Below are 72,089 nucleotides of genomic sequence, written 5' to 3'. Positions count from 1 at the left end.
TGGCCGGTATGGCCGCCAGTATGCCGGTGCAAGCCTTTTGAATGACCTCAACGTCTGCATAACGCTTTCCTTTCATGGGCAAATGCATTTTTCCGAAAGCGAAGAAGTTGCACGGTGTCATATCAGGTGAATACGAGGAGTGGTTCATGGTTAACAGGTGATTTTTTTTTTTTTTAAATAATCGTTCTTCGAATATTGGTTTTTGAGCAATTTTTGGTCGTCAGTCAATTTGTGCGGAACAAATCGTGCACACACCTTTCGTAAGCCCAAATTTTCGGTCACATTGCGGTAAATCGATGTTTTGGAGATGTTGAATTCCATTTCCATGAATTTCAATGATGATTTCGGCTGATTTTTGATGAATTCACGCACGGTTTCGATGGAATTTCTGCTGATCACTAATTTTGATTGGCCCACATGTTGATCGTCATCGATAAAGACAGTAGATTCTATCGCACCAGTATAGGGGGCGCTAGATTCAAAAAGTCCTGTTTACTTTGGAAATCACCTTGTATACATAGCTGGCATACAGCTTGAACGATCAAAATCAAGTTCTTTTATAGAAAGTTTCTTATTTACGCCAAACTTAGCATGAATTATTTCCTTAGGCAATTTTAAAGAGCTGAACAAATTTTCTAGATGGGACTACTACAGAATACAGCTGTCAATCAAAATCAAACTGAACAGTATTCATGCTCCGATACTACCGAAGTTAACGTTTTTGCTTGTTTCTCTATTCCATTACAAGAGCCTTTTGATTTATGCCAATTTATCTGAGTTATGCCAGTTATTCGTTCGAGTGACATTATACATATGTATATCTCATTACAGCTAACTAAGCTTGCGTTATGCTTCTCTCAAAGCAATTTTCTTTTAATCACTCATTTCGTTGTGCATGCCTGTGCGAATATATGGCATAGTCATATTTTCATAATTTCTTTAAGTTATTTACGCTCTTTATGCTTTTCTCCGTTGCAATTTATTCGCATTAACTCGCGTATAAAATGCGGCTTAACTCTCAACGGACTGCGGACCATAAAAACCGAGGCTAATATAACAATTATGAATATGAGCCTAGCGGTAAATAACAACGCGAGCTTTATATACTTGCTTGTGCAAATGTATGGAAAACTTGTATGAAATAAGATAATAAATTGTTAGATGTAATATACTTTATGTATATAGTAGCACTCGTACAGTTGTATTATCTGGGGTAGTTAGCATTGATTTTTAATGATTCAATTACATTTAGTTTCTTCCTATTTACTCTTAATTTTGTTATGTAAGTTCTTAAGAAGCTCAAAAGCATATATTTTTATAAAGAGTACTAAGTCGGCCAAATTCTTTCATAACTGGGTAATCCACCATAATTATTTTATTTACTCGCTTGGAGGCTCGAATTTAAAAGTGACCAATAGTCCAGGTCTAAATTCATTTTCAAAATTGTTTGTTTTAGCAAATGTGATCCTTTTAATACATACTTTAAATTGTCAGAGCTTTACGAACTTGCTTGACTTACTTTTCGAAGTACAGTAGACAGAAAGCATGTAGGTTTTTAAGATCTGAGTACATGTTTTGGGCCCATAAAGTAAATGTCTATACATTTTAAGAATAGTGAAAAAAGAATGTTTAAGTTCCTCTCTAATTCGAGGGTCATTGAAAAATTCTCATTACCAAAAATTATATTTTTATATTAACACCTCTCTACCTTAAAATAATAACAACCCCCTACTAAGGTGTGCAAAATTATGCAGAAGTAAAGTAGCACACTTTTAGTACAAGAGTTCCGCATTCCTCTTCGACACCTTGGAAATTTCACCAAACAACAAAATATAGTTGTAAAAAACAACACGATGGGCTCAAGAAATTAAAAAGCACAACACCATAAAAGTAGAAACATATGCACACCGTCTTCCTGTGTCAAAAGCAGTCAAAATGCATGTCAGTCAATGAGCTGCAGCCAAAACAACAAATGAGTAAAGGCGAAAAAACAATAATTGAGAATCATGTTAATAATGAATGCATACAGCGGTGCTGGGAAATGATTTGAAATTAACCTGCACCAAAAAACGAACAAAATTGCTACTCACGCAATGCAAAATAAAATAAAATGTATGCGAATTTACATTTAGAGTGGTGGCCATAATTAAAATAACGGACTAATAATAACATGTTACATACACTTGGTCGGGAAATAAAATAACGTCTTCATTTCTCTGCTTGCTATATTCAAATGTTCTATGGTCAAAAACTTTGGGGAACTACATTCAAGTTATTCTGTTAAATTCTGTAAAACAGTGTATTTCATCTCAAATTGATTTATCTATGCAACACATTTATATCAGTTTTTTACTCTTTTGGCAGCCCTCACAGATCTGGCAAATCGGAGGACACTATTATTTACTAGTTCACTACTCTCAATCAAACATGTACTCAGCACTACTGGTGAACCATGGCTCCTTTAAGTAATCAAAAGTTAAATATTTTCTAAATTATACAAAACATCATAACCTGCAAGGAGTTTTTAATAATAGTAACTAACCCTTTTCTGTTACATATTTATTATTATTCTTCAAAATCAATTTTATTCCCTTCAAAGTAATCCCTTCCGATGCAATGCACTTCAACGGATTTTCCAATCTTCGAAACACTGGTTGTAGTCACTTTCCGGGATGGCCTTCAGTTCCGTCTTCGCTGCGGCTTTAATCTCCTCTATCGTATAAAAACGGTGTCCCCGGAGCGGTCTTTTGAGCTTGGTGAACATCCAGAAGTCGCACGGCGCCATATCAGGTGAATACGGTGGTTTCGGAACGATATGGGTTGAGTTTTTGACGAAATGATCACGAACTTTTTCCAAAAAATTCAATGTTTTCGGTCGAGAAAACAAAACATCCTTCAAAATGGTATTGGCTGAGCCTTTCGATATGCCAACTTCATCAGCAAGGTCTCTAATTGTTAATCGACGGTTTTTCAACACCAAATCTTTGATTTGTTGAATGTGAGCTTCGTCGGTTGAGGTTGATGGTCGCCCTGGACGCTTTTCGTCTTCGACACGTCCACGGCCGGCTTGGAACTCACTATACCACTTGTAAACATTTTTTTAGACATAGACTCACCACCAAAGGCTTTTTGCACCATCCTCAACGTATCCGCAGAGAAAAATTGATAAGCCCGTAAACAAAATTTAATACAAATTCTTTGCTCAACAAATTTCGACATCGCAAAAAACAAAAAACTCACTTTTAGCAGCTCACAAAACGACACGTATCTCAAACACTAATGAATATTTTGACATGAAATTTGACATAAATGTGACTGACAGTACTACCAACCTAAACAAAAAATAATTCTCTAAATTATTCGACGCGCGCAGTTTAAATTCAAATGTCACCTTATTTTATAGTCACAGTTATAGTACATTAAGCGGTTATTTACAGAAAAGCAAATTTCGGCAATTTTTCCTGACAAAACTTTTAAATTTATTGATTCAAAAATGTTTACTAATATTAAAGTATGGTATCTTTTAACTATATTTTAAGACTTAATGTAAGTAAAAATATTTATTTCGAAAGGAACTAGAAGGGAGCTCCCTTCAAAAAAGACGTTTTGCGGTGATCACTATATCTCTGCAATGCATTCTCTAGTATTAAAAAAACATACAGATCTCGTTAAAGTAATGTTAAATCTTTTAAAGAAAATCGAAAAATAAGCAAAATAAATTTTTTTGACAAAATGGCAGTTTCTCAAAAAGAAAAAAATCGGTTTTGGATCAAAATTTCGGCTTTAAATTGTTTATGAAAAAAAAACAAATTTATTGGTGAAATGAAATCTTCTATTAATCACTAAAAAGCTTTTCAAGTAATGCTTTAAGTAAGGCTTTGAAAATTCTATTTTGAGAAAGACGTGTTTAAAGTTTGGCCTGGTACTTCCAAGGACTCTGAAACGCCTTTATGAATTTGTGTGTAATTTCAAAAATAATCACCGGAATGATATGAAATTTTCTGTCTGTGTTCTTATATGTACAGCAATAAAAAAATTTATGTTTTTTTTTGATTGATTCCAACTGTATATAACCCCTTAAGTTAAAATTTTTAATGTCCAACTTTTTTCCATTTTTTTTCAAAATCAAAAAATCAATGAAATTTTTTAATTAAATTTTTTGGTTTTGAAGAGTCCAATTGTCACAAATTTTTCAGCTGTATGCATTATTTACTTTCTCTGTGGCAAGGTAGATGTGTTTTTAAGATATTCGATTTTCATTAAAAAAAAAAGAACAATGAGTTTCTTTATGAATACTTGGCCAAAAACAATACTTTAACTATACTCCAGCCTCCAAATTCGCCAGACAGGCTCCGCGTGATTTTTTCCTATCTCCAAAAATAAAGATAATTTTAAAAGATAGTCATTACAAACATAAGTATAAGGGCAGTCGTACAAACATGGATATGCGATTTAGTTCGAAAAATATTGCGACGATTAGAAGAAGTCGGGGTCAAATGGGTACTATTTGAGGACTACAACGTTAAAATTACTAATTAATAAGTATTTTTATTTTTAAACAAAATCATCGTAATTTTCAGTTGTATTAATTGTGAAACCACCACTGTATAGACAATTATAGCTTTGAAAACAAACATTTTAACTTAGCCATATTGGGTTAATGGTAATCAACAGTTCGAGTCAGTATACAAGCAAGGTTTGAAAGGGAAGAGCGCGAGTTTACTGCATATAAATCTCCATTTGATGGCGGCACGCAAGTGTACATATAAATATGTTTATGAATGTGGATGTGTACTCGCTGGAATGTAGCGCAGTAAGGTAGTGTGGCAATTGAGGCACGCAATTGCTAATCGATGTGAGTACATACTTACCATGCATACAAGTATGAATGTATGTATAATAGAAGCGAATATGTATTTAAGTATATACGTCAGCAAACGTTAAACTCACAACAAATAATAAACTAGAAATGTTATCAATAAAAAGATTAACATATACATTAGTGGATAAATTAATTTATAAATAAAGCTTATAAAACTCACTTAAAACGATTATAAAATTTATGTGTATGAACAAAATATATTATAAAATGTAATATTAAGCAATTTTAATCCAAAGCGCAATGCTATCATACTTTTTAAAAAGGGCCTTCTTCTGTTTTAGATTTAAAAGTTCTGGTTCTACAAAAATAGCAGGAAATTAGTTGTGAAGAAAAAAAGAGGAAATGTATGTAATCAAATTAGCAATAATTTTATTTTATTTTTTTTTTTCACAGCTCTCACTATAATTTGGCTGAGTTCACATTGTTAGTCTTATTTAAGAAAAATTCGTGGTTAAACATTAGCAGTAGAAGGTGGAAAAGTTCTGAATGGCAAGAAGAAAATTGGGTTAAAAGAAAAGAAAAAAACATTACGATAATATTTAATACGACGCTAAGTCATTCAAAAAAACTTCACCAAAAGCGAAATGAATGTTAGAATTTTAAGTGAATGTCATTAAAATTCCATTACTTTAAGTAAAAATAAATAATGTACTGTGAAGGAAGGAAATTCATAATAAAACTAAGAAATAAATGTGCAAGGTAATTATCTGAGCGAAAAGGGCAATTTACAACTTCTTCTATATCTTTTTAGATGAACTTTAAAATAATATGAATATGGAAGATCTATTATATAGTAAGTTTACCAGCCGACTTCTTTAAGAACAAGTTGTGGTACTGAACGAAGCAATTAGATGTATTTCATATAATATCAGGTCTAGTAAGCAGACATCTAACCATGGCTTTAATAATCTGTAACTCGCGCTGTATAAGTGCTATCGTGTTTGGAATAAAAGTTTACTTACTCACAAAATATTATTACTGCTTGACATAGTATTATTTGAACAGGCGCCAAATATGGAACAAGCAGTGACCACATGTTAAAGTTTTTCTTTGGTATGTTTATATTGTTTATGGTCCAGATACTTCAGAAGTCAATCATGCGCATGCTTTCGGTGATACCTTTCCGAAAATTTTGATGTCAAAGATACAGCACGCTCTGAAAAGTAATTTTTCGTAAATATCCATAAAACAATGAAATTCGCCTAGTCCGACCGTCTTGTAAACATTGTTTCGATTGCCCACAAAATAATAGAATTTTAATAAGACTGAATATAAAAAACACCAAAAACTTTATGGACGATTTTTCTTCTTCGAATCACTACTGAATCGCAATAAAATCACTCCATTTCTGAAGCTCTAAAGCGGGTAGTTTCTGGTGGTGAAAAGTGGGTCACTAACGACAAGTGAAAACAGCTGTCCAAATGGTGTCATCGGAGTCGTCTTTTGAGTTTGCTGAACAGCCAGAAGTCACACCGGGACAAAATCACCAATGCAGTATGAGATGGTGCATTATCGTGATGCAAAAACCACGGCCTACAATTCTAGACTCTTGAGGCGAATAGCTTCGCTTTAACGGCGCATAACGCCCAAATAATATTCCTTCTTGACAATTGGCCCAACGGAAGGAATTCACAACACACCACACCACGATAATTGAAGAAAACTGTCAACATGGCCTTGATTTTTGAGCGACTTTGGCGTGGTTTTTTTGGCTCGCTCTAAGCACGATACTTGCTCGATTGATCGGTTGTTTCGGGGTCGTAAGCGTATATGATGCATTTCATTACGTTTTGATAGTCAGAAAGCATTATTACATAGATTTTAACACGACGGTATTTTCCGAAAAAATTTAGTGTTTTTGGAACCATTCGAGGTTTGACTCTTCTCAAGCCCAACTCGTCTTTCAAAATCGCCTGCACCAATCCAAGTGATATGCCCATGGTATCAGCAATGCTTCTAACAGTTAATCGATGATTTTCAAGCACCATTTCTTTGACTTGCTTGACGTCATGTTCATCAGTCGATGTTTTTGGCCGATTTGACACCACATTTTTCTCAACAGTCTCACGACCGGCTTTGAATTCGTTATACCACTTGTAAACACTTTTAGAAAACAGAGTTTGATCTCCAAAGGCTTTTTGCTACATCCTCAACGTTTCTGTAGGCCAAATTTCATTCAATTTCACAAACAAAATTTAATCGCACTGTTTTGTTCAATAAATTCAGACATAGTAAAAATCGAAGAATTCACTTTTAGAGCCCCACAAAACGACGCATACCTCAAATACCAATGATTATTTTGACGGGACATTTAGCATAGATGTCACTAAAACTACTACCAACCTACAGAAAAAAAATTTACCGATTTGAGTTTTAATTTCTTTCAATTTGATCACGGTGGTACTTTGACTAATAGGAAAAAAATTTTTTCCACGAATGCAAAGATTGTTTTACAAGACCTTATATACAAGTAATTTGATCTAATATCAAATATAATTAATGCATTCGATTCAAGTATGCTTGTTTTCATCTCATAAATTGCCCAAAAATGGTATTCAATGAATGTTATTGTTACTGATTCCAAAAGTATACAGAATGATCTAAATTCACACATATTGTCAAGTGTTCATGGAAAATATAAGTTTTCACAATGGACATGGTAACTTTACATATATTTAAAAGGCATCATCATTGGGAACGAAATTTTCAAACATGTTAGCTGGATCGCATAAACATATTCATATACTCTCTTTTATTGAGCTCGACCAGAGAACATAAAACATTTATTAACTCACATAGTATATTTACACATCTGGTACAAAGTCCATTTAAAATTATGCTCAGGAACTCAAATTATAACTATTTATATACATACATACTTATATTATATCATAAAGAAGAGGCATGTCAGCTAGCACGCCCTGCACACTAGGGTGGGTCGATTCCGGAATTTTTTCGATTCGGTATTTCTAATAGTGCGGAAAAGTTGCCTTAGTACTTCCTGATTCCAATGCAACTTTTTGTTTTGAGATCGGATTGCATCTTCAACCCGAACCTCGGCCTTGAAATTTCGGAAATTCGCCTAAAATCGTGAAATTGTCTACCTAGCACCTGAAATACGCATCTCATGGCAAAATGTATAAAACAAAAGTTATTTGTCACGTCATTTGCTACCGAAATGGTATATGTGATCATGGCCATAGAACGAACCGTTCCCGAGATACGAGCGAAAAGGCGGCGCGCCACAGCGCAAGGTGAAAATCGGCTTGCGGCCACACTTCTTGACGTTGATTTCGCCGAGTGCTATCACTCACATTCATTCACCTACGCCAAAGGACACGTTCGGACTGGTCTCCACATAAATATTTTTTCATCGAGTTCCTTCACTCTTGTCGTTGATTTCGCCAGGTGCTATCACTTATATTCTCTCAACAAAACACAGAACTCAAAATGTCTGTATCTAAATTTAAATTTAGACAGAAATGTCCTGTGTTTGACATATATCCGTACAATCTCTCTTAGTCCCAGTTTCCTACTTACCAGGATGTTCTTTTGTGTTATCAGTTTGAAAGATTTGGTATAGGGTGACTCCGAGGCGACAACTATGAACCTAGGAGTAAAGAGGTTACAGAAATAGTTGCAAAAAAGGTTGAAAATACTTTCAAAAAGTCATCTTTTCCGATAGTTTCACACACCAGAGTTGTACAAATGCTCACCACATACCATAAGAAATTTCTGACTCTTAAAAAAAATGTTTTTAAGGAACCCAATAGGTTTGAGCTCTAAAAGAGATGACTTTGTCTCTTCTGCCGGAAAATTATTTGACATCGCTGCTTGTAAATGCATTTATTTTTTTTCTTGCACTTGTCCAAAGGAAAGGAAAGTTCCTATCAATGAACAACCATTTCTCTTGGACCAGAGAACCACAAGAATTGGTCGCATTGGAAGTGTTGATCTACCTGAAACAAAAAAGATTACAAAGAAAAATGAACGTAAAGAAAAGCTTTCAAAACGTCATTCAACATCAACACTTACCAGAAAAGTATCAGCTAGAACACGTGACCATTCAGATCAGCCAGACTCTCATACAGACGACAACAATGTAGGCGCGTCGCACATTGATTCTTCGAAAAACGATGGTGATGATGAATTTTCTCTTCCATCCTCTAAAACCAAACAAAACACACTAGTATTACAACACACTGCTTTAGCTAAAGGGTGTAAGCATCACTACACAACCGGCAATTAAATACTTGGGTATTATTCTTGATGCAAGGATGTCCTTTAAGGAGCACTTAGCGTACACATGCGAAAAAGCCACAAAAGTGTGCAGAGCCCTAACCCGGTTAATGCTAAATACCCGCGGGCCAAAGCAAAATAGAAGGCGGCTATTAGCTGGTGTATTAAAGTCAGTCGCGCTGTACGGCGTCCAGATATGGGGAAAAGCTCTCGATATAAAATCTTATCTGCGTGGCCTCTTTTCAATATATGCCACCTGCGCGTTGAGAGTATGCTCTGCATTCCGCACAGTATCGGAAGATGCTGCACTCATAATTTCGGGCCTACACCCATTAGACCTCTTGGCCAAAGAAATCCAATGTCTTACAAATGACAGGTTATCGCATAACACACTAAAAGAAATTGCAAGGACAGAGACGGTGAATCACTGGCAAAAACGCTGGGAGGAAAGCGGAAACGGGCGGTGGACATTCCGACTGATCCCAAACGTCGAACCATGGCTAAACAGACCGCACGGCGAGGTAGATTTCCATCTAACCCAAATCCTCACAGGACATGGCTGCTTCAAAGCATACCTAAAACGATTCGGACATGAAGATAACGACACATGCGATCATTGCGGAGGCGATACCGTTGAAAATGTAGAACACACATTTTTCTATTGCCCGAAATATAGTGATGAGAGGCAGCACTTAAAAAATGCGTTCGGTGTAGAGCCAACTCCTGATAACTTGGTAAACCAAATGGTCGAATCAGCAGAGAAATGGAAAGCGGCTAGCGAAGTGGCAGCAAGGGTCATGAAATCCCAACGTGCTAGCGAACAGCGGCGGAGAAGAGAGGTGTTAAATATAACGAACAACCACGACCCAAACACACTAACATTGACGTGACGGGAATGGTGGGCGACGAACACTGTACAAGGGGGGGTATTAGACCAACAGAGGTGGGGCCAAGTAAATGCAACTTGTAACTGACTGCATTTTGACCATCACGTACGCTTGAGTGTCACTCAACCATCCTCCCGACGTAATACTTGACGGTGGTACCGGGGGGAACGGTACAGGACGGTAGGAGGTTTAGTTCGGATTAAAGTTCCACACTGACATGGGGTCCAGGCTTTCGATGCTTCCTCCTCGTAAAAAAAAAAAAAAAAAAAAAAAAAAAAAAACACTGCTTTAGCTGCCCAAAGATTTGGAGTAAATGATGGAGCAGCGGCCTTGATTGTTTCATCGGCTTTTCTGGATGCCAAAAAAGCAGGTTTGATAACAGAGGATCAGGCTAGCTTTGTCACTGACAAATTCAAGATTAGTCGGGCAAAAAAAAGTGTTGGTGTTAAGCTCCAGAACACCGAAAGTATTGACTCCGTATATGGGCTGTATTTTGACGGCCGCAAAGACAATACACTTACACAAGTCAGCGAAAGTGAAAAGTACTACCGCGACACTGTCAAAGAGGAACATATTTCTCTTATAGCGGAACCTGGTTGTCATTACTTTGGCCACGTCACCTCTCCTTCCGGGTCAGCTGAGGATGAGACGCAAGCTATATGGCAACATTTAGAAGACAATTCAGTTGATGTGGAACATCTAGAAGTTGTCGGTGCTGATGGCACCAACACGAACACAGGTTGGAAAGGTGGAATCATTCGGAAACTAGAAGAAAGAATAGGTAGGCCATTACAGTGGGTTGTTTGTCTTCTACATTTCAACGAACTTCCATTCCGTGCTCTTTTCGAACACATAGATGGTGTCTCAAAGAGTCCAAATACATTCTCTGGCGACATAGGTAAACTGCTCCCTTATTGTGAGAAGTTGCCTGTTGTCAAATTTGAAAGTTTTCCATCCTGCCAATTACCTTCTGAGGTTATTAATCCGACCCAACTTAGCACAGACCAAGCTTATCTCTATAAAATATCAGAAGCTGTTATTTCCGGTCAATGTTCCTCAGATTTAGCGTCGATGCATCCAGGTAACATGTGCAAATCTCGCTGGCTCACCTGTGCAAATAGAATTCTGAGATTATACATTTCTACTAACAAACCAACAAAGGAAATAAAGATTTTGGTCAAGTACATACTTACAGTTTACTCACCTTTGTGGTTCTCAATAAGATTCAACAGTTCAATCAAAGATGGCTCGTGCCATCTCTATGCTGCAATTCAAAGGTCGAGATACTTACCCGCTAAACTGCGCAAGGTTGTCGATTCATCCATTCAACAGAATGCTTTCTTTGCTCTTCCAGAAAACATTATCCTTAGTATGATGACTGACGAACGGATAGAAGTCAGAAAGTTGGCCCTTGACCGTCTTCTGGCAGCCAGAGAAGCAGAGTCTGACACCATAAATGGAAGAGTTAGATGTAATAAAGTGCCAAAGCTGAATTTCAAAGCTAATAATTATTACGATATGATTAAGTGGAAGACTATTACCTTGACTGTTCCACCAGTTCTTTGTTCAGTTTCTAACGAAGAACTCATAAAAGGGCTGTCGGGAGACACTGCAAAGGTATGGAAATTTAGTGAATTCCACTCTCACACCGTGGCAGTCGAGAGAATCGTCAAACTGGTGACAGAGGCATCTTCTAAAGTTATTGGCCCCCAATCTCGTGATCTTTTTATACGCTCTACGCTGAAATCTAGGCAACAAGTGCCAAAGTTTAGTACAAAATCTGATTTTATCAATAAATTTGACACAGATTCAGACTAAAACAAGCCTGACATATGGTTGGTTGGTTGGGTTGGGCTTGGGAGGAACCCGAAGAGCAGCTACCTCCACGCGGTGGGTTCTGGGTGACCAATACAGGTTAGCTGAGAGCTGCAACAATTTTGACCTTGCGCTGTGGCGCGCCGCCTTTTCGCTCGTATCTCGGAAACGGTTCGTCCTACGGCCATGATCACATATACCATTTCGGTAGCAAATGACGTGACAAATAACTTTTGTTTTATACATTTTGCCATGAGATGCGTATTTCAGGTGCTAGGTAGACAATTTCACGATTTTAGGCGAATTTCCGAAATTTCAAGGCCGAGGTTCGGGTTGAAGATGCAATCCGATCTCAAAACAAAAAGTTGCATTGGAATCAGGAAGTACTAAGGCAACTTTTCCGCACTATTAGAAATACCGAATCGAAAAAAGTCCGGAATCGACCCACCCTACTGCACACCAACTTTGATTCGTTAGAGATGAAGAACTAGTTCACTCATCTATTGAACCTCCTATTTTAACTACTGGGTATACTTTAAAACTGATTCATACATATGCAAATTTTTGAGCAACTGTTTGGTAACAAATTAGTGGAGAAAAGGTAACCAAAACAAAATATGCGCAACGTAATACAAATGGGTTTTCTAAAACAATGGAAACAAAAGAAAAAAACAGAGTAAAAAAGTTGGCAAAAAGCTGAAAAGCTAAATAAACAAAAAAACGTTATACCGACATATTTGTATATATATTGGAAGTAATCACATACAAATGGGTAAAGGCGTGAAGCAATAAGTGAAATGTAAATTTAAAAATCATAAGCGTTAAACCGAACAATAAGCGGAAATTAGCAAGCGATAATTGAATTGTTGCAATTTGTTTAAGAAAGTCGTAGAAGGGGCGCACAAAGTCATATGGAAAAGAAAGCAAAACAAAATAAAGCAAAAATTGAATATGGCAACAAGATAATGGGTTGATAAAATAGCAATTATTTAGTGAAATATTAATATTAGAGTAAGAGAGAGAATACATAATGATTATAATGATAATTATAATATGATACAATATAATATAATGACAAATATAACAATGATAATTATGATAATTGTAATAAAATATTAATAATAAATAATGAAAATAATAATTTCGACGTCAACAATTTGTAGTTTTGCGGTTTGCTAATTATATTATTCACTCATTTGCCCTGAAAATAATGCAAATAACTGCATATGAACAACAATAAAAACAATTTCACGAAATTAACCCTTGCTGTGCGCGTGCGGTTGCGGGTTACCGCAACATATTCCCATGGTCAATAATGGCTGGCACACGTTGTTTAATGTAATAAGCCTGTATATTTACATATAGATGTGCATTATATAGCTCTTGATTGTTTTTGCTGCAATTTTCGTTGCCGCTTCGCTGCGCGTCACTACATTTTGTAAGCTGTGATTAACCCAAATTGGGTGCAATTGTGCGCATTACTTGCTTTCTATAGTAAATTGATAAAGCATACATTTATTTATATATTTATATCTATACTAAAAGCATATATGATTAAAAATATTTTTGTGTCATTACTGTATTCAATGTATATTAATATTTTGCTTTCTTCAATTAATTTGATCACTCTATTTATTATTGGGTTTAACCTTTTTTAAGATTAAATCAAAAAAAAATATTTTTTTTTTTAATTTATAAAATTTTTTTATTGACACATTTACTAGTCTTTATTATAGCCTGAACAGTGGATATTAAGCTTGCCACGAAGTTTTTTACACCCATAAGGAAGCGTCGGAAACTCTATAAAATACATAAATGATTAGCATGACGAGCGGAGTCGATTTAGCCATCTCTCTGTATGTTATGCGATCTAGTCTCTACGATTTTGAAATATCAGTAATTTTATATCAGTTTTTTTCTCACCAAGAAGCTGCTCTTTTGTCAGAACCACCTATTTACTATATATCGGTTTACGGTTTTAAACGGCATTTTATCGAAACTGTGCTTTTCAAGACCGTTAGCAAGATTTCTCGAGAACTACTTAACCGATCTACATGAAATTTTACACTGATCTTTGAGATACTATTCTTAAAGACTTGGATCAAAGAATGATTTTTTTTGATTACAACCGTTTGAAAAAAAATGTCGCGAAATTTTTATATTTTTTGGTCAAAATGTCTGCCAAAAATCCAAATTTCAGTTTTTTCTTCTTCGTCCAAGTAATAAGTTAAGGTTTTAACTGAAACACGCATTTTTCACTTTAGATGATCTTGTAAGGAGTTATCGTGCCAACATGGGGCTCGTCTTTTTTTCGAGGGGTCACCGGAAATAGCGTCACAATGGTCGAGTTTAAAATATCATTTTCTAAAAATTTCAAAATTTTTTGTTAATACATAGTGTATGTTTGTAACAATAAAAAGTTCTAATCACATATTTCATTTCTTATGCGGGAAAAAAATGGTTGAAAAATGGCTGTTTTTTACCCAAAGAAACCCATGTAACCCCTTAAGTAACCTCACTTCAACTTAACGATTTTAACGTGAAATTTCACATTTTTGATGTTATACATACTCTGAACGTTTTAACATACGACCACTTCATTGCTAACAGTAACTTGAAATCCTCGGTAAAAACATAGAATTAAATCGCTTACAATTTGGAGCAATTATATCTGCATCGATGAACTTAATTGAGTTTTTGGCGTTGAAGCCCCATCAAGGGACAATGTTTATCAATGGAAAACATTTATTGGGTGAATTTATCGTGGTCGTAGATCACACCAAGACAGATTTCGTGACGGTCCTCTAAAATCTGTTTTTGTCCCGAACGAATGCTGATATCGTAAGATCGTCAACAGACCTATCGTAAGATAAAGAACTATAAAATACTGGCACCAGCATACATTCCATATTGTACAAACATTTGATGAAAAACTAATTTTTCACATTTTGTCGATCGGTCAAAAAAGGCTCATATCGATTGGTAGTGAGGATTATTAAAAAAAGAATGACAAAGCGAACCTTCAAAACACGTCTATGAAGTCGTGAGAGATGACGAAAGGTGGTCTTAAGCGTATGCGCCTAAAAGTAAAGATCAGTCGACTGCATATGTGTTTCAACATGAACACAATCCAACGAAATGGTTGCTTGTTGTTTGCTTTTTTTAACCACTGGATATATCGCAACCATACCACTAGAACAACGCAGAATAGTAAAGTGATTTTCGAGAATTAAAATTTATTTCTGTTTTCTAATCCTGAAATTCAAAAGGCAACCTACGTATGTAGATATAGTTACTAAAACATATACATTTGAGAGAAATAGTAAGAAAACGACAAAGATCGACAAGCTTAGTTAAAATCACTTTGAAAAGGAACTATGTCCCTCAGTTATTTACAATTTGGTTATCAAATTGATTAATAAAGTCAAACACTGCTAGTAATATTGGGTACTCGAAAAGGTCCTTTCATATTTTGTCAATAGAAGTTTACGATGCTGTATCAGTTCATGTAGCACAACAATGTTTCGCTCGCTTCCGTTCCGTAAATTTCGATGTAAAATATGCACCTCGCTTTGATCGACCTATGAAATTAAGGAAAAGATTGACCAGGACCGTCACATAAGCAGCCATGACATCGCTAAGGAACTCAGCATTCATCGTCAAACTGTTTGCTGCAAAAAGAAGCTCGAGGTTTGGATACCACATGAATTATCTGTGAAAAATTTACTGGATCGAATTAACATCTGATGAAAAGTGGATCAAATACGACAATATTGTGCGAAAAATAACATGGTCGACGCGCGGTGAAGCTCAGCAAAGAGTGTCAAAGCCAGGATTGACGCCTCGAAAGGTTATGATGAGTGTTTGGTGGTAGTGGAAAGGAATCATCCACTATGAGCTACTCCACTTTATTCGAACGATTTATTCTGCATTTTACTGTCAACAACTACTGAGAATGAAGCAAGAAATCGAAAAAATGGTCAGAGTTGGTCAACAGAAAGGGCTTCGTCTTCCATCAGGAGAAGGCTAGACCACAAACATCTTTGGTGACTCGGCAAAAACTGGGAGAGCTTGGCTGGGAAGCTTTGATGGCTCCACCATATAGCCTTGACTTTGCACCATCGGACTACTATTTTTTTGCTCGATGCAGAACTCCCTTCATGGAGTAAAGTTGGCTTCAGAATCTGTGAAATTAGTTGTCGCAGTTTTCGCCGAGAAACCAGAAAAGTCTTACACTGATTGGATAATGTCTCCAGCGGAAAAATGGCTAAAAGTGGTCGACCAAAACGTTAGATACTTGGTTCATTATGAATATAAAAAAAATAAGTTGAAGTTTGATTAGAAATACGAAAATACATAATATTTGACGTTTCATTCACTTCTCAATTTAAAATCAATTACTTTTGGGAACTTTCCGTAAATCTGCAACTTATAGAAAACTAACAAAGCCAGCAAAATTTTCCACTTGCAAAATTTGTTTATTTGTGTTTTCACTTGAAATTTATTACTCTTTTGTATGTAGCGTAATTTTATTTTTATTTGATTTCTTGAAGTTTTATTACCAGATTTAAAAAAAAAAAACTACAAGTAAGCATGAGAAGCAATTGTGGTAGACGAACAAGTATGACGATCACGTAACACACAAAGGCATAAAATTAAATAAAAATAAATTTTAATGATGGTAGTTAGCAGACATGCATCGAAATAAATATTTGTGGAAGATTTTTGATTTAAAATAAAATGCCCAAACACATGTACATGAGTGCTTAGAAAACTAGTTGCTGTACAAAATATTAAGATAAAACTTCGTTATTTACAACATGGCTTATAAATAATATAGTACACAAAAAATATAATTAGAGTTTCTTTGAAATACCCTGTAATGTAAAAATCAAAATGATGAATTAAAAATTAAAAAAATTAAAATAAAAAAAAAATTAAAGATTAGATTAATAATGAAAACTTTTATCCCAAAAATTTAAATTTTAATCTTTAAATAACTGAAGAATAAAAAAAAAATGTTTTTAAATTATTTCCCGCATGCATACCTCGTGTTATACCATTTTGGTTATTTTCATATTCGGAAGACTCATTTTCAATATAATTTTGACAAAATTTGTATTATTTATATTTATTTACTTTTAATTGTAGTTTTTCAGTTAGAAATACATAAATACATTTCTTTTTTATTACCTTTTATTCCATCTTCTGATTTAAAAAATATTTTATTATTTTTTTTTAATTCTTCGTTCTTATACTGTGGTTTTATATTTTATTTTAATCCCGAATTTTTAATTGAAAATTTAATTATTGTTTAAATAAAAAACACACAACCCTGAATCTTACACATAAATTTTATAGGAAACTCAAAATACTTCGTATAGTTTTAAAATCGTTTCTACTGAAATTCCCGAAAGTCAACTTTTTGGGGTCATTAAGGTTTTGTATGTTTTTGGTAGGATTACCAGAGAATTATATACTATCAACTGCTCTCCTGCGACCAAACTCTTAATTGCTGTTTTATCAACAATTAAACCGTCTGAGGGAAGCAATCGCTAGAGAGGTAGCCAACTTTGATCAATAGAAGAGGAATTGAGTTCCATCAGGTCAACGTCAGGTCAAACACATTGATAATAACTCACTAGAATCTCTTGTCAATCCTGGTAACTAGGTATACTACCTGTTCTTATCTATAGCGAATGATTTTGCGGGGGAAATTCAAAGCTTTTCAAAAACAACTTTCCAGTTTTTTACTAATAGAGGCAAAAGTTTTTATAAGAAAGATATTATAAAATCACCTTCAAAATAACAACTAGTAATCAAATAGGGTGGTGAATATTTGATCTACATCGAAACATACCAAAGATGCCAGACAAAACCTTCAATTTAATAGATCTTAGACTGGATCAGTAAGCTTTTACTTCTGAGCTAATCAATCACACCTTGATTACCGATTTAAATTCATTACTAAAGGCCATATTCTGTGTTAATGGGAAGTTTTGTGGATCTATTACTGGTTTGTGACTTAACCATAACAAAACTAATGGGTGCTGAATTCTGTAAAGACCATTCCAGATTTGAATTTGCACAACCCTAATAACAATCGATTCTCTATTTAAGTATGCAAATAATCATCCAGTCACACGAATTGCAGCCAGTTTGCTCAGTGCCAACACTAATTCGCTTAATCAAAGTCAACGAAAATCATACATAAATATTCCAGTCAACTGTCAGTTGAAACGCATAAAAATCACATGTCATCCCGATGACGTGCTTGACGAACTAATGATCAAAGCATTTGAGTGACTTCGCAGCCGATAAAAAAAATTCAACTTTAGCTACAAAAGCTTATTTGCAATAACTGATTGGCTAATATCGATATTATGAAATTTTATGATTTAACTTAACTTGAATTTATGAGAAAACATTTAAAATTACACATCTTTATAAATAAAATTATATATTTCAACATATTTCCGAGATTACACAAAATATTTTTTTGCTAGGCTTTGACAATCAATTCTTAACTTGTTAGTGGCACCTACTAATTCTCTATGCGTATGATATCGATAATTGTGCTGAAGCTTATGAACCAGTCGGTTATTAAAGTAATTTTTTTATTGTGGCATAAGTAACGCCGATATAATTGGTTACATTCGATAAAAAAAATAATAAAAAATATATAGTTTATCGAAATTAACTTTTCGATAAAGAAAATCGATAAATATAATCAATTAATTTTAACGTTTTGAAATTTCCATTCGATAAAAAATACCTTTTCTAACAAATAGCTTATCGAAGTAAAAGTCAGGCGGTTATTACATTAATTATTTTGTTATAGCAATAGATGCGATATGCATAAAAGGTACGATAAAAAAATTCGATTTAATTATATCGTTTATCGGAACTGAATTTTCGATTAATAAAAATCGATAAATATAACTGATTATTTTTAACGTCTTGAATTTTTAATTCGATAACAAAATCACCAATAAATAGGTTATCGAAGTAAAATAATCAACCATTATTAAGCGATTAATAATCAGTTATCTGTAAACTCTTTAAAATCTCCTTAAATTTAATCCCTCCAATCAATTATATATATTTATTAAAACAGCAATTTCAAGATACTCAAATTATATTTTATTCATTTATTAATTTTTTTGTCATTAATTTGTTGTTCATCTTGTGCCTCGAAATAATCGCATTATATACAATCGTAATTAATCGTATTTTAATAGGAAAAACAAATTAATTATATTATTAAATATCTTTAATGAAATTGTTAAATAATACAAAAATGCTTATAGTATTATAAAATTACTTAATTAAAAATGCAACTTTTAATTGACAAAAAGCACACAATTTTTTTTTTTACTTCAAGAGTTCGGATAAGCCGCTTACAAATCAAAATTTTTAACCTAAGTAAAAGTGAAAAATATTTACAAAAGTTAACTATTTTAAAACCTCAAATAAAACTAAAATTAATAGCTAATTTTTAGTGGTAAGCTGTTTGAAAATATTTAAGAAATAAATTTATATCAAAATTTAGAGAGTTTTGAATATTTTTTCAGAGCTTTTCGACCCTAAATTGGAAATTATGCATTTAAAATAGGAATTCTGGTAAAATTACATAGTAAGGCGTTTCTGAAAACAAGCGCTACCAAACATCTACTGATTAAGACTGTATACTATACATACAACATACTTACATACATACTCCTATAATCAAATACTACTTAGGAATATCGAAAACAAAGCCATAAAATAAACTAATATTACTCAGTTATTTAATCCGACTTTTCTTCTAAACTTATATGCAAATATAGTCTAAAATTATTCTCCCTCTTTAGCTCGCTCTTTTCATTTGACTTTAACACTCATTCATTATGTAAGTAAGCCTTTGGGAATTTTGATTTTCCCGTGTTCCCAGTGTTCATCGAATACTCAATTGTGTGTGGGTGGCTTAAATCTTATCTTACAGCTTCACCTTATGCGATAATTTCATTAACTTCTTTGAACTAATCGGACAATTAGGCCACAGATTTGCACATCCCATTGGACCGCTGTTATCATCGCCTGTATACCGAAGTAATTCGCCCATGTGAGCGGCGAAATGCCATTTACTCGGCGCTGCATTCATTGCCAGCGACATGGTTGAGGATCTGAAAGAGAAAAGAAGATGGAATATAGAAAACATTCTGTTCAAATACATACAACAATTATGAAAAGACTTCGTCATCTATAACCAGATCTCAAGCAATTTAATATTCAATCGGTACCAGAAGATTACTAGATCTTTAATGAAAGTATTTTCTTTACTTGTTACTGTAGAAGATACTTTACAAATTTAATGAATATAAAATATAAAACCAACAAAAAAAAACTCAGTTTGAAGATGCTAGAGACATTTTCCAGGTGTGGCTTAATAAATATCAAATCATAAGAACCCCATAAATAAATTATCCCAAAATATCATCGGACCAGCTGATGAATAAACTATCTGATATTCTAACGAACTGAGCTGGATTTACTGATATTCGAATCTCGGGCAGAATTTCGTTACATTTTCTATCATTATCTCGTCGGTAGGATGAAAGAACTACCTAACATTGTGAACATGCTAATAAGAACCAATCCTAATATTCGCAAGATTAAGCGGTCTTCAATCAAATTCCGATAATTCTGATAGCTTTTTCTTCCACTTCGCCCACTATCTCGCCTAGTATAATTATTCCATAAGTAGATCGATCAGCTGTTTCAAAGCGTAGATTCTTTTCAACATCGCGGAGAGCCCAGCAAAGCTGTGGCAGAGACTTTTCAAGCAGTTAATGAAACCATTTAAAAATATCTCTATTTCTCATTAGGTTAGATCGATCATCTGTTTCGAACATAGATTTATCCCAGATGCCCAAGCAAAGCTGTGTAATTCTTCAGAGGCTATTCAAGCAGTTAATGAAACCAAATATCTCTATTGCTCATAAGCTAACCTATTAATACCAGCAATCATAATGAAGGAACCATATGGAAATCGTTTAAACAGTTCAGCGCAGATTTTTACAATCATTAACTCAGCCCTTCTGTGGATGGGAATAATACTAAAACTCACACCTGTTCAGAAGTCAAATTCTTCGGGAGTATATCAAAAAAATGTTTAAATAAAAATATTAGTTATTGTAATGCGGCTTAAGATAGGGAGACGCTCTATTTATGGACTTATTTAATGTATTTTTTAATTTGTATAGAAGCAGCCTCACCCAAAAGGCTCATATTTAAATGTATACCTAAGTATCAAATGAAAAACAGTTTGGGCAAAAAATATAACTGATAAAATTAACCTTCCGTTATTGTAGTGAAGTCCAAAGTCTTCGAAACATTTAGTCTATTTGACTTAGATACTTTTAAGTTCGGTTCCAAATTCCCATATAGAAATATTTTTTATTATATCCGTCCACTTTTCTGTTCGTAAAAATTTTTTTTTTATATTTAATAAAAAAATGTCGGCCGTAAAATTGTTAACTTAACGCTTGGGTGAAAGCAAAGCAAGGCGCACGCTTTTGACGCTTAAACTTCACCTTTAACCCTTGGTGGAGACGTGACTTCCTATTTCAAGCACTTATGTATTTAAGTACAAAAGTAGTGCGACCAGACAGTCCACAAGCTGCGGTCGCAGGCAATTACGGTTACAATTACAAACAAACAACCAAAAGGCATGAAATGGCGCCAACACTTAGACTGGGGGCTGTCAGCAGGCCACTACTATATACATATATGTATGTACTACTACAAGCTATTATTTTTCCAGCTTTTGTTGGCTAATGCGGCGGCATTTGAAGGAGGTAGCCGGAGACTGTCTTTTAGTTTTAGTTCTTTTTATTTTTAATGCGCCACTTTAAGTTGCTACAATTTATGTCTATTTGTTGTACTTGTACATACAAATATGTATATAATCTGTTTGTATACATATAATTTTTTTCTGCTCCTGAGCTAATTGCGCACAAGTCAAGTGCGAGGTTACTGCTACCAGTCAGCCAACCGGTTAGTTGCTACGCTTTAAACGGTGTGCAAATAATAACATGGAACTACAATATTTTTTTACAACAACGTATATATGTAAGTATGTATGTATATATGTACGTCAATGGCACAGCTGTTTAGCGTTGTCACTGAGCTTTATAGGTGTATACAAATTTCCAGTGTAAACAGTTGTTTTACTTAAGTTAGAAATTTAAATACAATGCTGTTATTTGAATATTAGGGAGGTGCTTAAATTATGGAAAGGAATTTAACATTAGATTTACTAACTTTACCAATACTATTCTGTACTGTAATACATATGTATCACATGAAACTTTGAATCTGGCTGAAGTGTATTAAGAGGTTTGGCTAGTCTACAACTCTCAAAAAGGAGTAACTTTGAAAGTTTATATCCACATCCTTTTTGATTACATACATATATACATACATACACTTGAGAATTAATTCCGACATTTTTAAGTTGATCCGAGAAATAGTTTTGAGGTTATGGCCGTATTTGTAGGAATTTTTTACTTATTGTAATCGGTTTTCAAAACTTTGCACCCCTTTTTCTCGAAACGGTGTTGTTAGGTTGGTGACCAAAATTTCTTCAAAATTTCGATTTAAAAGCTACACGACTTTCTTGGATATATTTGTTAGGTATCTATGGAAGACTATAACCGCGTAAATGATGTCTACTCCAATAAAGAAGAATTATGGAAGAAATAAGATTTCGATAATAACTCCGACTTTTAAAGCCACTTTAAAGTATTTCAGAACACTCGCCATATTATCATAAAATAAGAAAATGATGCTAAACACATTTTTATACTGACATGTTGGCACAAAATAAAAGCTACTGGACTAAACTTCGTAATCACCTTATTCTGGAAAACATTTAAAGGCGGGACTGATTCTACGAACTCCAGCTATTTGAATCAAAATAAAATTTTTATGGAATCTTATCACACTTGCTAGTCAAGTTCTTGTTCGTTTTTTAGGGCTTAATAAATTTTTCAAAAAATTGTAAGAAGAAGCATGGTTCAGTCATCGGGTACCATTATTGCCCAACTGGGATATATACGACAGAAAAGTTGATAGAATCGTCTAAAAAAAAGCTGCTTAAAAAACAGAAGTAAAGGTATGGAATCTTCTCTATTGTCTTTGCGAAATATTTTGTTTAGTAAAGGTATGGATTATTCTCTATAGTCCTTAAAAAATATTTAATTCTTTCCATCATTGAAAATCTGTAATCGTAACTTTTATTACCAAAGGATTCATATATGAATTTAAGATCCGATTTAAAGCCCCTTTAAGGTGTTTGATTGAAGTAATTTTTTAAGTTAATGCAGCCTTTTTTTGTTGTGTTGATGAATCATGTGTATGATATATCTTCACATCCACATATCGAGTAAAAAATCAGCTTTGAAAGATATACGAAATTTAACAAATGTAGAAATTTTGTCCTTGGAAGATCAGCGACTGTCAAAAATACTTATCATATGATATGTTTTAGAACCACCCTAATGCATACACTACAAAATTGTAGTCAATTGTTTGCTCATACAATATTCACATATTGGCATTTACGCTTAAAACATGTGTTTGCTGTAACCATTTAGAACAATTTGCAAAGTTATCTAATTAAATAAGCAAATCGCGCTCTTTACCACTTCCTTTTACGGTATTTTTATTGCATTGAAGCTCGCACTCACGTGTGAAGTAATTTACTTGCACATTTATGCTTCGAGTAAACGATTTTCTTGAAGTATAAACAGTGTATAATTAGTATAAATATCGACAGTTAGCCGATGTAGGCTGATTTAGTCACTGACTCTCTACACAATGTGGACAACGTGCGAAAAGCTAAATAACATTGTACTTATGTGCAACAAATAGCGGAATGACAATTTTAAACTTACATATAATATATCAATTGTATATAAATACATATGTATGATGTATTTATAGCTATATATATTATATGTATATAAAATACTTATTTCATGCAACATGCTTTAACAAAATCATATAGTTTATATACATATACTACATACTAAATGCAAACTCAAACGCTTGGGGTTAAGGAAAAGATGGTGAATAACGAACAATGCTCACTTTAAATGTGTAAATATATATGTAAATATATATAATGTACATACATGTATGTATAAATATAGAATTGCTATTCATTTAGGTGAAGGTAATGACTACCATTAGTCGTGTGGAAGGTGAGCATGCTTAGAATTTTTACGACTGCTACTTAGAAATCGTTTTGATAACGCTACTTAGCATTAATGTTAAAAAGTAACACCGAAAAATAGAATAAAATAATATGTTTTTTAATAAACATAAAGTAAGTAGTTTCATATGTATGTATATAGGGCGATACATTTCGAGGCTTCCTACTTTTTTTAAGAAAAACTTCAAATTTTGTGGGAAATGTTTATTATCATCCGAAAGAACATTAGCATTTATTTTTTTAAGATTATCTTTTTCAAATGTTGGTTTAAGATGGTTTAATTTTCAATGACTCGTTCGAACATTTCGACCGGTAACTGGTGAATGACACGTGTGATGTTTTGCTCCAAGGCATATTTTAGTCAAACAAATCAGAGTTCATCAATGCCTTGGCAATAATCCTTGACAGAGTTCGTGAAGAAATCAGCTAAAACAGTTTTTCATAATATGACATGATTTTCACTGTTTTGTTTGAATGGCAGCTATATGCTAAAGTGGTCCGATATAGGCGATTCTGAAAAATGAACAGCTTCTTGGGAAGCAAAGGTAACGTGCAAATTTCGGAGCGATATCTCATGAAATGAGAGACTATTTCGCGTATATACAGATATACGAACGGATGGATAGATAAACAGACAAACGGATCTTCTAAATCGACTCATCTCTCACGCTGACCAGTTACATATACGGTCTCTGACTTTTCCTTCTACCTGTGGTAAACAGCGTAGTTAGACTATATAGATAAACTAACGGGTGGGCCATCTATCGTTTTAAATTTTAATTATATATATTTCGACATTGGAAACGTCAAATACCATTCGTGACAGATATTCAGTAAAAAGTCTAAAATTTACGAAATTGGGCGCTATTCACTATTCTACAGTTCGCAGATTGGGCAGAAGATCGTTTGACCGAGGATGGTAAATTTTACCGAAAAATCATCTTTTCGGACTAGGCTCATTTCCACCTCGATGGTTACCTTAACAAGCTGAATTTTCGTATTTGGGGCAGAGAAAACCCGCACGTAATCGTCGAGAAGCCAATGCACCCAGCGCGAATCACTGTATGGTGCGGATTTTGGTCTGGTGGAATCATCGGCCCATATTTCTTCGAAAATGAAGAAGAAACCGTAACCATCAATGGTGAGCGATGTCGCGCAATGTTAACCGAATTTTTCTTCAAGCAAATTGAAGAGGAAGACTTGGACAATATTTGGTTCCAGCAGGAAGGCGCTATGTGCCATTCAGCAAACGCTATACTCAATCTTTTACGCCCTATCTTCGAAATTTAAAATTTTATATGGGGCCACCCTATATATCGACGTCATGAAGATGTATCGAAGTGTATAAACTACATAATATCAGACACACATTGTCATCGAACTCGAAGTCAATATTGTCGAATTACATGCGACCACTCTTCAAGAAGTTGCACTTTGAAATAGTAAATCGATATAGTCACTCTACTCTCCAATTACTTGCAGACCTCAATGAAAGAAGCTGCTTTTGAAGCAATACATCTACTGCTACCTTAATTACAGCCACTTCCACTTTAAAAATATAGGTACTACTGTGGGCTGATAGGTGATTAAAGTTAGTGGAGAGCTCTCAACAGATCACTCCCCCTCCAAACTTTCCCCGTCCGCATATCCGGACTATATTAACCGACGCTGCTGAACTATTAGTCAGTATGCCACCCATTGACATTCAAGGAGATGTGCTCCAGCGATTATATCAATTATCAGCGCCTAAAATATTATCGGCAAAAGCAGAGGAGAGAGGAGGGAACAAGAGCAACGAAATGTGGCAGCAACGAAGGCAATCCTAATCAAAAGAATGCGGGATCCACAGACTTATTCCGGACATCCGCTCATGGATAGATAAACGACGTAAGGACCTTGATTTCCACCTGACCCAAAAACTTAGTGGATATGGGTGCTTTAAAAGCCACTTTCACAGACTCCACAATAACATTAGAATGAACTGTCCGACGTGTACTGATAACATAGCAGACTCTGAAGATGTTTTATTTCATGGCCCTCGCTTTTCTAATACAAACACACTCGGTGGTAATTTTACGATCCATCATTTAAAGTCGCTCATGTACCAGTCGACTGAGAAATGGAAAGCTGTTAGCGAAGAGTCAGCTTTCTTAATGACAAAACAGAGACTTTTAACTGATTAAACTTCCGTCAGTCCGCTCAATAGACGTTACTTAAATGGCCTGTCCCTCCCATGGACTATTACTTACTATTCCGAAGCAGAGTCTTGAGTTGAAGTAGGTTAGGTTTAGCGGATTAATGTTCCGCACTCCGACTGTCGATGGTTCTGCTTACTTTGAAAAAGTATACATATGAATATCCCCTGTGGGTCCGTACGCAGAGAAAAAACCATACTAGAAGCTCTTCCCTACCAAATTGCATTTAAATATGTGAAATCATTTTTCTAAAGAAGACATTTCAATGCAAAATCATATATAAAAAAATTATACGATTTCTGGATGAGGTACTTTCGTTTTTTAAAGTGAATCACTTCATTTTTCACTAGTTGTTGTTACTTCAGAGAAAAAAATAAATACAAGTAGTAAAACAACAAGCGTGTGTTGAACTGAAGAAAATTTACGGACCGGCTTAAAGAAACCACAAGAATTTTAATTTACTGCGCAAATGACGAACTAAGCGCTAATTAAATCATCTGAAGCAACCATTAAAAATAGGCCTGTTTTTTTTTATTATTGTCTTTTGTATATTTACCAAACACGTGTAGTTTTGTTTATATTTTATTTTTAATTTATTTAAACACCTGTTTGCCGGTTTACGTCTAGCGAGCTATTACTCTTGATGCCAACTTAAGATTCTGAACTACACAATTTTAACCAAAAACAAAACAAAACGTGTATATTTAGTAATAAATTGAAAGTTTGTTTGATTTGCGCGCAAAAAAACCGTAAACACAGTTGTGCACATGTTGGCACTCGCGTCAGGGGAGCAAACAAAAAATTAGCAATTCACTTCCTTATTTAGAAACTGGCTGCCATCAAGCAAAACTAAGGCAGACTTGATAGCTTTGCCAATTTTTTGGCATCTCGCTAGAATTGTTTGCCAAATTAGCGTAAGAATATTAAGAATTCTAATATTATTTACAAGCTGTTGATTAAAGATATGTAGATACTACATGAGTGGCGCACAAGTCAAACGAGATTTTCTTTTATGCAAAATAATTAACTAAGCCTACGAGGGGTGTTATAGGCTTTTTGCTAATTTATTGAGATTCTAGGTTTCTTTTATTAATGAACTTTGTAATTGCTTCCTCATTCCTAGATTTGAGTTCTTGCTAATTTTGCGCATTTTCTAACACCGGACTGGCAAGTATTTCATCATACACGTGCTTTTAGAATTTTCGCAAAAAAAAATCTATACAATAGACAGCTTCTCTCATAAACAAAACTATAAATAAATATATATATTTTTTAACTCGATTACTCACCTTATTAAGTACAAGAGATCCTTCTCCTTCTCGGTGAGCATATATTCTGGCTTTGCGGACATTTCGCAGAGCATTTTTGGCAGGCAAGACTCCTTGATGGCATCTGTTAATTGAGATTTGAGCGTGGTTTGTTTGCGTTGAAGCGCGACAGCTGAGAAATCATTGATTTCTGTGTCTGAAAGTTGGAAAAATAGAAAATGGATTAAACTAAAAGATCAATTCAAGTTAAAGTTCATTAAACTAAAAGTTCATAAGAATTAAAACTGAAGTTTAAGGGACACATACATAATTTCAGTAGAAATAAAATTAAATAAACAAATTTTCCAGAAAACCTTAAATATGAATATTTATAATTGACTCTGACAGCTCTACTAAGTGCTTGTCGAAGAAAATATAACGTTATAATGTTAGAGAACTCGTGCCTCGTGTCTTAAGGAAAGCTATGGTTGGTGGTAATGGAGTCACATGCTGTTCTCTAGGCTATAGTTGATACAGATATCTCAACTAGGTGTTTGTCTAAACTTTGTCCGAATCAATATCTCTTTCCATGTCAAAAATTTAACTTTCCTTTGATGAACTTAAACGTTTACTCGCCACTTTTCAAAAATAACTAAGCTGACCTACTGCGATGCAAAATTGATAAACATGGCTCCTTATTGCAACCTTAATGAGATTTTGTTGATGGAAACACCCACTCCGAATATCATGGCAATAGCATGGAAATACACCTAAGCACGAACACACACTATATTTTTTATCAAAGTTCCAAACACAGTTACCATTTCTCTGCTATAGATTTAGAAGTAACAGACGTTTTACTGCCTGATAACATCTGTCTTACATTTTTGGGGACGAGATTTACTGTATTCCATTCTAATTTTTGGTTAACAAAGTTACAAATTTTGTTTTTAATTTTCATATTGTAAACAGAGTATATAAAGTTCGTCACGATGTTTTTAATAATCACGCATATTATCCACTGTCTTTAGCAACCGACGTGTTTCGTGATCTTCGCCTTGATCTACGACCTCGCCGATATGATCTACGACCTCGATTGAAAGCACCATACCATCGATAAACAATGGTGCTTGATGGAGCTTCATCCCCAAAAATGGAATTAATTTATTCATCGATGTACTATCGCTGAGTTAATCCACGTATGTACAGTCTACAAATGAACATAACGGAAAATAACATATTGGAACTATTAAAATCACAACTTCAGTCACTTTGCTGTGTGAAAAAAACTTGCTGAGTCATGAGCTCGAAATCACACGAAACGTAAATGAATAAATTAACTCAATATAAAATCTAATTTAATTAACACTATTTTGAATTATACTAATTTCATTTAGAATATTTTTGATAAAGTTTCGCCTTTTGCGAGTTTAAAATATAATCATAATTCTTAATCACATAATTCTGAAATCTAAACTTTCCACACTCTGCTATTGTTTATATGCGACAAAAACAATTTTTGCATAAAAAATATAAAATTTCTTTCGTTTTCTTATTTTTGCTTTTGTTCACAAACGAAACAGACCAAAGTCCAGTTGAACAGCCAACTACATACATATATACGTATTAAGGCGGGTTCCTTGATACTCTAACAAATTGGTTGGTAGACACCTTTAAGAAAGCCGCTCATTTCATCGGTTTTGTAGGACAATTTGGTCTCTTACGATTTTTTCGTAAACCTAATTACTTAAAAGATATTTGTTTCTCGTAGTTGGAAGCGGAATACAAATTTTTCTAACTGATATTCGTAGTAATAAAAAAATATAAATTCATTCGGAGGGCGGACCTCCTCGTTACAGAGAAAAGCATATACTATATGTACTTGGAGTGGCTTTCTTTGAGGTGTCTACCAATTTTTCCGGGTATCAAGCGCAAAAGATATTTGTTTGTTTTTTTACCCACCCTAATACATATTTATTTCCTTCTATTTATAATAAAATTAAGATCTTCCGTCTAGCAACTGTGTTTTTATGAATTGCTAATTTCGCTAAAATGTGTGTTTCTTTATTTTATTTGACTTTCGGTTTCAAATAAAAAAGAAAGGAAAACATAAACTTGCTGCGAATGAAATTTTATTTTGAGTCTATTTTATGCAATCATTCATATACCATTTACCATACCTATATTCGACTAACATATGTACAAATATTTAAATATATGTATATGCGAGTTATGCAATCGAAAGTTAAATATTGAATTAAAATTATTATTAAAAAGAAAAAAACAAAACATAAACAAATATGTATTGTTTGCCTGCGAGCCAGTTTGTCATTTTGCAAGTCATCATGTCTTAAACGTAGTTTTCAGTTTTTGCTTTAAGCGGATGATATTCAGGTATTAGTCATTTTTATGACCAATTCTTTAAAATTTTAAATTTTTTTTTTGAGAGCTTAATTTATTTATCGTGATGATAAACCGCTAAAGAGTTATTAAAAAATTCTTAAAAGAAATGATTTATGTTACCTTAAAATTATCTTCAGCATCCTGATAAAATGTTATATTTATATTACAAGTATATTTTTTTATACTCTTGCAACATGTCCAATGTTTTGTTCACCTAGCGATCATATGTATCACCAGAATTGGCCAATAGGAAGGGTGTAGTGTTCCAGCAGGACAACGCCAGACCACACACTTCGTTGATGACTCGTCAGAAGCTACGGGAGCTCGGATAGGAGGTTTTATCGCATCCACCATATAGGCCGAACATAGCGCCAAGTGATTACAACCTGTTCCTGTCCATGGCAAAAGCCTTTATTGGTGTAAAGTTGAACTCAAAAGAAGCTTGTGAAAAGTGGCTGTCCGAGTTCTTTGCTAATAAGGAGAGAGGCTTCTCCGAGGGCGGTATTATGAAATTTCCGTCTAGATGGAAACAGATTATCGAACGAAACGGCGCATATTTGAACTAAATCCGTTCACTGTAACACTTTTTATAAAGCATTGAATACAGAGCAAAAAAGCGGAAGGGAGATATTTGACAACCTCATACAATTAAAATTCATAAAAACTCCTCTCTCAATAATGGTGTATCCCATACACCTGATACAAAAATTTTCGAACTTCCGGATGACTTTATACCGTAGACATCATTCAATATGTGCATTATATCAATGAAAATAAGAGAGCGCGTCTTACGGATTTTAATACGCAGTGTATCTATGTACCTAAAATAAATAAAAGTGGGCGAAAACTTTAGCTAGCCCCGATATAAGTATTATTAGAATTATTAAAATCTGGCTGACTTTACTCCTTAAGATTGGTAATTTAATGTGAGGTACCTTAATGAAACATAGAAAGCTTTTTTGTAGTAAGTGGGATGTTAATAGTATGTGTTTATGACAAAAAAATTACTATCGGGTCAATACTACCCAACTCACATATTTTCCTAAAGGAATTTCTCGGACTTTGATTCTTGCAAGTTGGAAGAGTATGAAATGTTCGGTTACACACGTAAGACAGGACGTTGTTGATGGAAACATTTATATTCTCAACATAAGCGTAGAAAAGTTGGTTCTTTAAATGAAAATTGAAATGAATTAGTGTCATACAATTTACATGAAACACCACAAAAAATTTGAAAAATCTCTCCTTTTCAATTCCACTAGAATTAAAATTTATTTTGGGAAATTATTATTTTTACAAAAAAGTGTTAAATGTTTTCAAGTACCATAATCTCAAAAATCTTTAATTTTTATTTGGGAAATTTTCAACTTACAACCTTAAAGCCATACTTCTGCTATTTTATAATTAATCAAGGTCACCTGATATTTGCATAAAAAAACAAAAATATAATTTGTAACAAAGAAATGTTATCAAAATATTTTGAAACAATTTCTTGAAAAATATAAACAAATAGCTAATTAGTTGCGAATCTAGAAACAATTTGCATTCTTAAACGGGTTCCAAATTGTTGTTTTTTTTTATTTTTGTTAAGCAGCACATTTTTGCGCAAAACTTTCCGTTACTTTTTTGGCAATAATAAGGTATAAGAATAAATTTTAATTACTTCATTGTCTTAACTTATATAACAAATAAACAAATATTACCTATTTCCAGCTTTAAAATGGGAGTTATGCACTTGGATTCCCTAAATAAATATGTATATATATATAATCGGTAATTATCGAAACCTTATGATACTGTGCACACACATAGTACAAACATAAGTATCAGCACACTCTCAGGCAAACGCAGTTATTTCTTAGCATATGCTAATTAAGTGGCCAATTTGAGAGAACATATGGTCAAACGAGTAATTTTGTATTTTTTTTGTTTTGTACAAAAAAGTATTTATAAACGCATGCAGGTATGCGTAATCAAATGAAAGTGCAAATCGGTGAGTCAGTGTTTGCAATTTTGAAGCAATATATTATAACATAAAATATGTGAATTTTATTTTGTGATTTTTTATTCTAAAAATACATTTGTTTATGTTTCAACGGAAATCAGTTTGCGTCACTTTGATACCGAAAATTAATTGAGTAAATAATGCGATTTATTTCCGAAAATGTATAAAAAATTTAAGACTTTGAGTTTGTTTTTGACATTTTTGAAGTTAGGTTAGTTTAGATTTGAAAAAGATTCTCATATGGGCGGAACTTTTTTGCTTTAGTCAATTCAATTTCGATTTGTATACCCTGTACATGGTATACTGAGGTTACCACGAAGCTCGTAACACCAAAAAGGAAATCTGTGAGACTCTCTAAAATGTATATATGCATCGATATCTCTTCCAGTGTATCATATGGTGGATACCCCACACTTACAGCGTAGTCTTGCCAATGCGGTACAAGTACACTAGAGATGCTCCATTGTTTCCCTGGTGCCTTGCTTCAGACTTTTCCTGAAGTCGTCTTGATCGTGAGCTTGTATCACCACCATACAGTGACCAGTTAGTATTCCCATCCTACAGTTTCTTCTATCGCGTGCCAAGAGGAATTTTGTGTACTTCCAATCTACCGGAAGAGTGTAAAGTAGATGTGAAGTTGCTTGCTTTTGGCATGACTTTCCACTGCTGATCTGCTTACCAAGCCACTTCTGGGCGATAGGCGTTTCGAAGTTACTGCCTTGATTGCTGTCTGCCTACGTAGATATTGAATTGGAATTGTCTGCATGTGCAATAGAACACAGCTCCGTGGCTTTCGCAATAGCAAAGGCCTCAGCTTGAAATATACTATACAGTGGTGGAGCATCCGTTAAAATGTTTAGAGTGTTTCGCGTAGCTAACATACCTTTACGCTAACTATCGTTTTCTATGTTTAGTGAATCTTCTCTCCTAGTTGAAAAGTGGGATCATGTAGTCAGTGTTTGCCAAAGTACTGCTAAGAGATACTACTCTTAAAAAAAGTGGTCTCTCCGAATTTCAATAGTATACCACATACATTGAGAGCTATTTTTTGTAAAAAGTCAACCATAGGTTCTGGGGTCCACATATTCGGTACCTACGGGCTTGAACAGTTTGATTCGATTTGAACAATTTTTTTCATAAGGCGGCATACATACTTCAGAGGCACTATTCGTGCAAAGTTTTATCTCGTTGTATTAATTGCTTCTTGATTTATATACTCTTCTGATTTTATTTACTAGAAAGTGAAAAAATGAATTGAAATTTAAAACAATTATATGAAAAGTAGACGTGATTTTAACCCGATTTCTCTCATTTTCACACTTTAGTAAGGGATTAGAGAAATGTTACCCACAAGATTTTATTAAAGTCGGTTGAGCGAGTTCCGAGGTAGGAGAAAAGGCTTAAAACTCTAGTAAGTCTATATTTCCTATATTCGGTTAATGTAGCCATTTTTAAATAACGATGAAATGATATTTATATAATATGGTATTGTTAAGGTTATTGTTCTTTCTTTGTACATACATATATGAGACAAGAGCTATTTTTGTTTTTGCATTAGTAACCCAAATTTATAATTTGTCACAGAATCGGAACTAGCACTCTATATCTATTTTATTACCAGTCCTCGAGAGTCTCGAAATTATAAGTTTATTACTAAAACCTGAGAAGTAAGCCACAGCTTGAAATCATTGACTGTTATTTATGCAATAACTTAGTTGGACGTCAAATCTTCATCTAGTCTTGAGGTTAAAACTCGGACGAGCAAAAAATTTCATTTTATCTAAAATAGTTCATCTAATAACTGTAAACATTCGGCACTTAATATAATATCATTCAGTATAGCTCAAGTCAACAATGACAATATCACCTGGTTATTGGGCCAAAACTGACTCAGAAAAGTATTTCTTTTTTACATCGTTTCGGTATCACTTACCACAATTTAAGCATAAACAAAATCAAAGAAAGAGCAATATTATAAATATAACCAGAAAACATGAATCAAGACTCTAGCTAATGACCTGTGAGGTACATAATAAACTCAGAATTCAAGGGGAGCTAGAGTTCTATTGAGAAGTAGAACAATTTTATGACGTCACACTAGGGAGTAGCAATAAAAATTGCTTGCTGTACAGTTATTCGAAGTCATTACTATCTAGAATTAATGCTCTCTTCTAGCAACAACAATAATACTCATATTTGCGGTTAATATTCCACATTTATTATAGTTCATAAAAGCACCCATGCTTGAAGTTCAAAAGCGCTAATAGCTCATAACAATCGCTCAAGATAACTCGTACTTATTTAGCACACCGCTCGTGACCATAAGACCAAACAACATAATGATATGTGAACTAAATTAACACTAAACACTTGGAGCGTGACAAAAATGCTAAAAGCCAATCTGTAGCAAATGATAAGTAAATCATGTCTGCTGCGCTAACTCTTTGTAACTTCAAGTGTATGTAAAAGAAAATAAAAATCAAAATTAAAAAAAAAGAAAATACAAAACAGAATACACTTTAAAAATGTGTTTGATTTCAATGACCTTGGCACGGCTGCAATGCCTCTACCAAAGACAATAGTCGCTCACCACCAGTCAAGGCCATGAGTTCAAAGACCAAACAGCAAACAAATTGCACACACACATATAGTACATTCGTAGCCATTAAAAATATAAAATAATGCTATGCAGTTAGCATTTTCGTTTCGAGTGTGTCTACAGAAGTATGTACATATGTCTTTAAATATGCAGGTACGTGTGTGTGCAAAACAAAAATGCTAAAAATCGCTAAACCAAGAATGGTTATATGTAAATTAGCTAACGAAACTCCAACTTTGACTTTGAATTTTTCTTCACCTAAGCTAACAGGCATTTGCAGTAAATTTGTTTGTATGTATATTTGTTTATGCATTTACTGAAGCTGTGCAAATAGGCAAATGTTAAAATGCATATTGATTTTCAAATACCAGTAGAATCATATGTGGGTAATTCCAGACTTCAAGTGATATGTGCTCAAGTGGTTTAAAATAAAAATTCCATAAGTGTGTAAATTAAGCGGTAAAATTATATAACCCAATTTATTATATTTAGACTTTAGTCAAAAATTTTAATTAATTATTAAAATTAATATTTTTCTTTAAACATTTATAATAAGCATTTTTATTTAAAAATTAACTTAATTAATTTAAAAATTTAATTTAAAGTCTTAATTAACAATTAAGTGCATTTAATTAAATATTTTTAATTATGTAAAGAATTTAAGCTTATTTTATTAAAAAAAATGTATAATAATAAATTAACTTAATTAATAAAAAATATAGTTAAAATTTTTATTAACAATTAAGTGCAATTAATTCATAATTTTAAGTTATGTAATTAATTTAATTAATGAATTTTAGTTATGTAATTAATAAAAATAGTTAAAAAATTTAATTGAAAGTTTTAATTAACAATTAAGTGCATTTAATTAAATATTTTTAATTAGGTAATTAATTTAAGCTTATTTTAATAAAAAAAATGTACAATAATAAATTAACTTAATTAATAAAAAATATAGCTAAAATTTTTATTAACAATTAAGTGCAATTAATTCATAATTTTTAATTATGTAATTAATAATTTTTAGTTGTGTAATTAATAAAAATAGTTTAACAAAAAAATAGATAATAATTATTTCCAACCAGAAATTTTACTTCAAAAATTAAGTTAATAAATTATCATTATATAATTATAAGTTATAAGTATTATTTAGTTAAAAATAATCAGTTATTGTACCTAAATTATCAATTTAATTTATTTATTTACATTTTATTATTAATTTTACAACTTAGTATTTTTATTTGAAAGCTTCTAATATAACCAATATTAATAAATTGAAAACTAGTAAATACTTTAATATAAAAAACTAAGTTAATTATTACGTTAATGGCCAGAATAATGTTAAAAAAATTAAATTAATTAATTAAAATTAATATTTGTATTCAAAAGTTTGGTTAATGACAATTGGTACTTTAAGGAATTAAATTAATTTTTAATTTAAAAAAATTAAATAATTTTTTCATATTGTTCACTTTATTTAAATGAGTTAATTATACGTAAATTACCAAATTAAAATAATTAACTGCAACTTAAAATTAATTTTAGAGCTAATTATTAATAGAAAGCTATTAATTAGTTAAAGAAAATAAAGTAATTAATTTAATTTAAAAATTAAATTTAAAAATTAAAATTAAATTAATAATTTAATTAAAACAAATTAATTAATTAATTAAAATTAATGTTTGTAATTAAAACCTTTGTTAATGGCAATTAATATTTTACGGAATTAATTAAATTTCCTATTTATTTTTAAAATATACTTAATAAAATTATTAAATTAAATTAATTAATTAATTGAAATATTATCTTTTCAACTTAATTATTTAAATTATGTTAATTTATTAACATTTTATAATTATAATTAATAACTTTGCTTCCGCCGTTTTTTGTAAATTTAAGGCTTTATTGTATAAAAACGGTCCAAAAGTGTTTTCCCTTATTCCCTCAAAAAGCAATGCTTAATTAACACACGAAATGCTTTATGATCCATTTTTTGTAAACTAACACAAGTTGCTTTACAAAAATTCTATATTTTTGTTAATACCTAATAGAAATCATATAGATGGTAGTAGTAGAGTAATAGTATTATCTATGTATGTATCAGCCTCAGTAAAGCGTGGACGGGCCCCAGTCGCACTTTTCTTGGAATTAAAAAAGAAAAGCAAAATTTCCCGCAAATGTAGAGAATTCGGCTCAAAAAGTGACATTTTCAGTTGAGAATAAGTTTCGGATGCAAACAGATATCTACAAATATTTGGTTGGGTTAATGTTGACACAAATGTCCAAGATCGATATATGTACATAAAACGATTTAATCGATTTAATCGACCAGTGCTTGACCCTAATAAAATTAAAATAAAAGTGCTCGCTTAAGAAATTATTTGTTTTAGTTATTAATAATTATTTGTTTAACTATTTAATTATTTTATTAAAATACTTGTAATCTAAATCTACTCTCCGATACTACTTCTTATACTGCCTTGACGTTGATGCATACTCTAACACCGCTTACGCATTACTATTTCAAATTAACACTTTCAGTTCCTGATCTTTCGTAAAGTAATTAACGCAATCATGCATATATAATTAACAACAAATACTGGAAACTTTCATATAACAAAATATTTGCACTTCATAAAGCTTAGTGAATTATCAAACAGTTACGATTGGCTAAATATTAGAACAACAAAAAGTGGAAAAACCGATGACTAATAAATGCTTGGCTAATTGAAGAAGTATTCGAGCTATAAAAGGAATTTCGTATATAGTAGACATAAATATAATACATTGATCATTAAGCGAGGCTGATAATATAAATATTTGTTTGGCATCACTTGAGTGCACTAAAGCGCATAAGTTCATTACAATCCGCTAAAATAAGGAAAATTTGCCTAGTCAGATTAACAACCAGTTGTAAAAAATATTTTTGTTATTTCCCTTGGACCAAAAAAAACTGCCCACTATAACTATTATAAAGAAATAGATACTATACTAAACTGTTAAAAGCTTCTAAAAGCGCGATAAATTAGTAACTAAATAATTCGATTCATTATCTGTGCGTTTTAACCTCCAAAACAATATTAACGTTTCACAATATGCCTATGTGTCCACTAACCTCTTTCCCTTCCCACTTGTATTCAATACGTAATGACTTCCTACCCTAAGTATTATATGTACATACCATTATACATATTTGACTTATACCAGTTGTTTGTTCGATACATTACTCTAATAGCTTCTCTAAGCTACATCTTATGTAATAGTTTAATAAATAAAATGTTAAAAATTGCATAAAACCACTATTTAAATCTCAATAATTTTTTCAATCAATTTTTCTTGCAATTTTTGCTTATCTTCCATTTTAATATTCTGCGAGCGGTCAGTTAACCGCATAACGTAAGCAATCAGCAACAAACTGAGTGAAACTGAATGAACTACAAATGTCAAGTCAGCGAAACTTAGTTGCATGCAAAGCGGAATCGTGTGTAATTAAAGTGTATTTATATAAAATTTGAACATCTGTATGGAAATATATACAATTTTATAAAGTTTTTCTTAACTTTTTTACACAAGTTGGTTATGAATATACACATATGTAATATATTCCATTGCTGCCTTTTGCAGTTGATATAACATTTTGTTTAATTTATTTATTTTCTGTTTTTATTTTAATTTTGTTTTCTTACTCAATAGCTGATAGCAATCACAAGTCTCACCACTGACCTTTATTGAAGTTTGATTTCAATGAAAATTCAATGAAACTGAATGTGTAATTATTGCTTTTGTTGTTATTTGTAAATATTTGTAATATAACAGTATTGTTAGCAATATTGTTAACATAACAGTTGTTGGACAAACAAAAAACTGACAAATCGACAGTAATAAATTTTATTTCTGAGAAAATTTTCCGCCCGTAATAATAGTATGTACCTTCATAGGTATATATGTACATATAGTCACCCAAAATGCAAAATAACGTAACATCATTTTTCATTAGTTAACAGGCGAAGGAAAAAGGTTATAATAGAAACCACTCGTATTGAAACAAAATTTGAGTTTTGGTTATAAAATGGTTATATATTGCTTATATCGGACAGCGAAAGCTAAATATTTTATGCCACATACGAGGTATGACAATTAAGTAATGAGACTGATTCCATAAAAACCGTATATTTGAAAATTATTCTACAACTCTGCCATCCCCTTCAAAGTAGTCCCCTTGAGCAGCTATACAGCGATTCCAGCGCGTTTTCCATGCTTCGTAACATTTCTGGAACGCTTCGACTGGGATGTCCGCGAGTACCCTCGTCACGGCCGCCTGGATGTCCGTAATCGACTCAAAATGGGTTCCTTTGACCACCGATTTTGTTTTAGGAAACAAAAAAAGTCACAGGGTGACATGTCGGGCGAATAAGGCGGCTGTTGCAACACGGCGATCCCTTTAGAGGCCAAATACTGGGACACGCTGAAGGCGGTGTGGCACGGCGCGTTGTCGTGATGAAGGATCCAGTTACGAGCGATGTCTGGGCGCACCCTGTTGACTCATTTTCGCAATCTTTCGAGTACTTGGCAATAGTAGACTTGATTCACAGTTTTCCCCGGTGGAACGAATTCTTTGTGGACGATTCCACGGCTATCAAAAAAGGCAATAATCATCGTTTTCACCTTCGACTTGCTCATGCGAGCTTTTTTCGGGCGAGGGGCGCGCGGAGACAACCATTGTGAAAATCGAAACACCTGGGCACGACTAAGAGCTCTATCACAATACACTCTTACAATTGTTGGCGTACGTTTCAAGATCACAGGGTTACCACAAGCGCGGTACTTAATTACTCAATTGTCAAACCTCGGACATACATATGTAATCTGAGGTATTAGATCGTTAACAATAAAAAACTAAGTTTCGATTTTTTTGATAATATGTTATCTTGTATTTTAGCCGACGATATGTATGTATATCTACATTTTACATATATTTTTATTAACTCATTGTATACCTTTACTAAATTTTATTTTTTGTTTATTAACAAGTTTGCATTTAAATATTTTGAACTTAGCTGTAATTTTCTCGGTCTCACGATCACTCGTTTAGAATAGTTTGCACCATTATTTTTAACTTTTTTTTGGCACTTGAGCAGCAGTCTAAGTTACTTGAAAGGTTATGTTTAATTTAATAAAATCAAAATGTAATAAAAATACAGAATTAAACTTAATAGTACATATTCTATTATATTCAAATCTGTGCTGTAAACTAAAATATATTAAATTCAAATGGTATTAATTTAAAACGCCTATTTCAGATCCTATCTCTTCTAAAAAAATGTTGCGAGTAATTGCCAACGACAATCAGATTGTCATCGAAATTTTCCTGCCTGAAGAAATTGCCCAAAATATTGACTTAAATCAAAGAAATTCACATCTATACAACATTATACTAATATATCAGGAATTATTAACGATGTTGAAGCTGTGTCACTTTCAGAGTAACTCACAATTTTTATCTCACCCTCTTTCCTGCAATCATTACCTGCTGATCTCTAACAGTGACTAACAGTGATTGACATCTTTACCCAAATTTTCAGGTTCAAGACCAATTCTACTAGTGGTTATATGAAATGATCCATATTTGAAAACACAAAACAAAAGAGTCCCCTGAACAATACAGGTGCAATCGTATTCATACTCGTAATACTAGTCCATCTGACGAACTCAAAAAGCATATTTTAGGAAAAAGGCTGAATACCCAAGGTATTAAAAACGAAAGCTTGGATAAAACCAAGGTACCAAGGATCGATGAACGATCAGAAGAAGTAGGTGCACCGTATAATAAGTTCCGACGCAGACAAGATATGGAATATATTAAAATCTAAGGCTATTATAAAGAAATAAAATTTCTTTTTGTATTAAATTTAAGGCATTTTTAACATAGTTAGAATGATCCGAATGAGGTCAAATATGCACAGTTTTGATCGATAATTTCCCTATAGACAGAACCTGTCACACGATTTTTATAAGTTACTATAAGTAGAGATATCTTGGCTTCAGATCCGGATTATGAACCTGAACCTCCCAACCAATCATCCAGAACTTCTGGCGACTCACTATGTGTGTGTCCTGGCAGACAATTCTTCTTCTAATTACCAAAGCTGTTCGCTTTTGGACGATTTTTTCCTTTCTTCAAACGTATCAATCGTTGACAATACATTCTTTCTCAATCAACACCGAAACAAACGCTAACCAGCACAGAAAAATATTGCAGCATGAAAGTGGAACATTTCGAAACTAAGTACTTCAAAATTAATCTCCTCAATAGACAACCAGAACCCATTTAGCACCCACATAATTGCAAGAAAAATTGTCGAGCATACAATGCTTAATATAGCAAGACCCTGACAAAACTCAAATATAAAGCACATGCCTGTGCCTTTGCATATCCAACACGAGATGCAGGCGCGGCATAAAAAGAGCTGAAGCACTCCATCAATGATAGCAAAAAAACATAAATGGGTGGAACTATGCGGGACATTAACTAAATAAACCGCTGCCACAATGGATCACATCGTAAACACACTCTTCCCAACATACGAAAAAAGGGCTGGGGGTCCAGAACAGACTCTAAGATGCCCGTAAATCCCACAGTTTACCCTCGAAGAGCTGCAACTAGCTACAGGCAAGTTCAACGCCAACAAATCACCCAGCCCGGACGGGATACCAGCCAAAATCCTGAAAATAATCGCTGCAGAGAAACCGATAGTACTATTGAACATGTACAATGTCCGCCTTGAGGCCGGAATATCCTCTGAACCCTGGAAAAAGCAACGGAAGGTTCTAATCAGTAAGGCAAAAGGAGATCCCAACTTGCCATCAACATACTAGCCATTATGCATGCTTGACACAGCAAGAAAGCTCTTTGAATGGCTGCTTAAGCTTCACTGGAAGTCTGCAGACTTGAAGCGCCTATCCAAAGCTGGAGTACTCTCCCCTAGACAACTCGTATTTTGACCCGGCAGACCAACTCTAGGGGCTATAGAACACGTCATTGAAAATTTGGTAACAGAAAACTTCGTACCAAACTAGCGAAAGATCACAACACATCGTACTTAATGGCTACGCGGAGATTTTTAGTGACCTGAAAGTGGCAAATACCGTTGCAGTGACGGTAATGATGCGAAAGTCATTTTCCAAAGCCAACAAAAGGCGAATTTATAGTTTGGCCGTAGCAGACAAATCAACATAGTAGATGTACTTTAGATCCCCTGTCACCATTTGCTTTACAAGACGATCGGACTCGATGATTTCCAATACTTTAGCGTTATCTTCGTCAATTGGCCTTTCAAAGCATGGTATCGAAGAAGAGCTTTAAAATATAGCATATTTTCTCAAACGATACTGAGTGAAGTTATCACAAAGCGGCCTGAAAACGTTTTTTAAGAAGAAATCTTAGCTTTCCAACACTTTATGTGTAATCCGATCGCACTTATACATTAAGAGATAGGAGTTACTGAAGCGTTTTATTGAAAAACTAATAAATTTCTGTTTACTATATCTTAAAATACTTAAATATATATTTACTTAAATAGTATAATATATTAAAATCAATGAGAAAAATTACATAACTTGTATTTTAAAGAGCAACCATCTGAAAAAAAAACTTTTAAAAACGTATGAATATGTTTAAAGAGACAATGCAATCAACGTAAGAGGCACTTAAGTGATTTTAACCTCAAAACGCACTTGTATGAGTGATTTTCCAAAAATTTCGCTTTTTCATTCACTTAATTTACACACTTCAGCAAAAATAAACAAAAAAGTGCATTCAATAATAACAAATAAATTTGCAAATCAAAACATGCAAAATTTTGGGTAAGCTTTTGCAAAAACCAGCCATTTCTTGCTACATCAAATTACAGACCTTAACCCATTAACGCCACGCCGCCAGCGTATACAACATGCAAATATCGAATTTGTGCCGTCAAATTAATTTATACAGTTGTCTTGTTGTGGCTGGCATTAGGTTTAAATTAGTTTTGTAAGCATAACCGTCAATTTCGATTTGTTGCGCCGTCATGCGCACAACCACATCCACGTTTCGTGATTACAGTATATCAGTTTAAAGCAGCGCTGCCGCGAACGGTGTTGTATTGAGGTATTGATTACCGCATTTTATATTGCTTTGTGTCCGTCGCATATTCGCCGTTGCGCAGACGACTCGTTTTTGGCGGCGCGGCTAACGTGCGCATGCGCAAACCGATTTTTTCTCATTAATATATACTTTGTATTTGCGTGTGTATTTGTAGATTTGTTGTGTTTGCCGCAACCCATTTTCGCATAAGCCACATAACTAACTGATGGCTCGCCTGCATATTCCATTTATTTTGTATTTTTATTTTGTTTGTTTGCTTTTTTTCAATTTTGCTTTAGCTTCTTTTACTACACTTTAAAGCCTTTCGAAAATATGTATTTGATTACACATTCGTAACCAAATTTGATTACATAATTTACCGGTTGCACCTTTACTTTGAAATTTCTTGTGCTATTCGTGCGGATATGCAGTTATATGCCAGCAATTAAGTAACGGGTGGAACGCGTGTAAGTTAAAGTAATTTTCAGCAAATATAAAACATTAAAAATATTTCTCAAAACAAAATTATTTAAATATTTAAAAAATCAAGGTACCAATGTTTTTTTTTTTAGAATTCATAAACCTTTCGGAAAAGTAGCCGCTAATGGGTTAAAATACAGCTAATACAATTTTTTTATATGCACCACCCTGTATTTGTTTATTTTTGCTACACACTTTTTGCTGTTACGGCATTTTTTTGACAGTCTATCACGCCGCATGTGATTAGTTTTCAATTTTCTCAAATTTGTTAGGTTATTAAGAAATTTAAATGCGCTTAATCACATATATACACACATATATTTGGCGCTATAAACAGTTTAAATCCAGTTTTTAATCAAATAATTGAAGTATTAATTAAAAGGTATTTCTAAAAACTATCAAAAGTTAAGCTTGCGTCAGAATGACAGCAAATTGCAAAGCCAATAACGGTATCAGTGTACAATAATTAATTTAAAATACGAGTTTTAACTTAAAGTAATCACACTCAATTCAAGTAAGACTATTAATCTAAAGCAAAAATAATTAAAATATAAAGCTGTTTCTTATGATTACCCAAAAACAAGAAAAAACGTTAAATTGAATTGCACAGAAGCTATAATTGTAAAAACACTTTTCTAAGAACTTGGTTTTGATCGATCAGCTTGTACGGCAGCTATATGATATAGTGGTCCACTTCAAACAATTTCTTCTTAGATTGTATACTTATCACAAATAATGATATATGCCAAATTTTGGAGGATATCTTATCAAATAGAAAGGTTTTTCATACAAGAGCTTGATTCTGGTCGTTCTCTTGCATGGCTGCTACATATAGTATATCCAATAGTTGTAAGATCTTAACAATATTTTTTCGGGATTATAGCATTACTTTGGACAATACTCTATGCCAGATTTAGTGGAGATATATCGTAAAAAAAATGTTTTTCGTACAAGGCTTGATTTTGATTCATAAGTTTGTATGACAGCTATATGCTATAGTGCTCCGATCAAAACTTGTTTCTCGGAGATTGGATTATTGCCTAGAGTAATATTACCAAATTTTGTCAAATTAAATAATATTTCAAAAATCTTGTCTTGAAAGTAATATTACCAAATTTTGTCAAATCAAAGAGTTCTCCATACAATGACTTGATTTTGTCAGTTTTTATGTCAGTTTTATGCTATAGAAGTCCGTCCTGAACAATTTGTTTAGATATTATATCGCTGCCTTTGAGAATTGTTTGTCTTCAATATCGTGAAGATAGGTTATCAAATGAAAAACGTTTTTCTATAACCACTTCATTTTTATTGTTTAGTTTGTATGACAGATGTATACATAATATAGTGGTCCAATGCCGACGGTTCCCAAGATTGGTGTTTGCATAATTTCAGATCTTAATCTTTAAAACTGAGGCACTAGTTCGCAGACAGATGGACCTGCAAACAAACATAGCTAAATCGACTCAGAACATTACGCTGATCATTTATACATATATACTTAAGGTCTTCGAGATTTCATTCTGGATAAAGCTAATACTCGTATAACCTGTTCTGAGTGATAGAGCTTCCGAACACCTTTGCAATGTACAGAGCTATAAGGTTGCCGTATCAAGTCGCTTTGTGATCAAATCCGCAATATGGTAACCTCAAATTCATTAAGTCACTTGCATTACTAAGTTTGGTTCTGAACAAATCCTCTGATTACTATAAGAATAAATCTTCTGATTACTATTTTACAGATTACTATATTTTACAAATAGTTATGGACGTTTTCCATCAACATAATTCTCAAGTTAAGGTATCTATCGATTATTCCGAACGGATCATGTGAAGATTCAATCTTTGACTATTGGTAAACAATCTCTTTACCATTAGTTTTCTCGAGTCTTTTGAACCTCGCAGTAAAGGTTGAGATGATTGTACTCGTACCCCTCAATGAAATTTGAAAAAAGTGATAATCGTATACTCAAGCCAGTGTGGTTCAGGTTCCATCGACATAATGTATAGCTTATGCCTAAATAGCACGAAAACAGCTACCACGGAGGATAATGTGACAAAAGCCCACGATCTCGTATTGAGAAGACATCAATAAAAAGATCGGTTGATGCTGACCAAGCGCAATACGAAGCGGTTTGCGTCAACCAAGGAAAAGTTCAAAGGGTGGCCTCCTGCGGCGAACCTGTTTCAAAACAGACAAAACTTTCAGTTCCTTCAAATTTTGTCCCACTGTATTTGTTTCTCAACTTGATAAAGCCAGTCGCCACGAAGACAAACTTTGCAAACCTCTAAGCGCCTATTTTTCTGACGAGTTAAGGAAGTTAGAGCGTTACTTTGTCAAGTATATTGAACTAAAAGGAGGCGTTGTTGAAGAAAAATTGTCAGAAAGTTTCTGTTTTTGTTGGTTAAGTACTTATCGGACCACCCTCGCTTATATATTCGGTATAGAACTGACTGTCCACAAATTTTTTTAACTCATTTGTGTCTACATCTCAACACATATTTATTTTAACTACAAACTATTTTCCGACACAGTCAATTTAATATGCAAAATTATCGCGATAAAAAACACCATTCACCCCTAATAGCTTTTTAGATGCCGTGGCCAATGGAGAAAGGCCAAGAGGTGAAACATTTTTACGCTTCATTGCCTCATTTTTCCGACATAACTTCATTTCCAAAACACTCGTATGCTTGTCGGCTTTGTTTTGCCTTGTTTATTAGTTCAAAAATTTGGTGACCCCTAAACTTTCACTATTAACAAGCGCATAAATGAAGAAAATAAGAGGGAGACAAAAATGTGAAAATATTACGTGAGATCCCAAAGGCGAAGTTAAAATCGTACAACAATAATTCCAGCGCATCCGCAGCAGCACAACGAAGTACAAGTGCAACCGTAACCAACAAGCGCTTGTACTACTTCACCTCGTTGGTGTCACGATGTGTTCGCAAAATGCTCTGCCTACAATGATTGCAGTTAAATCAAAACCACCATCAGCCGACAATGGTTGTTGAAGCAGAGGTTATTGCAGCAAGCAAATCGGAGTAGGAGGGTGCTTGAGCATGGGCGCCGAAGCTGATAGCGGTATAACACTACGCCCTACAGCGTCGCGTGCACTGGCAAAATTTTCACAGACGCTAGCTTTTTTAGAGTGCCTGCTTTGATCTTCCTCTCAGTGGCACTTTCTGTTTGCCTCGCTTTGGACTTTTAAAATAAATCAAGTCAATTTGGAATTTTTAAGATGTCGTGTGATGGGAGCATTGTTAATTACCACAACAGAAAATAAACATTAACTGTGGTTTTTGCTAGTAAACAGTAAGCGATTTCTCACGATCTTTTAACAACTCGTATATTTAATCGATATTTATGAACAACAAAGGAAATGTACCCAGAAAGAAAGTTTTTATATCAAAAAGAGTGTAGAAAATTTTAAGACAAGCTTGAAGCTTACTCCAAAAAAATATTGCTCATAGATAATTAGCTATTAACCCTACCTATAACGGAACGAAAAGGTCCACAGATTTTTACTCCCAACTTTCTTAAAAAAATTTCACTATAAATGTATATAAATATTCGAATAAAAGCCACCCAATCACCGAACCAAACAGCCATAATCGCTTCCCATATCAGACAGCCTAAACCAACAGCTGGAATATCGAATTTACTACCTTATATCTATACTAAAGAGATTTCTGAAACGAATTACGAATCTTCCTTACAAGTCTTCTTTATTTACTTTCGGTTGATTGTAAGAAATCAGCCAAAAAGAAATATATAATATGATATCTAATGAAACCCAAAAAGACTTAATAGCGCAATAAACTTTAATAATTACTTTTTGAAAGACCTTCTCCCTCAATCGGCTAAAATCTGGGAATTTTCTGAAGTAATGCTCAATGCAAGTCTTGCTGATTGGGTTCTAATGTTTTGAAAGCTCGGGACAGCTGATAGTACATATAAGGGATACTAAAGCAAGTCAGGCTTTTCACCATCTTTTCCAGCTAACTATAGTACTGAAGACCCAAAAGACATGAAATGAAGGTATGTTATTTATTATACCAGATTATTTCTTTGTGTAATCTCCTAATTAGCTGATGAGCTTCCTGATAGAAAGACCGTCACTATTTTCCCGATTTAAATTTGGATCCTGTTATCGTTCAAAAAACTTATTTTACAGATCATCTAACCGAGGTCTATTAAGTTTATATTAGTTTCGAACCCGGCCATTTGAATAATTAGTGGAATCTCAGGAATGAATATAAAAGATTATCGCAATTTCATTCCAGCTAATAAAGATGAAGTTCGGTTTCCTACTATCTTTCAAAACTTCTCACATCATCATCCGGCTATCACTTTCTTGCTCTTCTTCAGATTTCCTCATGGGTAGCAACAATCTAAAATCGCGCTTGCGTTTTAACTGTCATTTCATTTTATTACTTTTTTGAACTTGATTGAATATTGCGTGTTTTACTGTTGCACACATCAGGTTGAATTACCGCTTTTACGCAAAGTTGTTTTTCCAGTTTTTGTTGGTTTCGTGTGTACATAATTGACATTTGATTCCTAGCATTATCACATCATTCAACCGTTAAATTTCGATTTCATTTCGATTTGTTTCATAGTCTATCGATATTATGTGTCGTATTAAAGCTTTCTTTTTTGGATTCAGTAACAGTTGTTATTTCATTGATTTTACGCTTCAGCGATTAGTAATAGACTCTACTTGAAATCAAGCGCGCTAGCGGTATTTAATACTGTTTTAAGCCCCTTGTACGAAACATACTTAATATTGAAGGAAGGATTTTTAGACCGGTGTGATCTTTTTGATAGGTAGAAGTATTAATGGGATTAGATTAAATGTCATATAGACACGGTCAGTATTAACAATGTTTTTAAAGGAAGTCTATATACTACAATACCGAACATATGGTCTGTTCTCCTTATAAATCGTATTGCTAGTAACGTGTAAAATATTATTTTCATAAAACATTGGATGTTGTGGAAAGTTTTGGCTGAAAGTTTTGCATTCGCAAAAGAAAAGTCTCAAAATTTTGTCATCTTATAGTGATCTTTGCACTAATACTGACTTCTATTTCACCTGAAGTAATAGTGTTTTTAATAAATTTCGTGGTTGATAAGGTCTCAATGGAGAATGGAGTCATGTGTAAAAAATAACGCAAATAAGGAAAGTTCTCTGAGCGCCATTTACTTGAAAATGGCCAGAAACGAATCTTTCACCTATGACTCAAGCAGCTCACGACTTCCGGTGTTAGACCAAGTATCCTCTGGGTAGCCAAAGAACATTCGTTTGAAGGCGAGCTAGGGTGAGAAGGCGAAACATCCCCTCCCCAGGGTTGTGCGTTGGGCTTGGGATCCGCCACATAAAACACGACACTACCAGTGAAAAAAAGAAAACAGCCTCAGATGAGAGACCCCTCCTTTTGATGACGGCCACTGCAAACGTATTAAGAATTACGATTTAAAAGCATGCACCCGGAATGCCCGGTCCCTTAATTGGGAAGATGCCGCTGCAAAGGTTGTTGATGTCCGCGTTAGAGTAAAGGCTGACATCACAGCCGTGCAAGAAATGCGATGGACGGAACTAGGACTGCGACGAGTAGGTTCTTCTGGCATTTACTACAGTGGCCATATCAAGAATGGTATAGAGACTCCATCGCCGAGGACTGGCATTCACCCCAGTGGATGATCGGAGAGAAAGGTTCTGCGAAAGCTTTGTGGTCCTTCAAGCTTTGGTAACAGTGAATATCGCATTCTATTCAACGTATTACCCTCCGGGGGAAGCAAAGGAACAGGTAGACCACCACTCCGTGAGAAAGAGTAAGTAAAAAAGGACCTGGCTACACTTGGAATCTCCCATTGGTGTCAGACAACGAAAAGGAAGAACGACTGGCGCGCTGTTTTAAACTCGTCTATAACCGCGTAAGCTATAAGCTGTGTCTACGCCAATAAAGAAGAAGAAGGTATCAATGGTTCCTGTAGCATCCAATGGTTTACAAGAAGTGAATGATTTTTTGCGGTTTGATCTTTTCATATCAGTACTTTATATTTGAAAATGTTAAAATTTGCTTGTCTATTGTGTTTTTTTTTTTTTTTTTTTTGAATGAAGGATAATATCTTTTAAATAAGTTATTTCTACCTCTTTGGGTCATTCGTCAAATAAATTATTCTTCGTTCAGAAAATAAGAATTCAGGTCATATATGTATAATCTTTAACTTGGCACATCATAACCCTCTTTGCATTGTTTTTGATGGCAAATCAGGTTAATATTTCATCTCATTTGTTTACGATTTTTGCCCAAAAATAAACTCACGTATATTTGGCGCATTTAAAGGTCAGATTATCGCAAAATTTCAATGGAAGTTTGGCATAAAAAAATACAAAACGTGACGAACGGAAAACCAAACTACAACAAATAAATCTCATTGCAGCTTTTAGCGCAAAATTTGTGGATTGTGGGCGACCAAGCAGACAAGTTCAGTAATTCAGTAATTATTATGCGTGGAAAATTAGTTTACCTAAAATTTTGCGCGAAAAATGTTTTTATTTTATTTTATTTTTGTTTTTAGCTGCAAAATATTTGTTTGAGATTTTATCTTTTTTGCTTCGTTTTTCATTTCCTTTTCTAATGTACCTATAAGGTCTATTTTTTCCATTTTTTTTTCTTTTTTGCAATTTTTTCTTTTTTTTTGGGTATTGTGTGGGTGTTTGAATTTGCTTTTTGATGTTTATTATTTATTTTTCGTATTTTAATTGTCGCGCCGTCGGAAACTTCCATGCCGGCAAGCGATGAAGGTCAGCTCTCGTGAGACGTGACATTGAAATGAGGAATATGGCACAGCAGTAATAGCTTATAGATTTGTATCTGTATACAATGGTGCAATTGTTATTTTTATTATTTACTTATTGGCATATATATTTTTATTTTAACGCGCTTTTTTGTTATTGTTTCTAAGGCTAATTACTCAAAATGAGGTGAAGTGGGTTAACTGATTTATCACTGATCACTTTGTGATGACTTATATGAACACATAATGGTACATATTGTTGTATAACCTACTTTTATTTATAAAACCTTCGAATGTTCGCGCAAAATTTAAAATAAATCAACACGTTTTTCAAAAAGTCAAAAAATTGCATATCACATTCTACGAAATTCGGAAATGTAGCTATAATTAATGAAATCCCGTTATAATAAACACCAAGTTAAACAGGAAAAACTTATGAATATTTCATTATAACAAATAGTGTCAGTAAACTCTATCAGCTGCCTTCGAAAACATACGCACTCCTCTACTGAAAGTAATGCAAGTTCTACTACCGAGTAATACTACAAACATACATATGACTAACTCTGATATTTTCTACATCTTAGCAATGCGCATAAATTTACATAAACAAAACTAGCATAAGAGAGCAAACTATTATAAATGAGGTGCCATATGAATGAATGTTTTGGAAATACCAAAACAGACGTAAAATGAATGAAGTAGGAATTTCAAGCAGCTGATCTAAGATGTATGTAGAAATATGCAAATAATATTGTGGAACCTAGCACCTGAAGTAATTATTAAATTATTGTAGGAATTACTCTTTCCTAAGTATATGAGTTCCACAGGGATCCTGAAGAGCCTTAATTTCAATAAAATGTTAACTAGAAACACAGCAAATGTTTAAGCACATGCATCTGGAAGTTCTTGTCTAAATCTATTAAAGTCTATGAAGTGAAGTAGCAAGTCTTCAAAAACAAGAAAACAACACTAAGATTCTTACAACACAAGAGATATTATGCACAAAAAAAAACCAACAAAAGGTCAAAAATTTTTGAAGATATTATATAAAACGCCGAGTTCTCTAAAGGCTTTTCCGACTCTCTTCAGTGTATAATAACTTCCTACTGAGTACAAAACATAGGTAGAAACAAACGACATGCTAGAATAGTAATGTTATAAATGATATGATATCTCTCGCTCCGACTATTAATAAGTTTCGTTCTGGTTTAATTCCGTATGGACCGTCTGCCGGAAGTAACGAACAAAAGCGGGCAACTTATGCATATAGGAGAAAAATTGTCGCTGTGAAAACTTGGTTTTGAGTTTCTTATCCATCTACTCTCTACTATTACTCTATTACTCTCTTTTCCTGCCTATGAAATGATTTTTTTCTACACAAATCATGCCTCAAGAAAAGCTTGTGGAAAACAACTGATTCAGTTTTTTGCTAAGGACGAGGGTTTCTTTGAGAGCGGTTATTACGACGCGTAGTTAAGCTTCATCGGATCATTCTAACTAGGCTTATTTAAACTCGTGACGGTCGCAACAAAGTATTCGATGAATAAACAAGCATGTGTTGTCGATTGGGACTCGGAACGGCATAGATGTTAATGTGAAAATCAAATTACATCATAGTTTCCCTTTCTACTCATATGATTTACACGAAGTTTTAGATAAGATCTCCGCAAAATCACTGAGTTTAACTATGCTGACTGTATCGCACCAGAATTCCAATAGCAAACCATAAAAAATAGTCATACTTTGGATGAAAAATGTATAAAAAATAGCCCTACTTTGGATGAAAACTTCATAAAATAACTGAAAAGGTTAGTTCACACATTTGAAAAGAAACCTATAGTAAGGAGTTTCGAAAACAAGCGATCTTCACAGTTACTTCAAATGATCAGACGTAATCTTTAATTATTGGCAATGCAAAAAATAGGAAATTTTGGTGAGGAGTGGATATTCGAAATATATCACCGTCAGCCACAATTATGAAGTGTAGTGAAAGCTTTATTAAACGGACGTGTTATTAAACAAACTCTCTATTAAGAAGGCATTTCCTTTAACCATGCACATTGACCTGCCTCAACATTCTTTTATGTTTATTAAGCACATCTATTAAACGAACAATTTTATTAATCGCACAGAAAGGCTGGTCCCACCAGTGCCCACTTATGGAAAATTTCACTGCATTATATATTGCCGCTTTAGAAAACAGAGAACCAATCTTTAAGATACCATGATATCAGCGATGTGGATTACGAACTCCCAAATTTAGTAGATATTTGTTTAAAAAGAAGGAAAAAGCATGAAAACATACTATTTTAGAAAGCCACCTTTAACAAGCATTGCCGCTTTGACTCAACTGACTCTCAAACGATAATTTTTTTATGGATAAAAAGTTTAAGCTGCCTTGCCACACAATACGGTATTTTTCATAACTTATCCAAGTTTTTTCTTTTAACAAATTATTCCACAACAGTTAAAATTTTTCTTCCGAAAAAGATACTTCTTTTTCAAACCACCTTCAACAATTGCGCAGGTGCACTTAACAACGAACAGTACCAAATACATAAATAATGCATATTAGATTACTTTAACTGTAATTTAATTCACACACGCACACCCGACGACGACAAACCAAAGTCGACTCACTCACCTTCGCCAATTTCAATATCCGCGTCGCTCTGCTGGAATTTGCCCGGTCCGGTGGTGGCGGCCGCCGCTGCCGCCGCCTGATTTGTATCCGATTGTACGCCGCGTACACTGCCATAACCGTAAAAATCGCCGAACAACATCAAGGCTAACGCGGTGAAGATCATGATACGAAAACGCCAAGCGACATCCATATTTAAGCGCTGTGTTGTTGTTGCTGGTTGTGTTGGTGGGCTAGGGTGAATGTATGCAACGAATTTATTGCACTTGCTGCAACAATGCCTTGCGCTTTAACTGTGTTGCAATTGAGATTTTTTTACACCAAACACTTTTATGAATTGTTTGCAAATTAAATGTAAAAAGAAATTAAAATTGTTTTTGCTTAGTTTTCTTTTCACTGCTAATTTGTCCTATTGCAATTTTAGGTTAATTGCGGTTTTTCTGCTTCTTCTTCTTCTCTCTTTTTTTAACGACTTTGTGGAGCGTCTGAGTGCGCTGGTGTTTTTAGTGTGCGGCACGATCACTCACGTGGTGGGTTAATGAATTCGATGAACCGTTAAGGTAGATGTATATAGATTTATATATGTATATGCATGTATATATATATTTATGGAGTGAACAGATGTTGTGTATTTACATGCGGCGTAAAAATCTTAATGTGAATATCTTTCTTTATGATTCTTTTTATACGACTGTTTTTAATTTTATTGATTTTTTGTTTTATTTGTTTTTAGAAATTTGTAGTTTGTGCACCAAAAACGAAAGTTGTGCATATAATAATTTTAATTTTTATGGCAAATATTTAATTCACACTTGAAATTTGTTGAAGTTTTATTATTCGGTGATTTTATTAAGCTTTAATTTGTATTATTTATTAGCTGATAGTCGAAGAAATTAACACTTTCGAAACAAAAAAAAAAAAAAATAGTTTTTGAAAAATTTTATTAGCAAATTAATTTTTAAGCTTTTCTTAATGTATTATTGTATAAAAATTAATTATTTTGTTTTTTGTATTTAAATTGAATTTTTATTTTTAATATTTTTATTTTATATTTAATTTTTATTGTTTTTTTTTAATTATTTTCAATATTTTCTTCCAAATATTTTTTTTTTTTTAGAAAATATTAGCTGCAGGTTGATTTTTCGCTTTTTTGATTTAAAATTTTATAGAAAAATTTAGTTTTATGTTAATTTCTTTTTCATTTTTTTTTTCTTCAATATTTTCGTCTAAAAAATGTTTTTCTTGCAAAATTATACTCGCAAGCTAATTTTTCGTTTTTTTCTTTTTATTATTTCAATATAATATTTAACAACGTTTTATTTCCATTAATTTTTATTTCTTTTCTACGTTTTTGTTTTAATTCATTTCAATTTGTTCGTCGACAAATGTCCTCAAACACAGCCTGAACGTCCAACAAGCGCGCTGTTAATTTTCAAACTAAGCTTAAAAGCGGCCAAAACGTTACATTAAAAGTTGCTGGCGCTGCCAACGCTTGGCGCTTCGTGTTTTTTGGTGGTCCGAGCGTAAACATTTTGTGTTAAACAATAACGCAAACAAAAACTTCACGAGATATGGCATAGCGCATGCATAGAAGTATGTAGATAAATGAATAATTTTTACAGCCACTCAGCGCGCTCAGCGCTCCGGCCAGTTCGACCAGGTAAGCGCGCAGGTGATCAAGCGTGTTTGAAAAACAGCTGTTTCCATAGCGCTCAGCTGGCTTCACTCTCCCACAAGCATATCAACAACGCGCTCACGTGCGCACTCTCTCGCTCTCTCTTCGAATTGTTCAGACTTACTCAAATCACATTCATGCTTACCTTCTTGTTCGCCCATTTAAGGCCAGTTTATTATATCATCGCCGCTTCGGCGTCTGCTTCTTGATACAAATGAAACGACTTGTGGATTTTTGTACGCCACCATAGAAAATACTTTGAGGTGTATAACGCTGCCGGTGTCGTGGGTTACCGGCGTAGGCGCACCATATAAAAACCGCACTACCATAAAAAATGGAAAATGTTCACCGGCCATATGACAAGACTCACAAAGCGTACTCGCCTTACCTGTCTACCAGAGGCAAAGCTCGCACTTACTCATATACATACTGAACACCTTCTAATGTGTATGTATGTATGGTTTGTTCATAAGTATGCGCGCTTCTGGCAATTCTCGCACTGCAGTTGGAGCATTTATACGATAAGCACGCGACGCACACAAATAATCACACACACACAAAATGAGAACTGAGTTTCGACAAAAAAAAATACCGTAACACAGTTATATAGGGTGGTCCATATACTATACATAGCTTGGATCTGGAAGCTCCAGAAAGCGAAAATTGTACTACTTTGACGGATCACGTGAAGATCGGAAGACCCGAACATATTTATGTTATACATTCATATGTAATAATGTCGAAGAGAGAAAAATTCGGTATAGATTTAAGGTTTTATTTTATAGATTCGGTCTATATATTTTTCTGAAAATACTCGAGAAGTCCCAGATACGACTTTTTGTGCTCTTACTCACTGATCATTATCACTTGATCATTAGTTTCAATTGGATAATCCATCATGCTGCATGATCCATAATAAAATCGATGGTTTAAGTTGGTTATAAAGCTATAAGCCGTCTCTATCATGAGACGATAATAGTCTTCATCTTCCGCGTTATTGGCGTAGACACCGTTCTTCCTTTTCGCTGTTTGGCGCCAGTTGGAGATTCCAAGTGTTGCCAGGTCTCTCCAACAGAGTGAAGGTCTTAACCTTTCACTGCTTCCTCCGGTGGGTACCTCTGGAGTTTTTTCATCTATTCGGACAATATAATCTAGCCAGCTTAGCCGCGGTCTTTTAATTCACTGATCTACGTCAATGAAGTTGTATTTCTCATAGAACTCATCGAATGCGTTATTCGCCGTCAGGCTCAATTGCCTACTCAGTCCGAAGTAGCACCTGTTGGCAAGATTTGTTCTGCGTTGAAATTTCAAACTGGCGTTGTTATTGGTTCTAATGCTGATTCGAAAATAGGCGAAATTATCTAGGACTTCGAAGTTATGACTGTCAACAGTGACGTGGGAGCCAAGTCACGAGTGTGGCGACTGTTTGTTTGATGGCAGGAGATATTTCGTCTTGCCCTCATTCAAGTCGAGACAAGTAGAGGAATGAAATCTTAACCATAAATGTAATATTTGCTCTCTCAAATCAACCGAAACATACGTAAAAAAAATATTCTCACATTTTTTATAATTATTTTAAAATAAATTACTTTACGTGCCACCCTGTCCTCACCTACATATCTTAAAACAATTTTAAATATGCGAATACAGCCCTGCATTTCTGCGCATAACCAACGGACGCTGCTTGCATTTCCTCACGCACTTGCTCCATTTACATCTCTTTTTTATTTACAAATGCATTGTTGTTTGGCTTTTCAAAAGTTTTCCCATGCTTTGCGGTTAGGCAAACACTTTCTGTTAATTTATGCATTCAGCGCGGGAAAAGTTGTAATTTATCTCATTGTTTGTGGCGCTTTCCAAGATATTAACAAATAGGTTTTTAAATATTGTAGGTCTGATTTTTATTTTCAAATTAATTAAAATTAGTTCGCTAACTGTGAAAAACCTGAAAACAGTATTGTCCGGAAAGTAATAGGACTGAGTCCATTTAAACAAACTGATTGAACCAATCGTTACAATTCTTTAAAAACTTTCAAAATAGGCTCCTTCTGCGTCGATGCAGCGCTGCCAGCGCGATTTCCAAGCATTGAAGGCGTCACGGAAGGCATTCTCCGGAATAGCCTTGAGAGCCGAGGTGCATGCTACTTGATTCCCTCTGTCGTCTCAAAATGCTTGCCTTTCGTCGGCCTTTTCAGGCAAGGAAACAAAAAATCTAGGCTGTAGGGCGGCTGAGGAAGCATTGAGATGCCGGCCTTGGTTAGGAGCTGTTCACAAGAAAGCCGGCGCATTATTGTGCTGCAATTTCTAAAAGGCTGCGATGTCTTGTCGGACCTGGTTGACTCTTCGTTTGAGTCTCTTGAGGACTTCCAAGTAAAACTTGGCATTGATAGTTTGTCCAGGAGAAACAAATTTATGGTTATGGTGGATGATGCCTTTCATGTCAAAAAAGACAAAGAGCATCGTTTTCACTTTGGATTTGCTCATTCTTCCGGTCTTCATCAGCGACCTCTTCCCGGCCCTCCAAAAAGGCCTGGTGCCACCAAAACACACCACTTCTTGCTAAAGCAACATCTGGGTAAGCCTGCTTGATCATATCAAACGTCTCTGTCACAGATTTACCCAGTTATCGGTTAATTTTTCCTGCCCTATCTTTTTGCCAATAATTTAAGTAGCAAAAAATCTCAAGTGAGTCTACGAAGAAATGATATGAATTAAAATCACCAAACCTCTACTACGCTAAAGCCATAAATCTTTAGCTTAATTAATATTATTGTATTTCTCCCAGTGTTTGTAACGAAATGAAAATTTGGCACACTTTAATTCAGCAAACTTAATGATGTCGTAAAACCGACCGTCAAAACCAGCAAAGCCCTTCACTCGCATCTTCACTTGCCATGTACAGAACGCAAAAATTGAAGCGAAAGCTGCAATCGCATCCAACCAAAATAGTTTCAGCACGAATATAAAGAGAAGTTCTCACAATTCCAGCAAATAAAATAAATGTAAAAAAAAAACTTTTGTGAAAGGTGTTTCAGTTGCAATTCTGGGCCTTTTTAAGTCCGCACTGCTGGCCTACACGCATGCAGTTCTGGTTGGAGTAGTTAACCTTGTTGCACATAGAACTCGTTCAAAGACACGCCAAACTCGTACGTACTGTTATTTGCGCATAATATGTATGATAATTCTGCTGAAGTGCAGTGCACCGGTTAATTCAAGCCGGTCAGTTTACTGAACACAGTCAACATCTGAGCGAAGTCTGTATTTTTTGGTGGATTTTCTGAGAATATACATTTTCAGAGAAAAAGATAACTTTTAAGCGTAAGCCTACTATTAAACAGGAATTCACAAACAACACGTGCTGTACTATTACTTGTGAGATTTTCGATTATTGTATTTTTCCTTAGCTTTTCTCGATTTCAGCAGTTCTGTGTATCCGATTTCTGAGTAAACTTTGTAAAATTTATTCTTTTCTTCTTTTTTTGTTTTATTCTCGCCCGTATAATTTTTTTTCCAGAAGGCTCTTCAGACTTCAGACATTCAAGTAACATACTTCGGTAGTCTATGAAACCTTAAAGCAGCCGTGGTGGGTTCAGGAATAATCGAATAAAGACGACAGTTTTCTTACATGTCAGCTGTGGACAAAACATCCTACCAAGTGGTAAGGTGTATTGATACTAAACAGGCGAAATAGCCTCTACTTTAAGGAAAAAGTAAATTAAGTAGTATTATTGGCACCATTATAGGGCAGCTTCCTCTGAGTTCTCATTGGTTCTTTACCGATAATATGGAATGTTGAAAATTCAGAACATTGGTGATTTGTGGGAGTCTTCAGCTGGTGAAACGAGGTTTCTTCGACTACTCCTAATCTTCCAATGTAAAATAAAATAGATGGATAGGACAGAAAAGGCTAAAGAAATTACAAAAATCTACCGTCTTGTCGAATTAAACTGAGTTAGAACTCACTAAAGAGCACAATCTGTATAAAGATGACTGCATTGCGACCGCCTGCGATCAAGTGTTGTTGGGAACTGCCTTTCTCAACCAAGCATGGTGTTTTTAATAGTTCGAGGAAGATTTGTTAATTCCTCGACCATCCTGTTCATTCTTCTTATTGGGTCCTACTCAACTTTACACGCTTAAGGTCTACACTTAAAAAAACATTTATGATCTAAATAGGGTTTAATCGCTATTTTTGTCCACCTACCAGAAATAATAATGGTCCTGCTATAATCTTTGCTGGAGAGAGTTATCTTGCTCCATCTTTCTACTGATTCGACCGTACAAATTTTTTGAGTTAAAATCTGCAGAATATTACTGATAATAACTCTACAATCGGAGTCCGGAACCACAGCTTGTACGGCTGTTGTTTGTTATAATGATTCGATATCGTCGTTTTCGACAAATGAACATTTTCTATTACAGAACTGGGTAGAGCAAAATTTTAAATTAATTCTTCACAAGCTGCGGGACTAGTTCTCTTATATACAGCTCGAACATGACCAAATCGACTCAGCTCATCACGCTGATCTTAACATATACATATGTATATAAATATATTAGGGTGTTTTTTTTTTTGAACAATTAGTTTTTTTCAGTCCCGTCACGAAATTTCCTTGCAAATACCCTAAAAAAATCCCTGAAAATTTTAGCCCTTAATATTAACATTAAGAACTGGACCAAGGCCTGTTAAAATTTTCCATAGAAAATACACTATAACCGTAAGTTTTTATCTTTAAATTCCCACAGATCAGAGGTATTCTATGGCATCACTTAGACTTTAGACGCATATTTCCCAGAATTGTTCACTCTACAAAAGCGAGGTAGTACGGGGCTCTAAATCAAATTTTTCCAAGAAATTCGCATTTTTTTGTATGTATCTCGTAAATGACAGGAGCTATGGAAAAAGTGTTCAGGAAAAATTTGTAGGAAATTTTATTTGCTATAAAAAAGTTCCGAGGCCAAAATCGCTATCATTAACACTTCCCGAGATATTCAGATATAGATAGATATATAGATTTTTATAAAATCTGCGACGCTTCCTATTGAGTCTAAATATTTCGTAGCAAAGTTATACAAGGTCTGTCGCAAAAGAAACAGGACTGTTAAAAAAACAACAAAAAATTAATATTTTTCGAAAGTTATATTTTTTTATTCAAAGTAGTTTCCATGTTCCACGATACAGCGTTTAGTCCGGTCAATTAGCATTTCAAATGAGTGTTTAAGTGCTCTTGAGAATATCAGTCGTCGCCTTTTGGATAGCTGAAATGTCCTGAAACCAGTGTCCTTTCATGGGCAAATGAAATTTTCCAAATAGGTAAAAATCACAGAGTGCCAGATCAGTTTAGTAGGGTGAGTGATTAATGGTTATGGAATTTTTTGACAAAAAATCGGTGACAAGCGTCGACCGATGTCACGGCGCATTATCGTGCAACAGGCGCCAGGACCCTGCCTCACGGTATTGTGGTCGAGCACGACGAATGCGTGACAAAAGACGTTTCATAACACCAAGGTAAAACACAGCATTAATCGTTTGGCCTGGTGGCACAAACTCTCGGTGTACAATACCCTCGGAATCGTAAAAACAAATCACCATTGTCTTTATTTTTGACTTCTGAAGACGACTTTTTTTCGGTGATGGCTCCTTGGAATCGCTTAAACCACTCATGCACATTACTACGGGATAGGCACTGATCACCATACACTTTTCTCATCATTTGAAATGTTTCAGTAAACGTTTGAAACAAAGTTTAAAACAAAATTTAATATTTGCTCTTTGTTCAAAATGCATTTTACGACCGATGACCAAAAGCTGCTGTCGCTTTTTGATCGATAACATCGATTGTAGTTATCAAATTGTCTTAAAATTTTTACGAAATGTCAACAGGAGATCAAACTTGTTATTTCATACAGCCACCAATAGCTGGCGCCACCAGAAACAGTTATATTTAAAAAGTTCTGTTTCTTTTGCGACAGACCTTGTATATTATAGTACAAAAACAGGTATTTCCTCCTCACTTTTAATAAGTAGTCCTTATGCAACTCAATTTTCTATCGTACCATAATTAAATCTATTTTAAAACTTTCTCTTAATGTTTGCGAGGAAATTAACAAATTTATTGATTTTCGACAAATCTTTATCAGCACTAACACTGTTGTTTTTTTTTTTGTACATTATGACATGCAACATTTTCTTAAATTTCTTATCTAATTTTTGCAAATTAACTCATTTGTCGATATATCAATTTCCCAGCGCCTCTCTTTCTCGCACACGCACACGCTCCCGGCACTGGCACTGGCACCTGTATGCTAATGACGCGCCATAAACTCTTTTGCGTGAGCTGTCAGTCAAATAACGGCACATTTAAATACCCGTTACACCACTGCAATTGCGATTTCTGTTATTTGCTTTTGTTGTCGGTGTTGTTATTACAGTTGTCCGCAGAGGCATTTAGCCTAACCTAACCAGTCTGGCGTTGCAATTTGTACAAACATCGCCGTTGCACTCATAATTGACTTGTTGTTGCTGCTGTAGTTGTTGCTTTTGTCACAGTCATTGGTACGTCGCCTTCGATTTCTTTACTTTGCTGTTTGGTCTTCACAAACTTGGTCATGCCGCAGAAGCCGGTTTGCTTGAGCAAAGACAATCTTTTTTTTGGCGGTATTTCAATTACTCTGCGCCGCGTTAAGAGTACATTACAGTTACGAGTGCGTGTGTAGTGTTGTTGGCAACTTTTTTCCACCGCAAAACTTTAAATTTTTATGTTTGCTAAAAACCACCAACGACGTGTGAGCAGGAAATTCGCCGCTGCAAGTGTTGGTTTATGGCGGCGTAAAACTTTGGATTGGGAAACTCCGGAGCCGGTTTGCTTGTATCTTTCCTGCCATATTCATATGGAGGAAAGATTTTGCGAAAACATTATGCGAAATAAACGTTATGCCAATTGTTATTGATATAACTTTCCTGTGGAAGTTGAGGTCATGGCATATCGCTTCGAGCTCTGCAAAATACCCACGATGTGCTTAAGCTGAGATAAAAATAAGAAAAAATGTTAACTTCGGACTTTACCTCTAGAACTTTTTCGCCTATATACAGACGATTATAAGGAGTTACCTTAGTTCGTTGAGACTTGAGGAGTATGGGGCAAGTAATTAGTATAGGCAAGTCCATTATACATAGTATTAAAAACATACCCATGCTCTCTATCCAAATTTTTGCTTAAACTTAACAAATATTTCGAAGACTCCATTTCTTTTCTGACCCCTTTAGATTTGGGACCATTACACTATTTTAAGCTGAAATACTTAACTCTTTGCATAATAACTACTACCCAATGTCAAACGAGATGACTTCTAAGATATTTGGCTTTGCATTTGTACCCTGGCGACATGGGTAGAACTAAACCAATGCCATATCGTTCCGTCGTAATCCAAACTTTTCGTCGTCAAACTTAGGAAGAGGTTTTCAATACATAACAGGTGATCCAAGTAAAGGTACTTTGTTCAACTCCCATTTTTTTAGAGATCGCCGTGAGTTGTGTCAAGCTGTCATGTTACTTTTTTATGTATTTTTTGGCATTTCATCATGGAAAGACTTACGCCTGAACAACGTTTAAAAATTATGCAAATTTTAAAAGAAATTCACGTTCTGTAAGATATGTGTTTCGGGCGCTTCGCTCAACTTATGATAAACCATCATAAATCTTGAGACCCAGCGTTCAATATTCGGTAATATTCGACCAAATAGACCACGTCCAGCACGTAGTGAAGTATATAAGTTAGCACTCCGTACATTCAAAAAGTATCATATGATGCATTAATATCATATGATACAAAGTAATATAATACGACACCACTAAATCTCTGAGAGCGCGACACGTGTGGTGGCAACCTGTGGGAAGCGCAACGTCAGCGAAGTGCCAACCTGTGGGAAGTGCAGCGTCAGCAAAACTCCGTACCCATTGCAGCGGCAAACATAGGTCTAGAGTTAAGTATAATTAATTGTAAAATTCAGTTCTTTCACAGAATTCAATAAAGGAGCATAGCTCCTAAATAAAGGAGCATAGCTCCCAGAATATATTTTTTTAAGAAAAACAACAAAACGTTTTTTAACTTATATAGTATAGTAGCCGTAGCTGCCAGGGTACGCGAACACCGTGGAGCGTCGTTTCGGAGACGTTTGCTGCATCTCGGACTAACGTATGGAACGACTTGACACGTTTTAAGTCGAGATCTTGCATTAAAAGCGTAATATAGCTTGTGCAAGTACTGAAACCGTTCGACCTTCCCAAGTGACATCGCTTCTCTCTATAGGCTCCTGAAAAGTTTTAAGAAGATCCAACGTTTTCGAGCCAAATTTTGTTCTGAAATGAGGCCCATTTATGGCTCAATGGGTATATAAACTAGCAAAATTGGCTTATTTAGGAAAAAGTGCGAAGAAGAAATTCAAGAGCTGACATTTCAGCCAGAAAAAGCAACAGTTTGGTATGGTTTGTGTGCCGGTAGAATCATCGGTTCATATTTCTTCAAACCATAAACAAAACCATTCTTCACCGGAATAATTGGTGAGAACGTAACCGTCAAAAGCAATTGTTATCGCGGCATAATAACCGAAGATTTGATTCCTTAAATTGAAACTCATGATCTCGGCGATATTTGGTCTCAACAAGACGCCATCACTTCCTACACATCGCATCAATTAATAGATTTATTAAGAGAACAATTCGGTGAGCAGATAATTTCACGTTATAGACCAGTCGATTGGCCACCAGGATCATATGATATCACCCGGTTAGATTTTTTCTTGTGGGAATATATAAAGCCTAAAGTCTGTTGCGGATAATCCCGCTTCGATTCAGGCCTTGGGGCAAAACATCACACATAAAATTCGATGTTCGAACGAGTCATCGAAAATTGAACTCAATGGATGGACCATCTGAGGCGAAGCCGCGGCCTGCATTTAAAGGAGATAATCTTCAAAAATAAATGCCAAAGAATGTTCATATATGATAATAAACATTTCCCTTTTAAAATTTAAACTTCGGACCCATCATATAAAAAACCGGTTTGGGCGACGAAATTCAACATGTAAACGTGCCCCAAAGCGATGACGATGGAGCAGATGTTCAATTGCCAGACCATGAAGAAGTTCGAGTAGCAATTACCCGCCTGAAAAACAACAAAGCGGCAAGGGCCGATGGATTGTCGGCCGAGCTATTCAAACACGGCGGCGAAGAGCTGATAAGGTGCATGCATCAGCTTCTTTGCAAAATATGGTTGAATGAAAGCATGCCCAACGATTGGAATTTAAGTGTGCTATGCCCAATCCATAAAAAAGGAGACCCCACAATCCGCGCCAAATACCGTGGGATTAGCCTCCTCAACATCGCATATAAGGTCCTGTCGAGCGTATTGTGTGAAAGACTAAAGCCCACCGTCAACAACCTGATTGGACCTTAACAGTGTGGCTACAGACCTGGTAAAACAACAACCGACCAGATATTCACCATGCGCCAAATCTTGGATGCCGAGATGTCTGAATTTGGTATCCCATCTAATACGGCTGTGTAAACTGACGTTGAGCAACACGAAAAGCTCCGACAATGTCAGCCAAGAAATCCAATGCAGGATTACTCTTGCCAACAGGTGCTACTTCGGACTGAGTAGGCAATTGAAAAGTAAAGATCTCTCTCGACGAACAAAAGCCAAACTCTATAAGTCGCTCATAATTCCCGTTCTGCTATATGGTGCAGAGTCTTGGACGATGACAACAACCGATGAGTCGGCGTTACGAGTTTTCGAGGGAAGGGTCTGCGAAAGATTACTGGTCCTTTGCGCGTTGGCTACGGCGAATATCGTATTCGATGCAACGATGAGCTGTATGAGATATACGACGACATTGACATAGTTCAGCGAATTAAAAGACAGCGGCTACGCTGACTAGGTCATGTTGTCCGGATGGATGAAAACACTCCAGCTCTGAAAGTATTCGACGCAGTACCCGCCGCGGGAAGCAGAGGAAGAGGAAGACCTCCACTCCGTTGGAAGGACCAAGTGGAGAAGGACCTGGCTTCGCTTGGAATATCCAATTGGCGCCACATAGCGAAGAGAAGAAACGACTAGCGCGCTGTTGTTGACTCGGCTATAATCGCGTAAGCGGTGTCTACGCCAGTAAAGAAGAAGAAGAAACGTACATTAAAAAATTCAGGTGATTTAGTGTAAGCCGATCGAACGATGCACTTGTACAATTGCGGAGACAATTTGCTCTACGATTTAACAAATCTTTTCAACTATTTACGGTTTACTAACTATTTCTCACAATAAATTACTTGAATATCTTCTGAAACAGACATCTTTTTAAAGTTTTGCAACAATACGTTGCATGCAACAAGCCATAATTAAATGCAACCAAATTAAATTCTCCCCCGTGACTTCAATTTGTCAATTTGCAGAGGTTGGTAAGGGAGTGGCCAACAAATTGCCACACCCTGTGAACGCACAATGGTATTGTTTAGTTTAATTACATAACACAAAAATCGCAAACACACATAAATACACATACACAAAGGCAACATTAGGTGTAAATGAAGGAACAGTGAAAATCATTTAAGCGCAACAATGGCAACAACAAAAGCGAAAACGTTGCACAACTAATGACAGTACAACAACAACAGCATGTACACATAAATTCAAATTAGGCATCGACTTTGAGCAGGGGATCCCGTTAAGTGAGGCCCGAACATCAACGTCACGCCCATTACCGAGCCCAACGGGCATATCACTTTTAATTTCCGTAGGTGTCACATGACAGACCCTAAGGTGCACAACTAGTAATTGTCATTTTGCATAAATGATATAATATATTTGTGTATGTGTATGTGTTCTATGTGTATATGTATATGATGCATATGTGGCCTGCCTGCAAATGTGTAGGCGCTGCTGCGCATAGGCATTTGACAATCGCACGGCAATCATACGCCCCGGTGTTCTTACCTCACATAGCACAGGTATGTGTATGTGTTTCCGCATAAGTATGTGTATATGTGTGTGTGTGTAATTAGTATCTTGTAAATTACAATGGTTGTGCAAATATTTGCGGCACATGATAATTTTCACAATTTCACGGCATTGCTCACACGCCCACTGCTACTTATAAACACTCACATAGACATGCTCACATGCACTTGCAACTCATATCCTTGCCGCTGCTGCTTGTGATGCAAATGTCTTGCAACGTCTTGTCGTGCAAATGAGCGACAACAATAAATACTATTGACCGTTGTTTGAGGTCTATTGTGCAGCCATCAAAGTGGAAAGTTATAATTATCATTATTATAAATTTGTATACATTATTAAGCACACACATACATACAGGCAGATGCTATTAAGTATAGCATGTGTGCGTTTATGTGTCCTTTGTGCATGTGTCTTGTCCTGTTAACGCAACAAAGACTATGTAAATAGGTTAAATTAACAAAGTTATCGCTGCACAGTGGGTTATTTTTATGTAGTATTGAAGAAATATTTTGAGTTTTAAGTAAAATACTTAAAGCAGAAATAATCCAATTGTGAATTGTACTTGATAACAGTCTTCGAAATTTTTAAGAATTTTTCTACTTAGTGTAAAGAATTTCCAAAACTTTAAACACCTGATACCGCTAGATCGATCGACTTGAAATTCAGGCGATCTTCTGAGATATCTTATTCAGGTAAAGATCGAAGAAATAATTTTTTGGACAACTATTTCCATTTTTAAATCACTGTAAAAGGTATTTTATTTCACAAAAATATATTTTATTTTGGAAAACCACCATTTTGTCAAAAATCAAAACTTTTACTAGTTTTTCGATTATTTCGGGATTCAGCTTTCTGTTCTTAGTTTTTGGATTTGAGGTTATTTTCAGCAGAAAAATCGTGTTCACAACTAGACAATCTTTTTTCTAAAATATTTCTGGAAATTGGCTACAGCATCAAAGAAATTTAATATGTTTGAAAGGTATCACCGCTATAGTTATTAAAGCGCCATAAGTTCTGTAATTACACAAATTTTGTATATATGGGGTATTCCATACCAAATCGACCACTTTTGAACCCGACCCCTTTAGATTTTGGTGAAACTTATTCATCCTTTTCTACCCTTTGAAAACCATTTTTAAGAATTTTTTCAAAATTTTTTGTCCAACTTCAAAAAAGTTATGAATTTTTCAAAAAAATGGCCTATTTTATTTTCAAATAGCCATAACTTTTGTAGAAATTGACTCTTGAGGACCATTTTTTTTTATTTTTGTTTTTGAATGAACTTTTCGAAAAAATACACAAAAAAATTTAACACGATCAATTATATAAAATAATCGGGTTTTCGTAATTTTTTGGAAGTTCGCCATTGTTTGGAAGTTCGCCATTTTTTTTTCTTAAAAAAAAGCTTCAATTAATTTGACAACTATCCTTGCAAATCGCGGAGTGGGCCGATTTTTTTTATTTATTTAAAAAAAAATTGTAAAATTTTCAAAAATTAAAATTTTTTTTTCCATAAACTTTATTTCTACAATTCATAAAATTTTATGAAATTTGAATATTAAGCAAAGCATGGCTGTCCCTGAATAATATCGTAACATTTGGCAAAAGCATTTCTTCTATGAAAATTAAATTTCATCTGTTGTTCCAAAGAACACTGACTACATCCTGAAATTATTTCATAGATATAAGTTTTTATCATACTACGAATCGATTTGAGAAGACCTAACAAGATTTCTGGTGAATCTGGAGATTTTCGTAATAAGTACGCTTGTTTCTTTTAAACTGTCTCAAAAGAAAATCGGTGGTCAAAGGAACCCATTTAGAGTCGATTACGGACATCCTGGCGGCCGTGACGAGGATACTCGCGGACATCCCAGTCGAAGCGTTCCAGAAATGTTACGAAGCATGGAAAACGCGCTGGAATCGCTGTATAGCTGCCCAAGGGGACTACTTTGAAGGAGATGGCAGAGTTGTAGAATAATTTTCAAATATACGGTTTTTATGGAATCAGTCTCATTACTTAATTGTCATATTTCGTATCTAATAAACCAACAGGAAAATATATTAACTATAGCATTCAAATTTTATATTCAATAGGACGGCATTTTAGACCAATCGAAAATGATCAGCTTCGCTCTTCAACTTTACTTAACTACCAAACTATACTAATTATTACCAAACTATACTAATTGGATTAGTTCATAATTAAGCACATTGTGCTCATATGTTTTAATTCTGTCCCTTGGGCTTGCTCAAATCCAACCATTTCTTTTGAATCAAAGTGCGTTTTCTAAAAATTAAACAACGAAGGCCTTCTTTCTGTCATAGCAACATCGGAGCGGTCTCATCAGAATATAATCGATCTAGTTAATGACAATTTGATAAATAAATTGTGTAATTTTTGAGCAATTTAATTCCTTTTTCGATTCTAAAAGTTTAATTTTTAATATCATTGAAGTAGCTTTAGGCTCCTGAAGAACACATTCACTATCTATTTTTGTACCCTTACAAGATATAACAGTTTGCCACGATATTAGTAACAGCCAATAAGAAAAGTCGGATTCCCCAAATAGTACAGATTTAGAGATATCGATCTGAAATTTTGCATACCCTATAAAGCTTAAGTCCGATAGATGGCGCAATCGTCGTATTATTAATTTAAGTTCTTAAATCTTTAAAGAAATTTAGATGATGAGATCGATCGATCGTCATATATTTTTTATTATTTATATCCGATATTCGTTTACTAAAACAGGACAACCTCTCTAAGTTCTACATAAAGGCTCTTTGGAGTTCCTCTTATTAAGAACTGTGTACCCCTTTAGAAGAGGAACATGTAAGTGATTGATACCGATTCTTGAAAATAATGAATATTAAACCGTCTTTCTTCCTTCTCTCTCCCTCTCGCTCTCTCTCTGCCACTCTCTCTGTTATTCGATATCAGTCTCTCTTTTTGTATAACAGCATAAAATTATTTTAATCAGAGGAATATTAAAATATTCTGATATTGCATATGTTAGGTGAATGTAGGTATTGCCAAAGTGCATAGCCTTAACCAAATCCTCAAGTCGCTAGCCGGCAGTACCTGGGAAAAATACAAAGAAATACACAAAACAATCGGACGGGCGGTCATCAACTACGCAAGACTGATTCAGTGAAAAGAAAGCGAAGAAGCTTCATATGTGGCAGAACACAGCACGATAACCGGATGGCTCTTTCTGCTTCGAACTCCTATATAGTGAGACCAGCATGCTTCCAGTTAAGGGGAACACAATGTACTTCTTTCCAAACAATTTCTTCTGATATGCTTTCGCAGAAGTTATCCTTGCAGCCCTCTGCCTGAAGTGAATCCGTCTTCTAAGAGCACCAAATGGTCATAAATTGATTACGTCGACGATATTTACCTATACGCCGCCTAGACTACGAACGCAACCAACTTCAGACACGCAGTGATCGTCATTCACAGTGCTGCCATTAACACCTTCGTCTCCCAGTAAATGCCATATTTGAAGTTCAACCACCACCAATAGCTGATGAAGAGCTCCATTTGCCCCGAGGATATGAAGTGACCATTGCGCTTCGTTTTGGACATTGTAGTTGTGAAACTACTGCTAAACCAGAACAGATCCCGGCGTGCAATGAGTCTCATCTAACATTCCTCTTCCTATGGTCCGACCCCGTCAAAACCGCGCTTTATCTGGATCTGCCTTTATACTACTTCAATGAGACCAATTCGAACATTACCACGGAGAAATTAAAGTTGTTTAGGAAGAACTTTAAATATGAGAAAATCACGGTCTTTTCTGGCATAAGCTACACACCGGCTTTATACGTTATATAAGAGTATTCTGACTGTTTAATGATAGGTCCTCGTCATTCAATTAAAGTAACCATGTATAACCCTTTGCGATTCACCTTTTCTCCATTCGCTGTCGCTCTTGTACTGCAGTAATTTTCAGAGAACTTGACTAAAAACTACCAAAAATACTATACTACTACAAGTATACTTGTATACTGACTTTAAACACCCTTCTATTCGGTAGATGCCATCAAATGCACCCATTAACAAGGAAATATGAAATACTGCGAGTATTCAAATCTTTAAGGAATCGTTTCCTCCCAAAAGCTTTACGCATGCTGCGTTGATGGCGCAATTACTTTAAAATGACGGCATTAAAATAAAATATAAGTGCATGTGCACTTAGCATAAACTGCATTATCGACAGTGCTCAGCATGCGTACGCGTCGAGCATATCACACAATTAAGCTGGACGACGAACAATGCGAGTAGGTGCAAGGCAAATGACTGCACCGGCTACAACCGTCCACATGTACATATATATAGTCATGATCATAACCATATATGCAAATCCGCTTTTCCTACACTTAAAAAGTCACCCACACGCACACACACGCATACGTACAGTACATTTGTTTGAAATTTACGTAGCATACCTTCCGGCGCGCAAGCATCAAAATGTGCAATGCAACTGTGCATGTGCCAATTAACATTTTTCGTATGGCGTTTTCTCTGCATACTCGTTGCACGAGCACTCCTGTGTTGTGACCGCAACGAAAACCACAACTTTAATATGCGAAAATTGACAGTGAAATTGGCAGCGTTGTGCAGTAATGGAGCTCACATGCACACACCAATACACACACGCATTTCTATATTGCACATATTGCATTATGCACAAAAATGCACATGCAAATATGCGTGGGTTAACTAAAAGCCCTCGAGCGCTCCCCTTTTTATGAGGCTACTCGCTTTCAGCGCTCTTGCTGCTGCGATATTTTACCCGCTGATAAACATTAAAATTAAAATGGAATGCAACGAGTGTGTAGTAGTGAATGACCTGTAGGAAAATTATAACGTATGGTGGAACACGCTTTTAAAGTCAAATACCAGCTGGATGCCAAAAGAGCAATGGCCTGTTAAAGCCCTCACAAGTAGAGAGAGGCTAGCCGTACTGAGGCCGAAAAGATTACTAGATCTCTTGTAATCGATCTTGACCTAAAAGGCTTCCGCGAAGCTCGGCTATCTAATAGCAGAATACAAAAGAATACGGGAGGACGAACCCAATCCCATTCTAGCAAAAGCAGTTCTAGGGTGTCCTTTCCTTGCTAGCTCATCAGCTTTACAATTTCCTGTGATTCCACTGTGGCCTAGCACCCATTCCAGTCTTATCACAAATACATTCGATGCTATTAATAGCGAGATTAGGCATTCCTTGACCAACTCTGACCGCACTGTTAATGAATTCAAGGCTGGTATTGCCGCTCTGCTATCTGAGTGGACGGTCATTTCTCTGAAGGAGGCTGCCCTCCGGAGCAGTAAATCTCTTGCTATCTTAATGGTAACAAATTCAGCTTGGCAAATACTGTCAAGAAGTCTAAAGCTGGAGTTGATAGAGAACTCCGAACAATAAACATTTGCACCAAGCTATTATCCATCTGTAAAGAAGCTCACTGCCCCTCTCCTCCAACGGCTTTTTCCCCACCCACAACTCCTTCGCCGATATATGGGCAGAGAGGAAGCCGACAGTGTTTGGTTTGGTGACTCACTAATTCAAAATATGTGAGATTTTCGAGTGTTCAGACACATGTTCTTTTAGGAACCCAGGTTCTCTGACTCTGATAACAACTTTCGCATCCATAAACCTTCCGACAATGTTAATAGAATGACGTTAAGTGCCATGGTTGGAGTGGACCTAAGTACACCACACTTGCTGACGAGTACCGTCCGTTGAACACTCTCGAATTTTTTTGCATGTGTAATCTTTTCTAAAGCCCTCCACTACATAAATACTCCATAAAACATAATGGCCTTGGCTATGGTGTCGAAGAGCCAGAGGATCACTTTTAGTAAAGCTCTAAAAACTTCCGCCTTTCGGCGCACATAACAAGTAGACCAGACTTCGGAGACCGTAATAGATTCATTAATATTTTACAAAATTTTCAAATCAAAGCTAGCCGAAATAACTGTGTTTTGATTGAAAAAAATAGAGTATAGTAGAACAGATTGTTATCAGAATCGTCCTTGAATTTCTCTCTCATTATTTTAGTGCTGAAGTACGAACTGATTAATTAAGGTACCTCAATAGGATTTACAAACTTTGTTGAAGTTCTCCACATGCTCTGAAAATAGTGCCTAGCATATCGAAGTTTAGAACAAAAAGCAAAGGTAATACGGAAATAATTGTGATGTTATGAACAAGTTATAGTAGTTATTCTCACTAGTTAGTGGTATTATAGTAGAAATGTGTCAATAGGGAACATCAAAAGTAGACGACTTCTATCACTCAATACCAAGGTTTAGTGAAAGTGCACAGATTTTTGTTTTTAATATTTAGTAAGCAGACACATTCATTAAGCCTCGTCAAACTTATTGTAAACATCCACAAAACAATTTTTTAATATGCCTTCTCTCCAATCAGTTTTGGATCCGCCTTGTGATTCTTTTTTTCTTTAACTGAATTTTAAGTATTTGTTTTAGAAGGATAGCGAAGTCATAAAACACGTAGGCACTTCAGCCAAAAAACATGCATAAGAAGCTCTACGGAATTTCTTTGATCTCAAATATCGAGTCGCCTTAATAACTTGTCATGATCTCTCGTCAAAACCTATTTAGAGTTACTGTTGTACACTGCCGTTACCCGTATTACGTGAAACAACCAACTTAATCAAAGAGAAACGTTTCACTGGAGCTCAAGGTCGACATTTGTGTTTTGCAGGAAGAATTAAACATTTATCATCCGGGAATTGTCCAAATTGCGTAGATTCTAAGATGATCAAGATGAAGTCTTTCACAACCAA

At 34.7% G+C, this 72,089-nt stretch overlaps 1 protein-coding gene across 1 annotated transcript; it reads right to left on the bottom strand.

The window, feature by feature from the left end:
• Positions 1–18,943: 18,943 nt before the first annotated feature.
• Positions 18,944–53,505, bottom strand: LOC105224180 (uncharacterized). Its single transcript, XM_011202184.4, has 3 exons — positions 52,586–53,505; positions 27,567–27,741; positions 18,944–19,988 (listed from the first exon to the last, which is right to left on the bottom strand). The coding sequence occupies exons 1-3, from the start codon at positions 52,773–52,775 to the stop codon at positions 19,802–19,804; spliced, it is 552 nt and encodes a 183-aa protein (XP_011200486.1). The 5' UTR covers positions 52,776–53,505; the 3' UTR covers positions 18,944–19,801.
• Between the last annotated feature and the right edge of the window lie 18,584 nt (positions 53,506–72,089).

The sequence above is a fragment of the Bactrocera dorsalis genome, chromosome 5 (genome assembly GCF_023373825.1).
Source record: "Bactrocera dorsalis isolate Fly_Bdor chromosome 5, ASM2337382v1, whole genome shotgun sequence".
Taxonomy (NCBI): Eukaryota; Metazoa; Arthropoda; class Insecta; order Diptera; family Tephritidae; genus Bactrocera; species Bactrocera dorsalis.
Note: the sequence above shows the minus strand (reverse complement) of the source record. Positions and strands in the feature narration are given on the sequence as shown.

Bases quoted from the DNA above. Each gene is read 5' to 3' on its own strand.
- LOC105224180 (XM_011202184.4), bottom strand. From the start codon at position 52,775: ATGGATGTCGCTTGGCGTTTTCGTATCATGATCTTCACCGCGTTAGCC. The intron at 27,742-52,585 runs GTGAGTGAGTCG...TCCAACTTTCAG, and splicing joins GGATATTGAAATTGGCGAAG to ACACAGAAATCAATGATTTC. The intron at 19,989-27,566 runs GTGAGTAATCGA...TTTCTCTTTCAG, and splicing joins GATCTCTTGTACTTAATAAG to ATCCTCAACCATGTCGCTGG.